This window comes from Camellia sinensis, chromosome 14, assembly GCF_055761805.1.
Source record: "Camellia sinensis isolate YWXY chromosome 14, ASM5576180v1, whole genome shotgun sequence".
NCBI lineage: Eukaryota > Viridiplantae > Streptophyta > Magnoliopsida > Ericales > Theaceae > Camellia > Camellia sinensis.
The window spans coordinates 64413394-64474341 of record NC_138974.1 but is presented as its reverse complement, the minus strand read 5'-3'; the positions used below and the strand labels follow the sequence as shown (position 1 = coordinate 64474341).

At 33.8% G+C, this 60948-nt stretch overlaps 1 protein-coding gene, 1 long non-coding RNA gene and 1 other non-coding gene across 5 annotated transcripts; 2 read left to right on the top strand and 1 right to left on the bottom strand.

Moving 5' to 3' along the window:
- Positions 1–12174: 12174 nt before the first annotated feature.
- TRNAE-CUC (transfer RNA glutamic acid (anticodon CUC)) lies at positions 12175–12247 on the top strand. The gene has a single exon. It is a non-coding gene; the product is annotated as a tRNA-Glu (tRNA).
- Positions 12248–12636: 389 nt separating this feature from the next.
- Positions 12637–15494, bottom strand: LOC114297325 (protein NRT1/ PTR FAMILY 8.1). Its single transcript, XM_082906084.1, has 4 exons — positions 15106–15494; positions 14809–15026; positions 14040–14593; positions 12637–13643 (listed from the first exon to the last, which is right to left on the bottom strand). The coding sequence occupies exons 1-4, from the start codon at positions 15212–15214 to the stop codon at positions 12803–12805; spliced, it is 1722 nt and encodes a 573-aa protein (XP_082762210.1). The 5' UTR covers positions 15215–15494; the 3' UTR covers positions 12637–12802.
- Positions 12970–17305, top strand: LOC114297326 (uncharacterized). Of its 3 annotated transcripts, none has more exons than XR_014350855.1 (5): positions 12970–13109; positions 13243–13662; positions 14155–14632; positions 14784–15032; positions 16928–17305. It is a non-coding gene; the product is annotated as an uncharacterized LOC114297326 (long non-coding RNA). The 3 variants fall into 3 exon arrangements; XR_014350856.1 differs by having other exon boundaries at positions 14010–14632; XR_003641456.2 differs by having other exon boundaries at positions 13883–14632.
- The last annotated feature ends 43643 nt before the right edge of the window (positions 17306–60948 follow it).

The following is a 60948-nucleotide window of genomic DNA, read 5'->3' as shown; positions in this document are numbered from 1 at the left end:
GGCCATATTTTTGCATGATTTGTTAGCCCCTTGTGCTTGTATTTTTAGGCTCTGGTCCGAACTGTAAATAGCCTTATTTTGACCCCCTATTAATGTTTGATCAAGGATCTTTTGCTGTTTGAGGCTCCCCTTTTACACTTTGTGTTTAAACTTCCTTTTAGGCCTTATTTTGCATAGTATTTTAGGCTTGCATGTGAACTGTTTTGGGTGTGGTCATTAACTGTAAAATACATTTTTTTGAGCCCCTCTTCAACTTTGTTGAAGGGCTCTTCATTGTTTGGAGCCATCAGCTGCTACTTGCTTCATTACCTCTCTTACGGGGCCATTTTTGCATGCTAGCTTAGTCCTATTTGTGTTCATTGTTTGGCCTTGCTTAAAACTGTAAATATGCTTGTTTTGGGAGTGCCTTGAATCTTTCTTCACACTTCATTTTCAAATAATGCATGCTTTGCATAGCCATAGGTCATTCCATGTACCTAACTTCATGTTTCGGGTTTCATTTCATGCATCGGGTGCCATGTTTCCATGTTTCGGGATCATTTTGCATCACATTTCAGAGCTGAAACTTGCATGTTTGTATGCCATATTTCGCGCCTTGCCATACCTTGTTAGAGTGGCATTTGTGCCTTAGGATCGGTCCTCGGTTTGCGTGCATGTGTGCACGCATTTCGAGTATCTCATTTTCATCTCATGGCCTCTTATGTGAGTGTGGATGAGGTCCACTCATGTTGGTGTAAGTCCATTGTGCATTGTGTATGCCATTTCATTTCATAGCATTGCGTATGCTAGGTTGTATGTTAGCGCATTGTGTATGCCATGTTATCTCGTGCATCGTGTATGCCATTTCATAGCATTGTGTATGTTAGGTTGTATCTTAGTTGCATTTCATGCATGTCATGCATATTGCATTTTGCTTGGGATAGGAGTTAGCCCGAGCACGGGAAACGAAGGACGTTTCGTACTTCGAGTGACGGAACGTGTCTCAATTCCTAGTCACCGACACTCCGGATTATCCATGATGGAGTTTAGGTTTTGTTGTGTTTATGTGTGCATTCATTTCATATTGAGTCGTGCAATTCGACTCCTCGTCCATCATGCATCGATATGCGTGATTGGTGGCACGAGGATCGAGGCATGCATACATTTGAAAATACATTGCCATGCCCTTTTCCTGCTCTCTGTTGCAGCAAATCAAGAATCAGTAGCCTTTCAAAGGCCTTGCACAGCATTCCGGCATCAATCGCAAACAGAGGCTCATTAGGGCATCGCAGTGGATTTCCGTGCCATGCAACCCGAGCATGCATCATCCATCATTCGAAGCAGCGTCGAGGCAGTCCCTAGCTTGCATGCTAGTTTACAGCTTACCTAGTTTAATTTGTTAATTAATTAGGGTTTTGTAATTATTTGGACTGTATTATTTATTTGGACTGTACTATTTATTTGGGACTGTATATTATTTTATTCGGACCCTCTGCGCGATGGCACAACTGTAATAAGTGTGCGTGTGTGTGATGTATGTCTTCCAACCCCACGTCTTTCTCCCTTTTATTTACCAGCTTATGATGGTTAGATTAGGACATGTTTCAATTAGCATACAGTATGATAGAATGTTTGCATTCATTCATCTGTCTTGCATGCACCGGGCTCGGCGCATCATACTAACTGCATTGTATTTTCAATTCCAAGTTGAATATATGTTAGCTGTAGCATTTCATATGCCATGTTTAGAATAGCCGAGCCTGCTAAAGTTGCATTTTTGCATGTGTTGCATTAGGCATTTCTGTATAGTTAGGATCATGCATGGATTTCTAATTAGCTTCTGTTTTGGCTTGGAGTACTCGGTAAGTTTTATGCTTCAGCATCCTTGCATGTGTGTGAGTGACTGCCATGAATAGCATGCTTACCATGAGGCTATATGCTTATGTGATATAACTGCCTGAATGCCTGTGGGTGAAGGTTGGATTATTTGAATTGGAATAAATGCATTGACTGTGAGTTTTAAGCCCACTAGATAGTGGCAAAATCATGTTTTTTTTAAGCCCACCCGAGGGTGGCAAATCCACGTCTTAGCCTACTTGCGGGTAGCACCATGAAACCATTTTCAAACAAACAAACAAACATGAAATGTTTTGTTCCAATCCAGACGATCCAGTCTATACTTGTATGTTGTGCGCATCACATAGTAAATCTAGGCTAATAACCGGAATAAGAACGCATAATGTTTTCAAAAATAGATATCATGGTTAGTAGAGGCCGATTTTTGATCGGGCGAGCGGGGGTGCTCACGAAGTGACCTTCCCTAATCGTACCCAAGTTCCCAAGCCGAGGCAACTTTGATGATGACAGACACGTGGCCTCAGGTAAACGAGTCAGGGTTTCCTAAATTTTCCCAAAATAAAACATTTAGGTGGCGACTCTGTATCTGGTAAAGCAGTCCATGTTTGGCACTTCTTTCAAAATCTGTTTTCTCAAAACGATTTTCCGGATTTGGACTCTTTGGTTCAGATTTAGAACCGTGACAATTTGAGAGTCCTGAACTGTAGTGAACCCCAAAAATGAACAGAACGGGAGTCATCCCTCCCGGGGCGTTCAGGGACGTCTGCATCTATCTGCAATAGGAATATCTGTTTATGTTTTTGTTTTGTTCTACGAATTGAAGGCCTTATTGGCATCCGATCACGAAATTAAATTGGTATATGTGTTAGTTGGAGTTTTTAGAACATTGTGGTAGGTTTAATTGAAATTTGATTCAGAAAATAATTAGAATAATTAATACTCAGTTGATTAGTGGAGTTAATTAATTTTCTTAATCAAGCCTATAAAAGGCTTATACACCACTTTGAGTCACTTTCTACTCATCATTTTGAGCCTATACAACGTGAGAGAGAGGAAAAAAGAGAGCAAGAGTGAGAATTTGATATCAACACTTGAGATTGGGAGGAATTTGCTAGAAATTGAAGGAATTGGACTTATAAACACGAGAATCAAGCTTCTAGCTCTCACATTGACAAGTCTCGGTAAGAATTCAACCCTTAGATTGTACAATTATGATGTGTAGGACATGAACTCTAGAGAATTAAGTTAGATGATACAAGGATTGAGTTAGAATTGATGAAATTGAGCCATATCTCGCATGCATGCATATTTTATAGCATTTTGAAGTTATTTTCCCAAGAATTTCCTCATGCATGTTACTAATTCACCTTAGTTTTGGGAATTCATTAAGTTTCATATCATTTAGTGTCATTAGGTCAGGTTTTGGAAGTTTTGAAGTCAAGGCAATGCATGCATGTTATGTTTTCTAAGAATTGAGTTTTGTTTTGCACAATTGGCTGCGAAATGATTTAGAATTCCCATTGTTTTCCAAGTTCAGATATGATTCCTCAAGTTTTTGGCCCAAAAGCATGAGTTTTGAAGTATTTGATTTGAGTTTGGAAGCTTGGAGGTAAATCTGGAAATTCCAAAATTCGACCTCTCCGCTCGAACGACAGATCTTACACTCGAGCGACCATCTTTATTTTTTACACTTCCGCTCGAGTGACCAAAAGTTGGCTCAAGCGTAAAATGTATGCTTCCAGAAGTTCATATGTTTTGTAGATTGCTCGAGCGACGGGAGTTACGCTGGAGCAAAAACCTGAGTCTCACGCTCGAGTGACCGTCGAGCGTTTGTCGAGCATGAAAATCACACAACCAGTACTTTTACAGACCGCTCGAGCAAAAGAATGTACACTCGAGCAACCACTTACATTTTACATGTCCGCTCGAACGAAGGAAGTTGCGCTCGAGCGAGACCCCTGTTTTCAACAAGTTTTGTTAAATGTGTTCAATTGCATTTCAGCATCCTCATTTCATCCTAGGCATTCCTAGGCCAAGATTAAGACACGATAATGTGGATAAGACTTAGAAATACACTGAGAACGAAACGCAATGATTGTAATGAATCCTAGATGGGTGTTTTAATGTGTACATGTTACGTGTTGTTTGTAGGTCACGTGCCGTAAGCTATCTGATATGTCTGCTTCATCTGCTCTGCAATTGGAGTCATCTGTGAGTAATAATTTAGTAAAGCTATGTTCAACTTTGTTTAATTTCTGTATGATAAAATAAGATCTGTTTTCTGAAATGCTATATTCTGTACAATGAATGGTTGTCCAGTTTCTGACAATGTATTCGTGGCATCCTTAGCATTATGTGATATCTGTTAGCTGTTACCTGGTATCGGAGGTTCCATTATGGAACTTATTATGTTTGCACTCTGTTACCCGTACCAGAGGCTCTATTATGGAGCTCAGTATATCTGTCATTTGTTACTCGGATCTGGAGGTTCCTTTATGGAACTGGTTACCCATAACCACCATATGTTCTGCTTCTATTCTGTTAGCGCTAATGGATATACCACGTAAGATTAAGCATGAACTCTTATTTCTGTATATGATTCGAACAAGAATATGAATATGAATATGAACATGATTCTGTTTCTGAATTTGAATTCTGATTTATAAATCTGGTATGGACATCGTTTATTAAAACCCTTTACTCTATTATTATTTACTAGGCTCCCGCTCACTATTTATATCATGTATGTAGGTGAGAAAGCGTGTGACCAGGCCTAAGCTGCTACCTAGAAATTTTTGGGGTCAGTTAGCCACCGTGCCTCTCGGGAAGGTTCCCGTGTCTAGAAGTCGAGTTTTGAGAACCATGTCAAGAGTTATTTTGTGTATAATGTTAAGAACGTTTATGTTTTATCTTGTTTTGTTTATCTATATACTGGGCTAAGTCCCTTTTGATGACGCTTGCACAGTGTTGCAAGACTTATTTGGACATGACATCTTATGTGTATATTTTATAAGGTTTCAAATTTCTGTCCCATGTATGTCTGCTCAGCTCTATGGACTATGTATATTTTGTATATTTGTTTCCGCAGCCCCTAATTATATGTTGTTTTATTAAGAGGCCTTTGGTAATCCAAGGATTACTGGCTGGTTACGACGCTAAACCTATAGGGGCGGGTTTAGGTCGTGACACAGAGTGAGCGATTTGAAAGAAAATTTGATTTTCGTAACGGTCGACGAATCTGGACAACGCTGGAGTGTTTCTTAAATAACTAAAAACCGAGAAAAGCTATTATATTTTTGAAACATGTTCTGAAAACTATATAAAATTCTTTATGAACCATAGGAAGTCTGGGTTTTGCAAAAATCTAACAAGGTCCTTTTAATTTCAATCTTTAAGTGGTTTTGAATCTAGAAATTCTATTTCGCCTTAGTGCTATAGTAGATGAGAGTTATAGATTTTATCAAAGTAAGATCAGAGTTATTTTTGGAGATCCGTGGAGAAATATCAAGATTAGAGTGTTGGCAACAAAAGAGATTGATTTGAGGTAATTCGGGTGGTATACAATATGCTTTCTTTAAATCTCTTTGCAAACAGTGTTATTTTAATCACCCTTAATTTGTACTCATCTTGATGATTTTGATAATTTGATAAATTCTGTGGAATTATTCATTGTTAATTCGTTTGATTACTCTAATCATTTGATGAACTCTATGTAGTTATTTTGTGTTGAAAATGTTGATTTGTCTGGCTAAATGACGTCAAAATGCTCCGTACATGGATTGAATAGACTTTGTCAATATGCTCTGTACCAATAGCCTGGATAAGCGGTTGTGCTTGAGTGAGGGGGGTGAGGTCGGTCACTGGTCATATACTGAGTAGGACTAGGTATTTGGTCTTGGATAAATTATCATATGTCGAGTTGACTTGTTTGTGCAATTTGGTAAATTGCTTGGTATCTCGAATTGAATCGTTTGTATAATTATTGGATCCATGTGAATTTATTCTTTGTCCGAGCTTTGTTATTCTTGTCATATTGTATACTTCCCGAATTAATTTATTTTTCAAGTACAGAGCAATTTAGTGGAGATTGGATTTGAAGTTCTAAAGAGATTATTAGAGTTAGATATTTTGGGATCACCACTATATGTTATTATTATTATTATTATTTTTTGGAGATTTGTATAAGATATATTTTGGATTTATTTGTGTAATTATTTTGGAGATAAATTTGTATTTTTTTGAGGTTATTAATTGGTTAGAGGTTTAAATTTGGGCTGAGTTGATTTATTAACAGCCTAGAAGTTGGGGCGTTACAGAGTACTTTCGTCATATTTTAACATTTGTTATTGATTCATAACATTTATTTTAGTTTGTGCTTTATGTAAAAAAATTGGGTTAATTATAAAAAAAAAATCCTACAGTTTTGGCTATTGTAACAAAATAAGTCTTAAATTTTTAATTTTGTCAATTTAAATTCTAATATTTTGATTTCTTTTCAATCTAAATTATTTGTCTATTTTTGTCAAGTCAAACCGACAAAGATAGTATTTTAACTATTAAATTCAATGTAAATGTACATAAAATGTTTATAATATCAACTTTCTTTAAGTTTAATGACAAAAATATTTTTTTTTCTATCGATTTTACTTAACGAAAATAAACAAAGGCCTTTTGTCCAAAGGTCCAATTTATAAAATTGTATGGTCATAGATCCAGGAGCTAAATATTGTATCCATAAGGACATGCTTTTACAAAATGACCAAACTATCTATAAACACCTCTCTTTCTCTCTCTCTCTCTCTCTCTCTCCCTTCAACCCCAATCCACGCGGTTTGTATTCATGCGTATCCTTCATCTTTCTCTCTCTACCTGTTCAAATTAATTTCACTTTTCAGAATATTCATCCAGCAACTCACATCCTCTTTTCTCTCTGGCTCTAATCTCACCCTCTTTGATACTTCCTTACTTTTTTCATCTCCACAATTTTCTGGGCCTTATACTTCTTAGAAGATGACTACTAATGCAAAAACAGAGATCCAGGGGACAAACAATTCTCTCTTCTTCCTATTCTTCTACGTTGTTTTGTATCAATGGTAAGAATAGATGAGTCGCTGGAGAAATTATTATCACTGTCCATCACGGTGTCGGCGAATCGTATGTGGTGGGTGTGGGCTCCACAGTTGCTAGATTGGTATCAAGAATTTGAACACCAATAATAATGATCTACTATTTATATACCTATAGGGAGATAAAGTAATTAAAAGTAATGAGATAAATAAATGCAACGGCGGAAAGATTAATCAGTTAATCAGATATAGAGTGGAGTGTACTTTTACTCCTCCGTCGCAACACCTCCTTTTCCGTCGTTTGTCACACTGAAGGCTTAAAGAAGATAGGTCCTCTCCCAAGGGGCAATTATCGTTTGCAACCAAGATAGGAGAAACACCTATTCTCTTTCCTGATCTAAAGCCTCTCATTTTCCTTCAATATAGATAGATATTGTAGATATGTGTATTTAGGATTTATTTGTTGTTCACAATCAATTGAACATATCAGTCTTTCTCTTCTTTTTATATATATTTGTGTGTATGTATATCACAATTTATACAGATAAAAAATAAAGAATTAAATAGATATAAATAAATAGGCTTGTGAAATTCAACAGATATGGGAAATAAGCTTGTGAAATTCAACAGATATGGGAAATAGGCTTGGTAAATTTCAACAGATAGGGAAATTTTTTGAATAAATAGGTTAAAAAATCGAACAGATAAATAAAAATTTGAACAGATAAAAAATATTTCAACAAATAGGTTAAAGGATAAAATTGGAAATAAAATATCTTCCAAAATAACAAAATGTATTTCTTAGCACAATATTTTAGAAAGAGTATACTTCTCACCAAAAAAAAAAAATTTATGGGACCTAACACCTTACACTGTCTTTAAAATGGACTTTTCACCAAATTTCTCAATAAACAAACGGTTTAAAATCAAATTAAATTAAAACATTAGGATTTGAATTGACAAAACTAAAAATTCAAAATTTATTTTGTTATAAGAGTCAAATTCTAAATTTCTTTTATCTATAATTTTTCCATATATATATATATATATATATATATATTTTTTTTTCTGAAATTGAATGACTTCTCACCAATCCGCTAAAAGTTATTGAAATAACAAAAAATTTAGGAAAAATTTACCTATAAATCTCATCTCGGGGAATGGTGACCTGTTTAGTTCCAAGAATTTTGTTATAACCAATTAGTCCCATTAATTTTGAAAAAGGAGATTTAATATATTATTTGAAATTGGGTTTATGGTTATATTTTATACCTTTATTTCTATTATGTTTATTTCTTTTCTTTTCTTTTTTTTTTTTTTTTTTTTTTGTGCTTTTGTGGTAGAAAGGTAAGATACACAACCTATGGAAATCAAATTTTGAATGAATTTTTATATGAGAATCTTTTTTATTATTATTATTTAGAATGACTTGAAACATGAGATTCTTCAAACATTAGAAAATGAGTACAAAAATGACTTAAAATATAAGATTATTCAAACATTCTAAAATGATATGGGATTTTTCAAACATTTCAAAAGGAGTAAAAAAACTCATTAGTAAGCTTTGGGTAAATGTATAATTTTAAACTGTAACACTCAAACGTAATACTCTAAAAAAAAAACTTCTTAATGTATTTTTTTTTTCAAATGTAATACTCCAATGTAACATTAAAAAAAACTCTTCGGTGTAACACTCCAATGTAACACATAACAAAAAAAAAAAAAATTAGTGTACTTTTTCCAAAATTAACACTCCAAAAAAATTCTTTAGTGTAAAACTCCAATATAACACAATATATATATATATATATATATATATATATATATTTTTAGTGTAACACTCCAATGTACACACAAAAAAACTCCTTAATTTATGTGGGATTCTTCAAACCATTCTAAATGGAATACATAAATTCCTTAGTAAATTTTGAGCAAATGTATAATTTCAAACTGTGAGTGTTACGTTTAGAAAAAGTATACTAAGAAATTTTTTTCGTATTTTTGTATTTGTTACATTGGAGTGTTATGTGTTACATTGGAGTGTTATGTTTGGAAAAAGTACACTAAATAATTTTTTTAGAATATTACGTTGTTACGTTTGAGAAAAATACATTAAGAAATTTTTTTAGTGTATTACATTGGAATGTTACGTTGTTGGAGTGTTACATTCTTGTTCATCATTTGGGATTTGTTACAGAATGAGGAAAAATCCAAAGGGTAAACTATCAATAGGTTCTAATAGTTGGACTTAATTTCCATTAAGTCCCCTTGGAAATAAATCTTGGTAAAATTGTCGCTAAAAATAAATTTTTTTGTGACAATTTTTTATATATGTCGCTAAATATTAACAATTAGTTACTTTTTTTGTCATGATTTTTATAAATTGTCGCTAAAACTTACAATTAGTGACTTTTTTATGACAAATTTTTTCTATAGGACCTATTAGACAATAAGTCCACTTATTAAGACCTACATGTAAGTACCCCAAATCCAAAATATTTATAGTGCGGATTGTTTAAATGTGTAATTTCACATTTGGAGAAACTCACTTTTATCCCTAAAAAATTAAATCAAAATGTGCAAATGGCTACCTTTTTGTGTAATTTTCACTTTAATGGCACCTTTAGATTCATAAGGAAAAAAAAAAAAAAAAAAAAAAAAGCTAAATAGTTCATAAGATCATATTTTAAGATTTATTAGTATTTCACCCAAACTTTAGATCAATATATTGGTAAAAAAGGGTATTGAAATAGGCATAAGTATGAAAATATATGAAACATGTATTAATATTTTGATTTTGATTTTAATTTTATTTTAAAATATTTATTTCCTTCTAAATAAAATGTTCATCGGGTGTGGCTTGACTATTAGCGGCAGAGAAAGAGAAAGAGAAAGAAAAGAAAAAAAAAAAAAGAGGGAGAGAAAGAAAAAATATATATATATATTTTAGTAAGAAATATTTCAATATTACAAAAAAAGAAAAGGTTGTTTTGAGGAGCATCTATTTACATACACTACTCTCTCTCTCTATACACATTTTTCACACATAACTTTCCAACACACTCTCTTATTAAGTGTGTAGGAAGAGGGGATATGGTGTGTGCAAATAGAAGCTCCCGTTGTTTTTAAAAAAGAGTGCTGCTATTAGCACCTGCCAAAATTCTTTGGACTCCCCATTTTATAATTTTTTTTATTACAATTATACCCTAAAGTAAAATTACATTAAAAGACATTATAAAATAGAACACCCACCTATCAATAATAACTAATACTCTATAATATTGGACACTCACCCACACCCACCTCTAACTCCAACTATACGTATTCCATGTTTGTAAACCCTAAACCTATTACTTTTCATAACCAATTAACATAAACTCTAAATCTATTATTTTTCATAATCATCTTAAATCATGAATGTGTCATCTTCATCACCATCATTAACGCTATTGAACTTGAAAGTTTTGCTTCAAGTATAACGTATACTTCATCACTTATTTCACTATGTAGAGCAATGAAAGACGAGGACAACATTCTCGGTCGTTTATCTATCTTGTATTAACATTCTCGGTCGTTTTCGGTCGTTCTTGTTTCGTTCGAGCTGTTCGGTACTGGTTTGTTGACTGTTACAATTATGTTTGGTAACACAGTACTGAACATAATCCTTTCGTTCAATACATAAGTTCCGAACATTAATGCAGATAGTCAGTTATGTAATTTCGTTGTTAAACTAACTTAGAATGAAAAAGAGCGAATTAGAATGAATTTAAGTTATGTATTTTGAATGGATTTAATTCATGTTATTTTAAGTTGTGAATTAGAATGGCTTCAAGTTACACAGTGATGAACAAATTTTGTTCGGACATACAGTGCTGACAGGATCATTATTGTTCGACAAAACAGTTCTGAACAAAATACATTTTTTCGGCTACGCAGTGGTGAACAAATTGGGTGGGTGTGCTTTTCATTGTGAAAATATGGAGATTAGTTTTCTATTCTGAAAATATTATGGAAATATTATGGAGATTAGTTTTCCATATATATACATTGTTTTCTATTCCTACAATCCGCATCAATCTTCACTTTCTCATCTAAATTTCCCAATCAATGGCAAATTCCAAAGAGACCCACGTCATCGAAATCGTAATCGACGAAGAACAACAACCCCACAAGTAAATGTATTGTGTTTTCAGGAACCACTTTTTAGATGTGGTTAATGTTGGAGAGAGAAGAGAGAGAAAAAATTAGGGTTTTGAAGGGGTTTTGAGGGGGAGAGAGAGAGCAAAGAGAGAGAAGAGAGAGAAAAATCTTCACTTTCCCATATGAACAAAAGGGATTTTGAGAGAGTGAGAGAAAAGAGAGAGAAGAGACATCACTGATGAGGAGAGAGAGAGACAGAAGAGAGGGAATTGAAATGGATTAGGTGGGTGTGCATTTTATTGTGAATTGGGTAGATTTGGTAATAAATAGATGTTCAAAAAAATATTATTAAAATTTAGGATTTAGGGTTAGGGTCCAAAAAAATAAGGGGTCTAAAGAATTTTAATAGGTGCTAATAGCAGCAATCTTAAAAAAAGACAAAAACCAAATTTTGTAAGGACAGAATTACCCTTCCCATAAACTCATCCTCCCCTTCTCTCTAAAGGGTTCATAAAGGTAGTTTGGAAGACAGTAATCTATGCGCTCTAACCTTTCTTGGGTTGTGTTCTAGGTTAAAAATTTGATTGGTAATTGCATTAATCGATTGAAATGCATTGAATCTGAGCATTTATGATTGATTTTTGAGGCCTGGTGTTGCGTTTGCGATGATTTCAAAATGGGTTATTCTCTAATTGCAATTGTTTGTTGTTATGGTTGGTTTTAGGGTTTGAATTAATTCTCTTTGTAAAGCCTGTGAATTTGTGAATGATTGCAAATTTATTGTTGCTGATGAATATGTGAGTTTAAGTATGCATGCACCATGTTTACTTGTTATTTGATGGAATGTCTCAATGGAATACTTTTGTTTTCCTCTCTTTTTTCCTTCTCTCAAGCTATATGAAGTGGGACAGTGTTGGGATTTTTCTCCTCTCTTTGTTCCTTCTCTGAAACAGGATTTTGTTGCTGTATTGTACATTAGAAGTGCTATTTGCGTTCCGTGTTTATTTTTTTTTGGTCCATATGTGTATGCTAAAGATTGACATGATCATATAAATTCTGAAGCTTCTTACCTGTAAGCAATTCATAGAGCTAGTTGAGAAAGTTTCTACCATTTATATGATCGATTTGAAGTTCCGTTGTAGTCTAGTTGGTCAGGATATTCGGCTCTCACCCAAAAGACCCGGGTTCAAGCCCCGGCAACGGAAATGTGTTTTTTATTATTGGGGTTAGTTTTGGGAAAAATTGAATTTTTTTTGGTTTGGTGTAAAAATGAAAAAAAATCAAAATGTATATGACCGATTGAAATTACATGCCTGGAAAAGTTCCGCTCCTTATAAAATCTTTAACCATATTGATGACTGCCATAATCCCCAAGTCCAAAATCCAAAAGTCTGCTATAGTGTCTAAGATAAGGTGTTAAAGGAGTTCACATGAGAATTGGTGTATGATAATAAAGAATTTAACTGACCCAAAAAAAGATGAAGAACTTATGGTAGTAACTGAACTTCCAGTTTCTAGGCCCGGAAGTGTCTCAAATAAAGCAGGAAAGTTCATTTTCTTTCTGATTGTGCGTGATTTGTTTTACATGTTCAAGTGACACAACCTTATTGTAGTAGACTATTGATCATATTCTTCACATACAGTATATAGCAGATGATATTTGAAGTAGACAGTATTTACACAAAGCTTGAATCACAGTACAGTAAAAGCAAGAAACTAAGAAAGTGCACAACTATATTGCTTACACAATGCCACTCATTTTAGACATCATCAGTAGTCTCCACTGGCTTTTTGTATGTATACCACTTTGCCACCAAGATAAAAACTCCTAAATTGAGCACGCTCAGTACAGCCAAGAGCCAAAAGAAGTAGTCAAGGTGACCATAGTTCAAATTGTCCGGTATCCATCCAGGATTCCCATTCTTAGCACTAATTGAGACAACAATAGTTACTAGTAGTGAGCTCAAGTAGCTTCCTAGTGCATTAGTGGCGAGTGAGAGAGCAGAGCACAAACTTCTCATGGCATCAGGTGCTTCCTCGTAGAAGAATTCCAACTGTCCAATGAAGGTGAAAACCTCTGCACACCCAACAAGGAAGTACTGTGGAACCTGCCAAAATATGGACATGGGCATCTCAGTACGGTCATAGTAGTCATGCCTTCTTACAATTCCAAGTCTAACAAGCTCCAATATCCCTGCAGCTAGCATGGACAAGATGGATATGAAGAGCCCAATGCCCATTCGCTGGAGTTGAGTCAATCCACTTTTGTGACCAGTGAATCTTCTGGCAACAGGGACAATGATTTGATCATAAACTGGGACCCAGAAAATGACACTGAAGATGTCGAAAATACCAAGTGATGGTGGTGGGATCCTGAAGTTAGTGTTGCCAACACGAGTATCCATTCTCTCACCTTGCAACGAAAAAAAATTGCTCATTTGGTTATATACAGCAGAGAAGATGATACCAGTTGCAAATATTGGAAGCAATCGCACAATGCCTTTCAGCTCCTCAACTTGGGTCACTGAGCATAGTCTCCATGGGTTTATTGAGCCCCCCTTATGATCTGATTGTTTCTGCACAGCTGCCTTATCCAAGAAACTGCATTTAACAACATTGGGTGAGAGGTTACATTCATGGTATTCAAAATGAGTTCTATAATTTGCATGCTTACTCCAAATATAAAATTTCTCAAACCAAACAATGATAATATTTCAAATTGTTATCATCATCTTTGCAAGAAGTTAACTTCAATCTTAAATTTCAATTCCATATATTACTCATGCCATGATGAACTATGATATAACTATTGATTAAAATAACTTTTCTGGATGATACAGATTACTGGATGCCCTCTAATTAGGCAGATCAATCACTTATAGAGTATTAAATGAATGCTAAATGAAAACCTTGTTAAAATAAACAGAGGAACCATTTTTCACGTCCTTGCATTTTGACTGAAAACAGCAAGCCAAACTCATCAATTCCGATGCTCACCTAAAATCTTTGGTGTGATCAATCTTGCGGCTTCCTTTGATAGCAGATTCGGTATCAGCAGTCTCATACAAAAGAGTCTTATCTGCTGGAACACTAACCCTATATTTCTTCACAGAAGCTACTAGCACCTGACAGATTCTTGTCAGAGGGCTACCTCCGGGCTTCTGGTTCCGATACAGGCGAGTACCAGAAAAGAAACTTGCTACTGCAATTGCCATGGCCACAGCTGGGATTCCAAAACCCCATCCCCAACCCACATTGTCTTGTACCCAAACCAGCACAGACGTGGCAACAAGTGCACCGACATTGATTGAAAAATAGAACCAATTGAAGAAAGAGCTCTTTTGTTTCTTCTCGGTTTCATCAGCATCATCAAACTGATCTGCTCCATAGGTTGAGACACAAGGCTTAATCCCTCCAGTTCCGAGTGCTATCAGGTAAAGGGCTATGAAGCAGACTGCACTCTGTGTATGTGTTGGGTTGCAATCATCTTTTGCATAACAGAATGGCTTTATGCCGGGCACCGATGCTGACAATGTCAACAGGGTCATTCCCTACATGGAATTGAGATATTTCAGTGTGCACAATGCAAGGTTTTGGAAACATTCATTTGTTTCACTTAATTTTTCTGTTGATGTGTTCATAATCATTCTACCATGCTTTTGAGTCTTTGCAAGTGTGTTATTACGTCTACAATGTTTTAAAACCATTTTATTGCTTGATTTTCAAACTATTTTGTTGCAGATGAAATTCAACAAACCGGACTTACAATGACATAGATGATTGAGAAGACTGCAATAGTCCAGTATCTTCCTAGATAGGCATCAGCAAGAAATGCTCCGATGAGCGGTGTGATGTAGCATGTACCAGACCAATCTGATTGATTCTTAGCAGCAGTTGCACTCTGCTGGTTGAGTTGATGCTTGAAATAAAGCACCAAGTTGGAGCTCATTCCATAGTATGCCAATCTTTCGCAGCATTCATTCCCTGCAGGTAATTCAATAAATTATCACAACAATCAAGTTCTGCTAACATGAATAACCAATGTAAACATAAATATATATACCTAGGATGTAGGGGCAAGCCTTCCAAGTTCCTGTTTTCTTCTTATTGGCAGGGTTACCGTGGAAATCTACTGTCCCGTTCTTTGTATAGTTATCTTCTTCTTCCACCATGGCTTTTTCACCAACTGTGTATGCTTGATTTGCAATTGTCTATGTTTTGAGATTTACTCAAAACACTAAATAAGTGGAGCTCAAAAGGTGAACTAGAACTGCAATATATAGAGAACAATTGGGGGTGAAATTTTTTTCATGAAGATGAGAATGTGCAATGTTAAACAACTACCATTTGGAGCAAGATAAGGCAACATAAGCCAATTCATTGGCTGTATGTAAAGTTAGACCATTAGACCACACCAAGATAAGATAAGAGCTTTGAAAAAGTACAGAGTCCAATATGGGCTAGTTTGGTTATGCTTTTGTTTTTTGATTTCTGAAATATTTTTCGAATAAACACAAAAAACACTCATACGTTTGGTGAATTACTATTTGAAAAACTGTTTTTGGACAAATTTTTTGAAACTTCCCAAATTTTATGAAACACCAAAAAGTTGTTTTTAAATTTTTTGAAAACTATTTTCACACATAAATGAAAACAATATGAAATTGATGGGTTTTTTTTTTTTAACTTAATTTTTTTTTTATTTTAAACATAAAAAAAATTCATTATTTTTGTTTTCATCCCCATTCTTCTTGTCTTTTCCCTTTGTGAACTTTATATATAGCTTCAATCACATCCCATCTATCCAAGAAACACAACATTAGAGGTAAAGGAATCGAACTATGTGAAGTGTCCTCACTATCACCTCAAAGGCTTGAAATTGGCGAAGTCCTCACGAATTTTTATACATAAATGCAAAAAAATTATATAGAATTTTTATAGAAAATGGTATGATTGATTTGAATTCTATCATTATAAAACATCTTGTAACATAAATAAAATATTGCATGTCATAAGATCCCTGTCAGTGGACCTAACCCATCTCATGCATAACCAAATATTTTCAGACAGTAATTGTGTATAAAATATAAAAAATAATTTTGTTCATATTGCCATTGCCGGCGGATATGTTGTGACACCATATTTGACATATGATTTCTTGGGCTTAGAATCTGTTTGTTGTGGTTAGTATTTTTGTTGTTATTGCTTGGAACTAATAAGGATGGTAGTGAAAGGATGATCACTAATGAGATTTAGTTCACAACCATAATTTAATCCCTGGTTTTGGTATTGAAATGTTTGTCTTTTTGGTTGGTGTTTCTTGCTTATGGTATCAACCTTGTCACTTACTATTTTTCTTTGTTTAAGTCTCTTTCTTGCTCCCAACATTTTCCATGTACAATTATTGACATGTTGTCGATGGTCTTGGAAAGAATGAGGTATGAGAAAAAAAAAAAAACCACCACCTGAATAAAGTTTCATAAGCTAGATGAAGAAAAATGAATGAATAAGTCTACGAATACAGAAATTGATCAGAAACTAGACACATAATGTATGTGGACAGACAAAATTTTTCATAAGTGAGCTCTACCAACAAATCTGGTAAAATCCTTTCAATTCATGTGAATTATGTGTTCATTTTTGTGTCTTGTTTTGTTTTTCGTAGGTGGAAAAACCAATAGTCTTCACTAACAACATTCAGACAATTTCTCATGAAGCCAGTAATGCATAAAATTCATGTATATGAACAATGAACTCATCAGTTGAGTGTTGACAATGGAGAAATCAAATAAGAGTTCATGACAATAGCATTGCCAAGTATTACAGCACATAAATCATAATTCTCACCTGATTAATGGTACTCAATAAAACTCATCACAATGCAGGTGTGGCACAAATCTGAAGATGGAAATTTGATCAAACAGATGATGATGATGATGATGATGATGATGGCTTCATTAAAAACTCCGAGGATGTTTCAAAGTGTTTCAACAGACATTTATGCTATATGTATGATGCCAACGGCTAAGGATGGAGAAACCTCTGCTAGTTCGGCAAGAGGTGCGTTAGTTCAAGGAGCATCCTTAATTTCCCCTCCTGTTTTTAAATGATTTTTTGTTCTTCTTCTGTGTGTTGAGACCTGCTATCTCATATAAGCATGCAATCTAGTTAGCCTAGCATATTTAATATATGTTTTGATGTTGGGTATAATTAATAAATTTTAAGTCCTAATTTGAATAATGAAAAACCTATCTCATTTTACATGTTGCGTGCCGTTGCCGTATATATATATTGACCTCCATTTTGTTTTTATTTTCCTTAATCTTATTATACTTTACTTTCTTTTGGGGGTGGAGGAATGGAAGGAGGGATACTCCTGTTTTTGTCCCGATTCAAGTTTGACCAAATTTGTTGATAATTTTGCAAACTTAATTTTGCAATCAAAGTCCATCAACATCTGAGCTTGACAAAAAATGGATCACTTTACTGACTGAAGTAGGCAAATGGCTTCTAAAATAAACAATAACTGTAGGTTCAACTATTTCTTTAATATATATATTATCTTTGGCAAATAATCCTAAGCATTTCCTAATGCTTTGTTTGGATCATAGATATAACAAGGGAAAGGAAAATAAATAAATAAATTTAGTTTCCTTAATTTGTTTCATTTTCTTCTTGTCTTTTATATTTTCATCTTCTTCCACAACAACAAACCTTTTTTTTTTTTTTTTTTTTCTTTGAGGAAAGTATAAGATGCATCATAATATTAACGAAAGCATAAGAATGAGTACAACATCACAATCCAACATTACAACAAAGGTTTAAAACAAACCTTAGAAGGCATGAACCTGAGGTTCCAATCACATCTCTGTGGAATTACCGGCACGGCACTCATGTTTTATTGTTATTATGATTTATGTTTTTCTAATCGCACATTAACTGTGTTTATAATTAGTCTTTCTTCGCCGGTCTCTTTTGACACAACTTGGAAACTCCGAAATTAACTTAATTTTGGAATACAGAATTTAATTTATAGCCATGTATATTATTAATAGAAAAGCTATTTAGATCTTCAGTGATGCCCCTTTTGTTTTTATCAATCTTTGCTTGTTACTAGCTTGTGCATTGCCGCCGTGTTTGTTGGTAAGTGCTCTTTGCAAAGGTACAAACTAAACTAGCAGAGCCTTGCTGATATGTCCAATACTCATTTTGGCCCTAGACAGTTGATTTGTTTTGGTGGACCTTATTGTAAGTTAAAATTGATAATAAAAAAGTAGTCACATTTTTTTGATTTATTGAAATTATTTCTGCTTAATAAACTATAAACAGAAATTATATTAAAATATTCTAATAGAGACTTTCAAACTAAAATAAAATATAAGTAGTTTATTTATGTGGTAACAAACACTCCCAATGAAACAGATGAAAGCTATACAAGGTTAGGTTTGACATCTCCTAAAAAATTCAAAAAGTCACTATCCTATTTAAGTTACATCATCTTATTTAAGTCATATCACCTCTCTACCACATCACTTCAAACTCAACTCATCTTTCATAAAAAATTTAAAAAATACATTCATTTAGAACATTCTAAATAACCTCTTAAATATCACATTTTGTACTAACCCAACGGTTGGCACGACTTGATGATTTGACTTAAATTAAATTTCCAAGCCGGCTCAAAAACAAATAATATAATTCCAAACTTGCCTATGTAACCCTTTAGTCTATAAAAATTAATATATTTGTATGGCAACTCAAATATGAAATATTGATATTTTTTAAATGAAAAGAAGTTAAGAGGTCACTTTTTTTTAAATGAATTTATTTATAAATTATTTTTCAACTATGACAACAAAAAAAATTTCTTTTTATAAAATATATGAAAACATCAATATATACGAAGTGATTAAATCGTGAGCTCTCTAGTTACTAGGACTGCAAACAAGTCGAACCGAATTGAAATTTAGTATGTTTGAGTTTATTTATTAAGATTTTAATGAGTTCAAACTCAAATTCAAACTCAATAAAAATTTAATGAATCGAGCTGCAGTCGAGTTGAGTTGACTTAGGTTTAACTCGAGCTTGAACTTATTCACGAGCCTTAACAAGTCAAAAAAATTATAAATTCATACTTGCGTATGAAATTAAAATTACAATTAAAATTTTGATTATAATATATATATATATATATAAACGTAATATCTATCACCTCTATTAGATAAATGTATTATCTATAATTAGCTATTATTTACATTTATATTTTTTTAATATATAAATAATATATTTATCTTTTTTTTATATATATTTTTACATTATTTAATATATAAATAATAAATGTTAAACAAGCCAATTAACAAGCTAAACTTTAGTATGTCTGTACTTGTTTATCAAAATTTTAACAAGCTCGAGTTTAAAAAAAATTCAACAAATTGAATTCGACTGAGTTCTTACCAAATCGAGTTCAAACCTGTTCGTAAATAGTTCTGTGTATTTGTAACCCTACCACCAGCCGCACATTCCAATAAATTCAAATTTCAATAGCAGGTAAATAAACTGGGCTTGGTTGGGCTACTTTCTTTTGAAACCTGTTCAAAATTATAAATGGACCTAAAATACTATCCAGCGCAATTTGATGGATCTACAATGCAATCGTAAAGCCTAGACGAACTTTGTGCCGATATGATAGGACTTGATTGATAATATCCAACATTTTTAAATTTTAAATTTAATTTAATTTTTTTTAACATATTGGTTGTGAGAGAATATGCAGTCCAGTGTTATTGTTGAGCAATAAATAAATAATTGAAAATTTTGACAAGGACAATCGTGGTGCCCGTGATAGCGTACATGCACGCGCGCACATGAGTTGATGAACCCGCTTATCGACGTGGCCTCCACTCAGAGGCTCGGATTCTGACTAAACAAACTGGAAAACAAATTTGCTGCTGCAACTTAGCTCTCGTTTAGGAACATTCATTCTGTTTTATTTTAATTTTTAGAATTTATTTTTTAAATTTATTTTTTATTATTTTTCATATTTTTTTTTTATTTTTACTGAATTTTTTTAATATTTTTAATATTTTTAAAATTTTTAGATATACTTAGCATAAATACACTTATAAAGTATAATATTTGTAAAACAATTCTTTAAAAAATTCATTAAATACCAAAAATATAAAAATTTAGTACATTTTTAGTATTTTTATATATTTATTAATTTTTTAAAATATTTTTTCATAAATATTTTACTATTTAGATATATCTAAGAAAGGTGCATTTAAACAAGTAAAAAAATTGTTTAAAATTTTAAAAATATTTACTAAAGATAAAAAAACACAAAAAAATAAAAAATAAAAACACAATTTTTAGAAAATTAAAACCAAACACACTGATTATTTTTTAGTCTAAAAAAAAGTTATTAAAAAAGTCAAAAAGTTAACAAATTATACAAAAAACTAAGATTTTCTATTCTCTTTATTTTTTTACACATTTTTTCATAAAAAAATCAAAAAGTTATTCTAAACATATTAATTTTTTTTATCTCATATTTTAACAAAAAAAATTAAAAAATTATTAAAATAGTTTGTTTCCAAATGTGGTCTTGTTATAAATCTTTTAAATTAATTTTTGATGTGTTGTTTGTCTAAGATTTAAATATGATAAAGTATTTTAATATTTTTAACATTAAATCCCAATCATGTAACTTGTCTCTCTACAAAAAATTATTATGGAGGATCCATGGGTATCATTGATGTAGTTGTTATTTATAGTTTATGATGTTTTTTAAAAAAAAATTAAAGATTTTGAACACACAGCGGGACCACAAATCCCTCACAAAAATTTAAGGCTGTGTTTAGATAATTGATTATGGTAAAAATTTAAGGAGGAAGAAAAAAAAAAGAGGAAATGTGAATGGAAGATAAGTTAAACTTTTACTAACATTTTTCTTTATCTTTTTAAATATCTATCTTATTTTATGATCCAAACATAACTTAAAGAAATTGAAAAAAATAAATATGTTGAAATTAATAAATGAATATATTTTTAACTTTGATTTTTTTATATTAATTTTTTAATTGAGAAAAGATGCACCAAACAAGCTTAAAAAAATGTACATGAATAGATAAAAAAAATCTAGAAATTAGTGCTAATAAATTTTATAAAATTTCATCCATTTATATATGTTTTATATTGTGTTTAACTTTTTTAAGTAAAATACTAGGGGCCAACCTGTGTTATGCATGATATTGTTTAAAATAAAATAAAAAAATATTTGACATTCCCAAAAAAATTTCACATTATTGTGGATGAATTTATGGATTCAAAAGTGTGGATCTTTGACATTTAAAAAAAAAAAATTAAGGCAAAAATTTTGAATTTGAATGATTGTCTTCTAAGCGATTTATTTATTTTAAATCTAATTTTAGGTTTCGTTTGGGAACAAGTTTTTTTAGTAACTTTTTAGTTTTTTGGCTAAAATGTGATGTAAAAAAAATTAATATATGTTTGGGATGACTTTTTGACTTTTTACAAAAAGATGTGCAAAAAATAGAGAGAAAATAGAATTTTTGACTTTTTTGTATGAGTTGTTGATTTTTTTATTTTTGTAGCTTTTTATCTAAAAAAGTCACTTGTCAAACGAGACCTAGTACGACATAAATGACTCAAAAGGTTTATGTGCATGTTACATTTAGTTATATATTAAGGTTTAAGTTATTTGAAATATATAAAAATAGAATTTATTTTTTACTATGTAAATTAAATTAAGAAAAAAATTAGATATTTTGTTTGATTGAATTATAAATTTATTAAATTTTTACCACATGCATAGATTAATAATTTTTTCCTTACGGAGTTTTTTTTACTGACTTCATTATTGTGCTCTTTATTGTGTTGATAATTTCACCTCCATCATGAGACTCTTTGGTAGGGTCATTATTGGACTTCAATATAATTAGATTATGTTTATGCGAATGTAAATAATCTCTATATTTGTAATTATTTGTTAAGAAAAATTATCCCAAAATTTTGATTAGTGTACAACATTTTTCAAACAAAAAATAATATTTTAGTAACAACAATGTCTAATCATATTACGGGGTTCTTTTGCTTCGGTTACAAATTAAAAATGAATGCTCTCAATTTATTCTGGGCATTGATTTAGATCCCCTTAAAACACCCACCTCTACAATCCCCTCACACACATGGAGGTTGGGGATTGGGTGAGAAGAAAAAAAAAAAAAAATTGACCAATCAAAATTAAAAAGGGTCAAGAGGGTTACCTCCAAATGGGGTCTCAACCTTTATTCATTTATTCTATTGAGATTTTTTTTTTCTTCATATCTATAGTTATATCCAAAAAAAGAAAAAAGAAAATCTATTTTGCTTCAATTACAGATTAAAATGAATGTTCTCAATTTAATCTATTTGAGATTTTTTTTTTTTTTTTTTTTTGGGTCCCTTCCATATCTATAGTTATAGCCACACACACCCCAAAAATAAATAAATAAATAAATAAATAAATAATCAATCACTAACACAAAGAAAGGACTCACATGTACACACGTGTGTATATATATTTACATGAGAATAAAGAAAGTCATTACGAATTTTTTTTTTTTTTTTAAAGTGAAGATATTGTATATCTATAAAAATTATCTGACAAAAAGTTTATAATAAAAATTCTCAAAAGAAATATGACAATAAAAATTAAAAGTATCTTAGTAATATTGTTTTTCCTTGCTAATATCTATTTTTCCTTAGGACCCACAAGTTAAAGAGCAATGCTACATTTTAAGAAAACTTTTTAGGAATATGATCATGGAGATTTTCTGCACTAGATTAATTTTTGGTAATGCGCTGAGTTATAACCTATCAATCATAGAGTATTAAACTAAATTAATATTATTTGCAAGCTAACACTTCAAAATTAAAACATAGTGGCCATGTTTGATTCACAATACTAATAGTGAGGTATTAATAATCCTATTAAATTAGTGTGGTATTAACTATCCCACCCCTACCCCATTACTAATAATCCTACAAATTTGTTGGATTAATTATCTATGGGATTAATAGTCCTAAACCAAAATATTAAAACAAACATAGGATGATTGGACCCACGGATTAATAATCCTAATCCCATGATTTAATCCTTCCAATCAAACATGCCAAGTAAGTCTAAAGGTCTCCACAGAATTTACTAGAATTAACTTAAGAGTGAGGTTAGGAATCACAAATAATCTATTTTGTGAATTTTTAAAACTCAAAAGGACTTAGCTTCTTTTTTTTGTTTGGTTACTTATCATACTAAATTATTCCTAAAGGTTTCCTAAAACTTTTTTTTGATATTTATTTCAAGAAGCATAACATTTTTGTATGTCAAAACATCATAATATACACAGAAAAAAAAAAAATGACAATGCAGACGCACAACACACATACAAAAATATATATATGAAGAAGAGGCTACCAAAACATAACTACATAGAATTGAGTAATTGACAAAATTAGCATAATATATATTGATAAACAAATTTAAAGTATGAAGAGATAAAAATTTTACTAACCTTTAGTAGTTTTGGGAAAAAGATTGAAATGGTTGAAACCAAACTCGACTGTGAAAGGTGCAGATAATATATGATTGGAAGATACTTATTTATAATCATGTAGGGAGGTACATGACTGCTAGTTTTTGTTTAGTTTTGTGTGTGTATGTGTGTGGGGATGCAGTGTCATTGCAGTGTGTGAAGCACAGTGGTGATTGTTGTGTGACCCGTAAGACTTATTTTGGATCTTATTTTGATAATTTAAATTGTTCAAATTTTAGAAAATATAGAAAATATACCTGTAAAAAAACAAATTAAATGGCATTTGTAATTATTGTTTAACCTTAATGGTTTCATATCATGGGTTGCTGTATTTGTTAATGTATTTCCTTGTTTAATTTTGTTTTCTTTTTTTGTAGCTGTATTTTTGGAAGGGGAAATAAGAGATTTGAAAATTCTTTACTTCGTTTCTTTTTTTGAAAACTTACCATGTGGATTATTAGAGTATTTAATGAAATTTGAAGAAAATACTAACAAATTAAAAAGAATTAATAGTATGAGTACAAATGAATATTTCCTATTAAAAAGTCAAAATTCATAAAAAAAAAAAAGAATTAGAACCTTGATACTCAAAGAATCAATGATGTTTTTGCTTATATAATAGTTCTACTAGCATAAAACTCGTACTATGCACGACCTCAAACAAATTATCAAAATTTTATCTTAAAAATTAAAGTAAAAATTTTAAAATTTATAAGAAAAAAATAGTTAAAATTATGTGAATAAATTGTTTTCATTTAGATGGGGGTAGCCCATGTGTTATGTTTTTAGCCTAGAATTTCATTTGGAGAAGTGATGTGTCAATTTCTAAAAATATGTATTAATTATTAATTTAAATTTTATATTTAAAATTTCTATGTTACCATTTCATAGACATGTGTTCTTGAATTTTATTGTTTTTATAAATTATGATATTTAGAAAAAAAATTCATTGAGATTTTTGTGTTTAAATATTTTCAAATTATATATAATTAAAATTTCATTTTGACTTTTCTTTTAAATTTTAAATTAAATGTAAATTAAATATGGTTAAAATTCTTATTTTGAAACTCTATCAATTGTTTATTTATTTATTTTTTATGTAAAGTTACCTATAGCTCGATAGGCCAATAGTTTCACATTACATGCATATTTTATTTTTCAAAAAAATATAAATTTTGAGGAAGATTATGAAGTAAATATGTTCAAAATTTCAAATTATATAATTAAAATTACATTTAATTTTTTTTTTAATTTCAAATTACATGTGGCTTAAATATTGATAAAAGATATGGCTGTAATTTCTTTTTTGATTTTCTATATAAAGTTTTTTTTGTTTGTTTTTAATTTTAAACTATAGATACAAAATATAAATATAGATATATAGTATTAATAATAGATTCCTCAATTAGTTCATGAATTAATAAATTAAAAAAATCCATATTAATCAAGAACTCAAATAAAACAATAAATGGAAGAATCAATGATAATACGCCATGCCCATGTGTATTTTTATAAAATTTAAATTCAAAAAAAATATGAAAATAGAGTTGAAATTTTGACGCTTAAAGACCAAACAACGTTTTTACTTATCAACAACTAGCATTATACCCGTATTATGCATGGCATAAAAAAATATATTTATTAAGAATAACTTTTTCTTAGTATTGCTTTTGGAAGAAAAATGTAGTTTTAAATTAAAAAATGCTAGAAAATCACATCCATGTGAATATTGTGTAGAAAATTTGATAATTTTTTGAGGTATCTAATATTACTCCTTTAGATTTTATACTTAAAAATGACTTACATTAAGGGAGTGTTTGATAACCTGATTTAGCACTTAAAATTGAATGTATTAAGTGATAATTAATTAAGTTCGTTTGATAATCATAATTAATATAATTTAAAATTTTAAGTACCTCTTAAAATACAGGCTAAAACCTTTTTTTTTTCAAAAAATTAAGTCATATGAAACTTATTTAATTATAACTGAATTTATAAATACTAAATGTAAGTATCGACATACAATATTATAAATTAATTACCGCCGCCGCCATCCACAACCGTTATCACCACCACCATCGTTACCGCCGCTGTTGCCACCGCCACCATTATCATGCCACCATCGCCACCACCACTACCACTATCACCTTTATAACTATTGTTATTATTGTCATAAGTACCACTATCATTTTACTATCATTTTACTATCATTGCTACCGCTACCACAACCATAACCACCGCTGCCATCAACTCTACCACTACCACTACTATTACCATCACAATATAAAAATTAAAATATACAATTTAAAAATAATAAATTTCAAATTTGATTTTTTACATATCAAAAAATTTATTTTTAGTTCAGTACTTAATTTTTTATCAAATAACTTTTTAACTTAAAAAATTCAGCATTTAGTTTTCAATACTTAATTTTCAATATTCAATTTTCAGTTTTATTAAACACCACCTAAGATAATATTTAATAATCTAATTTAGCACTTAAAACTGAATATATTAAGTGATAATCAATTAAACTCGTTTGATAACTGCAAGTGATATCTTTTAAAAACTTAAGTGCCTCTTAAAATGTAAGGAAAATAACCAATAAGTCTTATTTTGCTCTTAGGATTACTATGAAGTCCTATAATGTTTCGATATAGACAATTAAATCCTATTTTTCATAATATATTTTCAAAATATTCATTGATCCATAATGGTGGATGTTATCTCAATTTTACCCCTCATTTAATATGAAAATATTTGTAATCTAAATAATATAATATTTTTTAATTGTAAAAATTATGATATTGTATTAAAAAAATCATAAATCTCAAAAAAAAAAATTATTGAAAAGTTCTATTTTGTTTTAAAAATTATTATTGAGTTATATTGAATTTCAATATTAACAAATATATATATATATATATATATATATATATATATATATTTATAAATTGTTATACGTAAAAAAAATTCAATTGTTCATAATAGTATATTTTATTTTCATTTTATCTTTTTCAAGAAAATATGAACAAAAAAAATTCATAAATAATTTTAATTTATTAGAAATTATATAATTAAATTCTTTTTAATTGTTCAAATTAAATGATTTTTCATAAACAAAATTTTAAGTATAAGATAAATAATTTTTACAATTAATATTTTAAATTTTAATTAAGCTAAAATTATTTATAAAATTGTTGTTAATATTAAATAGGAAGGGTAAAATTAAGATAAGGCGCACCACTATAAAGTAATAAATCTTTTGGGAATCTTTTATCACAAATAGGATTTAGTTGTCCATATTGAAATTTGATACGACTCATTAGTAATCTTAAGAACAAAATATGATTTATTGGTTATTTATTAAACTTACTTAATTATAGCTGAATTTATAAATATTAAACATAAAGTATCGACATACTTGAATCAAATATATCTATCTATACTACTATATATGTGAACAACTCACTTTAGTCTCTTGAAGCCTACTATCTCCTTTTACTAAGTAAATTTTTTTATATCAAAAAAGAAAAAAAAAATTTATAAAGTGAAGTGTACAAGATTGGAACCTAGGTCTTGAATTTGAAAAATAACACCCTAACCACTCAATTAACAAACACTATATATATTTCTAATTCAAAATCAAAATTTATATTTCACAGAGTTAATAGCACATCCATCAGGTGGGCTTACATCCCTAATGTATATATATTGACATACACCATTATAAACTCATTACCATCACCATTGCAGCCATTACTACTACTGCCACATTCATCACCAATGTTATTGTAACCATAAGTACTACAATCATTTTACTACCGCTACCATATCATCACCACAGTTGCTGCTGCCATTACTATTACCACTACAGCTCTTCACCTGTACAACTATTGTCACTGTTATCACAATCATCACCAGCATTCCACCATCGTCGCCACTAGATTGTATTGTTGAACCGTGGGCCTATCATGGGTCCCGTTTCGGTAATTCGAATCGTTCAATATGTAAAATTCGTTGAGTACTACATCTCTGCAAAAAATCATATTAATTGGATATCGATAGCTTTTTTATTAGAATATATTTTTGTTAATATGTTTTGATCAAGGGACTATCAATATCTGATCAACATGAGTTTTTGTAGGGTTAAAGTACTCGACGAATTCTACACATTACACGGTTCGGATAATCGAAATAGGACCCGTAGTAGGCCCAACAGTGCCCATTCCATTTTTTTAAAAACAATATTACCCTTCCAACATCACCACAATCATTATCCATTAATCCTTACCACTATTGATATTGGCGCCATATCTAATGCCATCATTGCCTTCTCTATCACTACCAACTCACAATCACAATATAAAAATTGTAAGATATACAATTTGAATAAAAAAATCTTAAATTTGATCTTGTACATATCAAACTATTTGTTTTAGTTTAGCACTTAATTTCTTATTGAACAACTTTTTAACTTAAAAAATTCGTCATTAAGTTCTTAGTACTTAATTTTTCAATTTTCAATTTTATCAAATACGACCTAAGTAAGTCATAATAAATTTATTAAAAAATTTAAGAGGGAAATAAATTCATAGTTTTTTTTTTTTTTTTTCAAATTGGAAAGTTATTGTTCAAAAATGGTTAATTATGATAAATATTTTTAAATTGCATATAATAATAAAGTACAATTGGTTAATGCTTATTTTATCGTTAAAAACTGTCATCCAAGTTTGATATTTGTTGGACCAAACTATTTGAACTGGACAAACAACATAGGCTCCCAACGTATGGAGATATTAATATTGTTTTGATTTTTAGCTTATAAAATTTAAATATCTTTCCTTCTTTTTTTTCATTTTCAAAAGTACTGCAATTTAATAAAATTTTTAAAATGTTATTATACTGATAAAGAATCGACAAAAAAAAAATGTAAAATTTATAAAAAAAAATGTTTGTATGGTAAATTTTTGAAAACTAATATGGTTAGGTATATGTATTGCATGTGTTGACATCATGTCTGCCATTATAGTAAACAAATAAAATTTGTTGAAATTTATTTTCCATATCAATGTCATAAAAGGAGAATAATTATTGAATTTGAAATGCAGTAATTAAGGAATTTGATATATATTATTACAATAATGAAAGATCCAATAAATATAATTAAAATGAAAGAGGCAATGTTCAAGACACATGTAATTTTGTGTTTTTTTTAATTAAAAAATTTAGGTTAGGCCTCTAATGATGTAACATTGAGGTTAAACCCCACGTGATGGAATGTTTGACAAATCACAATTTAACACTTATTAGACATATCATTAGGGGTGATTTTTAGAAGTGATAAATTAGGTGTTTCAAATATTTTTCTTTACCTATATAATTGTATAAATAGTATAGATAGATTCAAAATTTGATTTACTTTTCAAATTGAAGTGATTTGATGATTATTATCATATGGATTAATTATTAATTACATTTGAAATGCAATAATCAATGACTAAATGATACGTGTATTTATATATTTTATAAATTTAAAAATTTGTGTTAGGAATTTTAAGTTTAAAAATTATATAATGTTTTTATTTATATAATAATAAGTATATATATGTTTATAATAGCATATAATTCAACATAATGGTGCGATATAGGTGATTTTTTCCACAGCCACATCCACATGATGCCAGCCTCACCTTGTCATGTTGAATTAATCCCACCCACTCTTTTCAACGGTGAAGCTGGCACCGTGTGGATGTGGCTGTGAAAAAATCACCTATATCGCACCATTATGTTATATTAACCCCACCCACTCTTCTCAACCCACCTCCATCCACCAAATTATAAAAAAATTAACACATAGAGGATCAAATTACACAATTGTCACATTTATTTATTTATTTTTTCCTTCTTCATGTCAACATATAGCAACCAATCTCAATCAAGCATTTTTTGGGGTCAAACAGTTGGATGTTAGTATTAGTCAATTTAGATTGCAAAGCAGGCCCCTTTTTTCTAGCATCCAAGTATTCTTTCATGACCACTTGAGTTATAACCCGAGCCTTATTCATATTAAAAATTTAAGTACTGCAAATAGCTTGGTTCTATTTTTAGAATTTTCAACTAGCGTTTGCTACATTTGTTGGAATTTTTTTAGAATTCTCTACTCAATGCCTACACGATACAAAATAATATTTGACTATATTACAAATGATAAGATTAATGTCAATAGAGTACTTTGATGATATAGTTTGTGATGATAGAACGGGTCGGACTGATCCACGCTCCTTAAGCCTATGTCTGAATGACCAAGCCCACCGGAAGACCTGCACACGAGTTCAACGGGGAATCCCCAGCAAACCCTCCGACGAGCAAGTTAGAAAGATGAGTGGAGTATAGAGCGAGATTAGAGATAGAAAACTTAATCTTCTTATTGTCTTCAACGTCTGCTTATATCCTCTGGTAATCATTTCGTTGTTCCTTCCGACCTGTCACTTTGGCTGAAAGTCTATGCTGTAGCTTACCTTGTTCAGGGTGAGGGCGTGTTGTCCTGACGGAGAGAGATTATCGCAATAAATGTTGTAAGGGGCCTCATTAATGGCGATGTGCCGTGACAATAACTTTGCAGATCTTTGTCTGCTGATGTGGCTTGCTCTTTTGTCGCCACGTGTCTTGATGTCATTGGTTCTTTGACTCAACGGAATAAATCACGCGAGACTAAATATCGTTCTAGTAGACGAGAATTCTTGAATCCACAAGAACAATCTTGAATCCACAAGGAAGATAGAAAAAATCTCTTAAAAATATTATTGAATGAATGAATAAAAGTTGTCTTTGCCATGAGGCTTACATAGCTATTTATAATAAACAAAACCTAATACTTGTAGGAAAAGTGCTTCTAAAATAAACTGGTAAACTTAAATCAATACAAATTAGGAAACCTAAGAGAATAGGAAATTAGAATTCTAAACTATTTAAAATCCTAATCAAAATCTAATTCCAAAATAATAAACTTAAGAAACCTAACAATTCTAAATTATTTATACTAAATTACAAGAATCCTAATAAAATAATATATCAAAAATATTAAAACTAAAAATATAAAAATTGTTAAAATCTTGTCCTACATCAGACTCCTCTTCTTTGAAAGAACTCGCCCTCGAGTTCATATTAGAGATCTGCCATCTTCCATGCCAAATAAACAGATGAGAGGGTAATTTTGAGTGAAAATTGGGCCGAGCTATGAGACGGACTTTATGGCCCAAAGTATGACGAACTGAGTAAAAAGGGCCGAAAAGTTACTCAGGCCCAAGGGAGATAAGTTACTCCGGCCAAAAGAGATGAAGTTACTTCGGCTCGTGAATTGTTAAGCTACTTCGGTCCGGGAGCAACTTGAAGTTAGACCGGTCTTGAAGGAACATCGTTCTTGAATTTATACCGGCTTTAGAGGTATACCGGTTTTGGAGTTATACCGGTCGAAGAGTCGTTGGTTCGGTCTAAGCACACCATGAGTTGAACAGGTGAGAGCCGAGATAAGGAAATATAAGCGGAAGGGCCGAACTAAGGATAGTTCGGCTTACTTTGTGGCTCAGCATAGCCAAGTTTATCTCGGACGAATGGTAGTTCGGCTATGGTGAAAACCATCCCACTTGGTTTAAGTAGTTGGAGGGGGGGGTGTAAAAGGATAAGCATTATCCTTTAGGAGTATGAATCCTAGGAGGACTCTGCATGGAGAAATAAAAGTCCTACTAGGATTGTGCTACTCGAAACCTATAAAAGCTCACAAGCATCACCTTGGAGGAGGTAACATAACACAGCATACAATTTTGCTTTCTGAACACATTGAGCTTTGTCTATTTGTCAAGTTTTCTGACTTAGGCATCGGAGAGGTTTCCGGCACACACCCGCCGGCTAGCTCACGTTTGTGTTTTCAGGTGACAAAGCGACGTCGTACGGAGGAGCGTAGACTTAGTCAACAGGATTATACGAGGAGAATTATTTCTTCCCCGTACAATTGGCGCCGTCTGTGGGAAGATCAGACAGAACAAAACCTCTTGATTAAAAGCTTCTCCCCTTTACAATCAATGGCACACATTGAAGACTTGCCGCAGTCCGCCGTCGACGGACTAACTCCAGAAGGGGGCGCAAGGCGTGAAGGATTACCTTCTGTCCCTCCCATGGCGGACTTGGAGCCCCAAAGACATACCTCCAGGAGGGATGCTAGGGGGAGACGGACTCACAGCCCCCGTCAATCGCATTCTCAAAGTCCCGACAGACAAAGACGAAGGATTGACCCTCAAGCTCTGGAAGATCGCGTGAAAGAGCAAGATGAATTGATAAAGAAGATGGCGGCGGACATGGAACCTTTGAAGCGCCAGATGAAGAAAAAAGAAGTGGCGACAGGAGAGGGGCGCAAAAACAAGACGCCCCCTCGCCACTCAGAAAATCGTAGTAGGAATACTACACCCTCACAAAGAGAGAGTAGAAGCCTCAGGACAGGCGATACTCAATCATGGTCTTCCAGAACTCGTCACTCCAGGTCTGAGAGGACGAAGTCTGAAAGATCATACACTGAAGGAAGCACATACTGGCCCTTTCATTCGTATCAGACAAGATCTAGACAGACGGAATTACCCAGATCATCCGACTTACAAACCGTGCTCGAAGAAAAAGCACGATGCAAGGAGGATGCCAGGGCACGGGATCCGCACAGAGTTTCTGCCTTACAACGGTTGGCTCCTCGGACGCATGGAAGCGTCGAGGTTGGAATGCCAATACCGCGCCCAGCCTACGAACCAACGGACAAAGCATTGGCAAGACTACAGACTTCGCCGTTTGTTCCAGCAATCGAGAACGCGCCCCTACCATCAGGCTTCCTTCAGCCGAAATTCACTACATATGAAGGGAAGACGGACCCGTACTCACACTTGAGCCACTTTCGCCAGGTCATGGCCGTTTATAGGCGAAACGAGGCCTTAATGTGCATACTCTTCCCATCAAGCCTTGGCGACCTAGGCTTGACTTGGTTCGAAAAACTCCCAGAAGGCAGCATAGCCTCTTGGGCACAATTGGCAGAAGCCTTCGTGACAAGGTTTCGGACAAATACTAAAACTCCGGTGGAGATCGACCAGCTACTCTCCATCGACATTGGTGAAAAAGAGACCCTAAGATCCTACAACAGTCGCTACTGGGAGACATTCAATCAGATTGGGGACTGCCCCATCAATCTCGCCATTGCACAGTATAAAAGAGGCCTTCCAGTTGGGAACAGACTGAGGGACTCGATCACCATGACGCCACCCCTCACTATGGAAGCCCTGATGGAAAGAGTGCATCAGCACATCAGGGTAGAAGAGGATGGCGCACGAGCAAAAGCAAAATCTAGTACGACCGCACTACCAGAAAAGAAGACCTCAGCCAAGGTCAACACGGTAGACCGGAGTAACAGAAACGGACGTGGCAGACGAGATAACGGAGAAGACCCCGATAAGAGATGGTTGAGAATCCGCACTGCCATAACTACGGTGTTCAAGAAACCAATATATCGGATTCTAAGTGAGATAAGAGATGAGCCTTTCGTCAAGTGGCCAGCCAAGCTAGGAGAAACTCAGAAGGGCTATGACGAGAGATCACGGTGCACCTTCCACAAAGAAAAAGGGCACCGCACTGAGAATTGCACACCATTGAGACAACACTTAGAGGAATTGGTGGCAGCAGGCCACTTGGATAAGTACATCGAAGGAGGAACGCAACCAGCCCCCCAGGATCACAATAACCCCAACAGAATGCCAATTGACGCCCCGCCTCAAGGCGTTATTAATGTAATACATGGAGTCTTTGAGCCTGAGCGTGTATGCGAGCTCAGGGGATCAATTAAAAAGGCAGAGCACTTCAGAGAGGTGCTAAGTGCCCAACCTGCCATCAAGAAGGGAAAAACCGAGGCGACAAATGTTATGTCCTTTTCAGATAAGGACTTGGATCGAATATACTGTCCTCACAATGATGCTCTGGTCGTCACTCTCCGAGTTAAGGATTTTGACGTCAAGCGGATTCTGATTGACCAGGGTAGTTCATGTGAGATCATGTACTATGACACATTTAAACAACTGAAGCTACAAGACAAAGACTTGGCGCCTGCAGTTTCTCCCCTAATTGGATTCAACTCCATGCCAGAATGGCCCGTCGGCAAAATAATTCTTCCGGTCAGAACAAGAAGCGTAACAAAACAAGTGGAGTTCTGGGTATTGAAGGTCCCCTCCACTTATAACATCATCTTGGGCAGAACATGGCTGCACGCCATGCGTTCGGTGACGTCATCCTACCATCAGGTAATGCGGTTCCCCAACGACACCGGTATAATTGAAGAAGTCTATGGAGATCAGATCATGTCAAAACAATGTTTCGCCACGGTAAATGGCAGCCGCGCTGCCAAAGGATACGTTCATTCGGTGGAGGAACCAGAAAGTAATGAACTATTCGCGGACGTCGGTAAAGAGGCTAATCAGAAAGCGGTGGAGGACTTGGTGGAGGTAAAAATAGATGAGGAGAACTCGGATAAGTTCTTCTTGCTTGGCTCGTCATTGTCCAGCACTGAGAGAATAGAGGTCTTGGAATTCTTGACCTCTAACATCGAAGTGTTTGCCTGGACGCCTTACGACATGCCAGGCATTGATCCAAACTTCATCAGTCACCAACTCAATGTCCACCCATCCGCCAGACCAGTCATCCAACGCACACGCAGATCGGCACTCCACCACACGAAAATAGTGGTAGAAGAAGTTGGCAGCCTGCTGGAAGCAGGAACAATTAGAGAAGTGCACTACCCAAGATGGATCTCCAACACAGTCGTAGTACCAAAGAAAAATGGCAAATGGCGAGTCTGCGTCGACTACAAAACAGTCAACAAGGCGTGCCCAAAAGACAGCTTTCCTCTACCACGGATAGATCAACTAGTGGACCTAACGGCGGGGCACAACCGACTTAGCTTTCTGGACGCATACAGAGGCTATCACCAAATCGCCATGCATGAACCAGACCAGGAGGTCACATCTTTTACAACTCCAAGAGGATTATACTGTTACAAGGTCATGCCCTTTGGCCTGAAGAACGCAGGGGCAACATTCCAACGGATGGTCACCAAGATGTTTGAACCATTGTTAGGCAGAACAATGGAAGCTTACATCGACAACATGGTGGTCAAAAGCAAGGATGAGAATGACCATCTTAAGGACCTAGGCGAAATGTTCCAGATCCTGAAGAAGCACAAGTTGCGCCTCAATGCATCCAAGTGTGCATTCGGAGTAGGATCTGGCAAATTCCTAGGCTTCCTCGTGACCAACCGAGGTATAGAGGCAGACCCCTCTCAAATCAAGGCAATCCAAGATCTGGAGAGACCAAACTCAGTAAAAGAAGTGCAGCATCTCACCGGCATGGCAGCTGCACTCAACCGGTTCATAAGCAGATCATCAGACAGACTACGACCATTCTTTCAAGCTTTAAAAGCCAAGTTTGAGTGGGATGAAGAATGCGACCGAGCTTTGGAAAGCTTGAAGGAGTACATGTCTTCCCCACCACTGCTTGTTACTCCAGTACGTGGTGAAGAACTCTTTTTGTACCTGGCAGTCTCTCAGCACGCAGTTAGCGCAGTATTGGTTCGTGCAGAAGGAATACAACACTTGCCCATCTTTTATGTCAGTAAGACATTTTTGGGAGCCGAAACAAGGTACTTGCCCTTGGAGAAACTGGCATTGGCATTGATGATGGCATCCAGAAAATTGGCACACTACTTTCATGCCCACACCATAGTCGTCCTCACAGCTTTTCCACTAAAAGCTTTGTTTGAGAGGGCGAACTTTTCTGGGCGAATCTTAAAGTGGGCAGTAGAGTTAGGACAATTCGACATCAAGTTCCAACCTAGAACCGCAGTAAAGGCCCAGTCTTTGGCAGACTTCGTTGCAGAATTCACTCCTGGTAGTCATCATATCTGCCCAGTCGACCTAACTGACACAACCGAACTAGGGATGGAAGTTGACGCCGGAATAGCACAACCCCTAGCAGTAAGCACTCAACTAGACTCCAAGGCAGACCAAACTAAAGACAGCAAGGAAAAAGCAAACCAAGGCTCACCAATAGCCTAACTAGATGGCGAGGGACAGACAACAGGCATGGACCTTGAAGAAAACACCATTATTGACCCCACGACATCATCTGACCCCTCCACTTGCTGGAAGTTATTCGTTTGAGAGATGTGGAAGCTCTTTGTGGATGAAGCATCCAACCGGCATGGTGCAGGACTTGGCATAGTCCTCATCTCTCCAGACGACCTGGTTGTAGAGCAAGCAATCAACCTTGGCTTCCCAGCATCCAACAATGAAGCGGAGTATGAGGCGCTTCTCGCAGGGCTCAAGTCAGCACATTACATGAAGGCCACCAAACTAATGGTCTACAGCGACTCACAGCTGGTGGTAAATCAAATTTCTGGCGACTACGAAGCAAAGGATGACAGAATGGCCAAGTACCAAGATCTGGTCAGAACAGAGATCAAGAAGTTTGATGCAGTAAGGATAGAACAAATTGGCAGGGAGGAAAACAGCAGAGCAGACGAATTAGCAGGCTTTGCCTCAATGGCAGATGCATTCACCCCTCATCCATTGCTCATCGATTACTTACCAAGACCAAGCATAGAAGACCCCGAAGCAGAAGAGGTATGTTGCGCAGAGTTAGGGCCCTCTTGGATGGATCCCATCATCCTATTCCTAAAAGACGGCATCCTACCGGAAGAGAAAAAAGAAGCCAACAGAATAAGAGCGAAGTCGCAGCGATTTTGGCTCTCCCCATCCTTGGCATTATACAAAAAGTCTTTCTCAGGACCTTACCTAAAGTGTGTTCATCCCAGCAAAGTAGAAGCATTCTTGTTCGAAATACACGAAGGGGTTTGCGGAAGCCATCAAGGAGGAAGGTCGCTAGCTTACAGGGCCATTTCGCAAGGTTATTGGTGGCCATATATGCAGGCAGACTCAGAGAAATATGTGAAGAAGTGTGAAAAATGCCAGAAATTCGCACATCAAATACATCAACCATCTAGAGAACTCCTACCATTGACTAGCTCATGGCCTTTCGCAATGTGGGGCTTGGACATAGTAGGACCACTTCCAACAGCACCCGGCGGCAGGAAATTCTTTCTCGCGACAACAGACTACTTCACAAAGTGGGTTGAAGCAGAAGCATTGGCATCAATCAAGGAAAAAGATGTAAAGAAGTTCGTCTAGCAAAACATCATCACTCGATTTGGCATACCAAAGGCCCTAATCTCAGATAATGGCGCTCAATTCGACGGCAGAATCTTCAGAAGCTTTTGTGAAGAGTACAAGATAGAGTTCTATAATTCTACACCGGCATATCCTCAAGCAAATGGCCAAGCAGAAGCATCAAATAAAGTCGTCTTGGATGGACTTAAGAAAAGATTAGAGAAGGCAAAAGGCAAATGGGCGGACAAACTTCCTCATGTTTTATGGGCTTACCGCACCACGCCTCGACGATCAACAGGAGAGACACCATTCTCCTTAGCCTATGGAATGGAAGCAGTAATCCCACTGGAAGTTGGCCTCCCCACAATTCGAAGCGAAAATTTTGATCCAGACTTAAATGGAGAAGCCATAACATTGGAACTTGACCTTGCGGAAGAAAGAAGAGAAAAAACACTGGTTCATATTGCTTCATACCAACGAGAGTTAATCAGAAAATACAGCAAAAAGGTACATCCAAGGCAATTCAAGATCGGCGATTGGTACTGCACAAAGTCATGGGAAACACCTTAGTACCAGGAGATGGCAAGTTAGGGCCAAACTGGGAAGGTCCTTACAAAGTGGTTGGGTTAGCAGGCAAAGGGGCATACCACCTAGAAGATAAGGACGGCAAAGCAATCCCTAGGCCATGGAACACGGCCAATCTCAAGTTATTTTACTTTTAGCTTTTCTTTTTCAAACATGTGTAATTTTTTCTTTCTTCAATAAAACAAACGATTCTTTTTCAGCATGAATTGTTCTTTATAGAGAGTTAGCTTTAGTAAAGATAGGAATATTGTAAACATTGTTCTAAGTTAGCTGGAAAAAACTAACTTAGAGGTTGGCTGGAATAAACCAACACCTTTCCTAAGCCCAGGATAAGGATCCAGGCTGCAGGACGTTTGGTTGGAATAACCAAACATTGTTCTTTAGTGGTTGGCTGGATTAAACCAACTCTGTACTCTTCAGCCGAAGTATGGGCATGGCTGAAGAGTGGTTGGCTGGATTAAACCAACTCTTTACTCTTCAGCCGAAGTATGGGTATGGCTGAAGAGTGGTTGGCTGGATTACACCAACTCTTTGTACTCTTCAGCCGAAGTATGGGCATGGTTGAAGAGTGGTTGGCAGGATCAAACCAACTCTGTACTCTTCAGCCGAAGTATGGGCATGGCTGAAGAGTGGTTGGCTGGATTAAACCAACTCTTTACTCTTCAGCCGAAGCATGGGTATGGCTGAAGAATGGTTGACTGGATTACACCAACTCTTTGTACTCTTCAGCCGAAGTATGGGCATGGCTGAAGAATGGTTGGTTGGACTAAACCAACTCTTGGTACTCTTCAGCCGAAGTATGGGCATAACTGAAGAGTGGTTGGCTGGATTAAACCAACTCTTTGTACTCCTCAGCCGAAGTAATTACATCGGCTAAGGAGTGGTTGGCTGGTAAGCATGGTTAGTTTAAACCATTTTAAATCGGAATAGCAGTTGGAATATTAAGACATTACAAGTGCAAGCACACATAAAAACCAGAATAGGAGTCCAATAAAATTTTCATTCATTGAAAATCTAGTACAGAGGGGCATAGCCCGGTTACAAAGACAAAGCTCGGGGGGAAAAAAAAAAAGTGCAAAATCAAGAAAAAAGATCCTCAATTTCGGCGTCAAAGGTAGCGTCGGCATCAACTTGAAGACCGGTTTCAGGCGGAAGGACGTTTTCGGTCGCAAGAGTGGTTTCGGTCGGAACCACGGTTTCACTTGGTTGTTCAATAGTTAGATCTTCCACAGTGGGCTCCGACCGAACTACCTGATCTACATTCGCAACCGGAGTATCCTCAGGGGCAGAGTCTTCATCAGAGTCTGAGCCCTCAAGAAACTGCTGCTGCATGGCATTGGCATATTCCATGAGGGAGTTCGGTATGAAGTAGGCTGGAGGGTTGAAAACCTCGGTCTGAGGATCATGACCGAGCTTCTCAACGGCTCCCCTCCAGCCGCACTTAAAGAACAGCTCCTTGGCAGCCTCACATTGTTGGGCGTATACATCTTCCGCCTTCTTGAAGCCTCTCTTTTCGGCCTCTTTTGCACTCTCCTTCGCCTCTGATATTTCGGCATCTTTCTTCCTTTCCAGCTTCACCAGCTCGCGTAGGTACTTTTCTTTCAGAGCAATAGTAGCCTTCTGCTTTTCGGCTTCGACCGAACTAACCATTCCGGTCAATCTGCCAACCTCACCCCGTAGTTCGGCCATTTCCTTTCTGGCCTCCTCCAGCTCGGCCGCTTTTGCCTCAGCTTCTGCCGCTGCTTGCCTGGTTACTTTCCTAAGCTCCAGTACTTTCCTATGAGTGATTTGGTTTTTCTGAAGGGCCTGACAAAGCAAAGATTTCCCTTTAAACCGAAGTAGAAGTTGAAAAAATAAAATGGACAGCAAAACGACCGAAGTTGCTTACCAGAATCATGGATTTAGTCGTCGACCGGATGGCCTTCAGTTTGGTGTTTAACTGTTTTTGGTGATGCTCCATGTCTTTGGGCAGACACACACTCTTGGCCAGATTGATGGCCAACAGGTGGTCTTTTTCAGCAACAACCGAGTCTGTATCTCAGATGTCTCGGTCGTTGAAAGTTAGTTTTGGGGCCCAGCTGCCAGTAGTTCGGTCAGAAGGTTCCGGTTGGGGGCTCGGTGGCAAACTCGGTGGAAGTGCAGGTTCTGCTTCATCAACCAAAATTTGTTTGGTTTTAGCACTCCGGATGCGCTTGGTTCGGCGGGAAGAGGACGGCTGTTGAGTAGGGAGGGCCACAACAGCAGGTTGCGATTGGCTGGGTGGCGTTACTTCGGGCCTTGTTGTCTCGGTTAAAAGAGCCCTGACTCTGTTCTTTTTCGCCATCTCTTCTTCGGCTGTCAGTGGGATCAGTCTGATCTCGGGTAAGGAGGGGTCCGGTTCTGGGGCGTCTTCAAGAAGAAAGTCGGTTATTCTGGCTTTCCGGCGACCACTATATCGGTAGGTCGGCTCGAATTGCAGCAATTTGGCCCAGCTACGTTCAGGATATCGTAGTGCGGCTCGCAAAGTTGCAAGGTTTGGATAACTGTATAGAGAGTAAAGGTGGGCAAAATCTGCGAGAAAAGACAACTGTTAGTCCGGCTGAAAAATTAAAACGCCGAAGTAAAAAATGCAAGGAAGAAGACCGAAGTTAAATTACCAGGCTCTCCTTTTTTCCAATTTATAGGTCGGCCAGGAATTTGGGCTTGAAAATCCTCAAAGTTCCCAGAGACCTAGAAAAAATCGTCGTCATTAAGGTCTTTGTCCGGTGTATATTTAACTATCTTCTCTCGGCGGCGGCGAATCCTAAGGTAATAGACCCACCCATCCTCTTTTGAGCCGATGGAGTATTGATGGAAAATTTCGGCCAGGCCAAGATTTAGTCCGGCTTTTCGGTTTAGTTCGCCTATTCCCATGATGATGCGGTAGGAGTTGGTTGAGAGTTGGGTAGGGCATAGTCTGGTCTGCCTAAGAAATTCACAAATCAACGGTTGAACCGGAAACCGTAGTCCGATTTCTATGATGGATAAAAGGGTGAAGGGGACGAAGCCCTCATTATCCCAGGGAATGACGTCTTTTTCGACTAAAACCAGTTGGACGTCGTCAGGGATTTGGTAGTCTTTCCTGAATTCGGCTAGGCCGCCCGGAGTATCTACTAGGTATCTATACTTCCCCATCTATCGTATAATTTAAGAATAAGTTATTTCGGTGCAAATATTGTGCCCAGTAGCTCGGACGAGCGCACGCAGGAATGCCTGGGCAACCTAAGTCTGCAAAGTAGAAAACAAAGGGGTTAAGCACAGATCACTGGACCGTGCTACAAATTAAAAGCATGGTAAAAGAGCCCTACTTCGGTTTTAAAGACAGGTTCTACCTCGGTTCAGCAAAAATGTTTGGGAGCTTGGTTTGAGCAAAGTGCTTATTGATCAAATCTTGGAAGACATCTCGGCATACTGGCTTTGGAAACAATTTTTAAACCAGTTCATCGTCTAGGGGCAGCTTTCTGAGTTCGGTCTAAAAAACTAAGAAAGCTGGTTCAACCCCAAAGGCCTAAGTCGGTTGAACTAGGAGTTTTGTTATTTCGGTTGAGCCTCTAGGGGCAGCTTTCTAAGTTTGGTTTAGAAACTAGGAAAGCTGGCTTAGTCCCAAAGGCTTAGCTCGGTTGAGACCGAGGTTCCTAAATTAAGGAGTTCAAACTTCGTTCGGTGGATTTATCTTGGCTAGAGTGACTTAAGAGTTGATAACCCACTGAAACTGCTGCTATTTCTACAAGTTCTAGCTCGGTTATAATCTAAAGTGATCTACCTATATAGGATAAACAGTGTCCTAGTTCGGTTGCTACTTGATTTTGGATTCAAGACCAGTTTTCTACAGAATAGTTCGTACACGCATGAGTTTTTACTAATTTTTTTTATAAGAATACAAGAAGCAAAGCAGAAAAGAAAGAACATGTTTTTCGAAAATACAGTAAACAAAATGCCTAGAACATCTTCGAAAGCAAAAACAAGGAAGGAAAATAGATTTACTTACCAGATTGGAGAGAAGGGGACTAGAGATGGAGACAGTGGCTGCAAATGAAGAACACAAACACAGGTTGGAAAAGCAGAGGCATGGAGAGAGAAGAATGTGAAAAGTATGAGTGAATGATTCAAGAATAGAAAGGTTGTTTTGTGAAAAAGGAGAGAGAAAAAACGGCAAAAAGGGGCGGGACTGTTCAAAAAATTTCGTAGTACGAGGGCGGCGTGATAACAGCTCACAGCCTATCAGAACCTGCCACGTGTCATTGGAAAGTGAAGCGTTACAGTTAGTGATTGAAGAGACGTTTTGACCGAACAAGTAGAGCCGGAGTGAAATAAGCTCGGCTGGAGAGGCTGAAACAATGTTTTAGTTCGGCTGGAAAGGCTTGAAAATGTTTAGCTCGGCTGGACACTTGGTAATCCCAATCATGCTGTGCAGATGGAATTAAGGGGCAATTGAGAGGGTAATTTTGAGTGAAAATTGGGCCGAGCTATGAGACGGACTTTATGGCCCAAAGTATGACGGACTGAGTAAAAGGGCCGAAAAGTTACTCAGGCCCAAGGGAGATAAAGTTACTCCAGCCAAAACAGATGAAGTTACTTCGGCTCGTGAATTGTTAAGCTACATCGGTCCGGGAGCAACTTGAAGTTAGACCGGTCTTGAAAGAACATCGTTCTTGAATTTATACCGGCTTTAGAGGTATACCGGTTTTGGAGTTATACCGGTCGAAGAGTCGTTGGTTCGGTCCAAGCACACCATGAGTTGAACAGGTGAGAGCCGAGATAAAGAAATATAAGCGGAAGGGCCGAACTAAGGATAGTTCAGCTTACTTTGTGGCTCAGCATAGCCAAGTTTATCTCGGACGAATGGTAGTTCGGCTATGGTGAAAACCATCCCACTTGGTTTAAGTAGTGGGGGGGGGGTGTAAAAGGATAAGCATTATCCTTTAGGAGTATGAATCCTAGGAGGACTCTGCATGGAGAAATAAAAGTCCTACTAGGATTGTACTACTCGAAACCTATAAAAGCTCACAAGCATCACCTTGGAGGAGGTAACATAACACAACATACAATTTTGCTTTCTGAACACATTGAGCTTTGTCTATTTGTCAAGTTTTCTGACTTAGGCATCGGAGAGGTTTCCGGCACACACCCGCCGGCTAGCTCACGTTTGTGTTTTCAGGTGACAAAGCGATGTCGTATGGTGGAGCGTGGACTTAGTCAACAGGATTATACGAGGAGAATTATTTCTTCCCCGTACAACAGATATTTTGAATTTTTCAGTTGCATGCCCCTCTTCCAAAAGTTGTATATAGGAAAGTTTTCTTTCTGAAGGTTCTTCTCTATATGCTTTAACTGGTCGACAAAATTAATTAGACAAGTATTGAAAATCAAATTAAATTGCTCTACACCAAAAAAATCAACCAAATTTACTTTGTGTAGAACTTGCATGCTCTCTTAATGTTGCACCATCTCAGATTCAATTGATCCTTCAACTATCAACCTTGGAATATCAAGTGTAGCATCAACCAATTTCTTTTTTGCACACAGCGGTTGTATTATCTCTTCTTCTATTTTCTCTTTGTTACTGGGCTCAATCAGATCTTCTTCTTCCTCAATATTTTTATGATTTGTTTGTAAAACTTTCTCCCCAATATTCAAATTAACATCTGCTGATGCATTATCAACACTCGAACAAGACTTTGTATCTTCTTCATTAGTTTTACAAACAATCTCACCACAAATAATATTTGGATGTAAATTCTTTTCTTTCACAACTACAATTTCATTACAAATTTTTACCAACTCCATGGAAGTATCTTGATTTGTATATGACAATATATCTTCATGATCATGAAAGTAAAATTTTGATGCTAAAAACTTTTTCATTGTTAACCATGAATGAATTTTGTCTTTACCTTTGCAAACTCGATAATCTTGTAATCCATTCCACCACTTCAATGCAATTTTATCAAGTTTGTAGGATGCGAATATAACCTTCTTTTCATGAGGAATCTTCATGATTTCAAAGAAATTTTCAAGATCAAGCAACCAATCAAGAAAATCTTCTTTTTTAAACTTACTTGAACCGTTAAAATATGAAATTTCTGCAAAATAACGTAAGCTAACAGGTTGGTCTCGGGTGAATCCTCCGGCGCAATTGCTGTCAACTGTTGGTTGCCTCTGGTTGACGATTAGTCCCAAATCGGCAAGTAGATTACAAATGTCATTGCGAAGTTCATGCACCTCTAGTCGATGTTCCTCAATCGCATCCCATATGGCTTCCACCCTACGATCAACGTCAATAGGGATTGTGTGTTCTCCATTGTCTTGTGTAATTGAGCTAGGCGAATCCATGCTTTGATACCACTTGACGCAGCGGAATACACGGGGATTAGATATCGTTCTAGTAGACGAAAGGGGGTCTCGAATCTACGAGAAAAATAGAACCTTGAATCCACAAGGAAGATAGAAGAAAGCTCTTAAAAATATTATTGAATGAATGAATAAAAGTAGAAGAAAACTCTTAGAAATATTATTGAATGAATGAATAAAAGTTGTCTTTGCCATGAGGCTTACATAGCTATTTATAATAAACAAAACCTAATACTTGTAGGAAAAGTGCTTCTAAAATAAACTAATAAACTTAAATCAATACAAATTAGGAAACCTAAGAGAATAGGAAACTAGAATTCTAAACTATTTAAAATCCTAATCAAAATCTAATTCCAAAATAATAAAATTAAGAAACCTAATAATTCCAAATTATTTATACTAAATTACAAGAATCCTAATAAAATAATATATCAAAAATATTAAAACTAAAAATATAAAAATTGTTAAAATCTTGTCCTACATCATTCTTATTGCTATGTCAGGTTTTAGCAGTGCTGAGTTTTAGTATTTGGGATATGTATTGGGCCCTAAACGGTGGACTATAATCTCTATGGACTTACCCATGCCATACTTAATTCCTGAAAATATAAAACAATTCATTAATTTTATAACATATTGTTTTTATTTTTATTTTTTTAATAAAGTGGTAGAACCAACCAGTTGGTTCATTGCATTTGGAAGGTGGCCAACTGAAACAACAATTTTTTTTTCATTAAAAATTATTTCAAGACAACAACAATTATTTTACTTGTTCTTCTGTTTCCCATAATGCGTATATGAAATTTTAAAAACATCATCATGTAGAAAATAAAGACAAAAAACAACAACTTTGAAAATGTATTTTTTAAAAATAAATTAAACAAAAAATATAAAACAATTCTAGTAATCGACTCATATATATATATATATATAATTTTTAATACCAAGTCTACATTCTCAATGTGGGATCACACGTGAGGAGCATTTCTGAGTTATAATCTTAATAAACTCCTTAATCTATATGTGCTTTTTTTTTATTATTTAATATTAATTATATGTGATAAGGGATCCTCCATGTGCTCTATCTCAATCTTACCTTTATAATTTCAATCGCTCAGCTTTTAGAGTTCGTTTAAAAGATCATATATGAAAAATATTACGTTAATCAAATATTAACACTTGTATAATTAGATTATACTTGTCTTAAAAAAAGTAGTTAGTTTATTCTAAAATTCACATTTGCCATTCAATTTCTAAAACAAATGTAATTCGATCATATAACTATTGATATCCGATTAATTAAATTTTTTATATAAACAATCTACTCAATAAACATTGTAAGATGACGGTTTGGATTATAAATGTGGGCTCAAAGTGAGCCTCTCTGTCTATGAAGCACGGATACTTCAAATAGGGTGACGTATCCGTATCGTATCCGTATCGGATACCGATACTCCTTGGATACTCGCGGATACGTATCGGATACTTATTAAAAGTATCGGATATTTCTTAATTAATTTTTCATTAATTTTAGAGTATCGGATACTTAATTTTGAAGTATCGGATACTCCAAGTCATGTTTACTTGTTTTATGGAATTAGAATTGTAACATTTATTGCATAGTAATAGAATGTAATATAATTGCAAGTATAAATATAAGAATATTTTTCTAATACTTTGTTAAGTTCTTCGATAAGAAGAGCATAGTGAGTTAAATAATAGAATTTATCAAATTGATGTATCCTAATTATTTCTTGCATGTCCCCTATAACTACATAGAAACTAAGAATTAACAAAAGAATATAACAATGGTAAAATTAAATATCAATAAATAAATAAGCAAGTAAACTTGAATATAATATTTTTCACTAGTGTCAAAGGAAAAAGCATAGGGACAAGTTGTGAATTGTTCTATTATTGTAATATAAATATATTAAACTTGATACTGAAATGAAATATTTGCAAGACCTATAAAAAATTTAAAAAGTAAACAAGGTACTGGCTTAAATTAATACAAAATTCTTAAAGGATAGTATTGTGCATTATAAAATTACATTGTGATTTCTTAACATTCTTTAGCTTATGTGTAACTCACTATTAATAATTCTAAAAAATATATTTTCCACAAACGTGTCCTAGCCGTACCCGTATCCTATTTTTTTAGGTTTTGTCGTATCGCCGTATCCGTATCGTGTCGTATCCGTATCTCGTATCCGTATCTATGCTTCCTAGCTCTCTGTAGAGTACAACACACCCTGTTACATCTTCTTCTTCTCTCAAAATTTTTTTCAAACATATATCCCAAGCTAAATAGATTTACAAAAATGTTTGAGAGCTCTAAAATAAGAGCTTTAAAGGAGCTCTAATGGATGTGATCCACCCATTGATGTGATGTTTTCTTTTTTTTTTTTTTTTTCTCATTGTCACATAAATAGAGCTTAATTTAGAGCTCTACTTTTAAAACTCTCTATCACCACCCATAGATTTATTGTGTAGGAGGGGGAGGTTTGTAACAAGCAGACAAGAGAAAAGTGTAACATGATACTGGTGAGGCAAAATTTTATTGCTTCTAAAGTACCATCATATTTTAGGTAATTACAAAGGCATTCCAACAAAAGACAATACAAAGTACTATTCTCAAATGGTATAGCACAACCAAGCAATTGTTTGAATTATACTAATGGTACTATATATATATGGAGAGAAGAATATTCAATATACCACTAAAGAAGAAGAAAAGTTGTATGATGAGCAAGTTGAAGGGTTTTCATGTGAGCGGATCATATAAAGCAGGCTAAAAGAGTAAGAAGACAAGAAAAGGGAAGAGTCATGCTTTCATTTCTCTTTAGATGAAAAGAAAGTGAAAGCAAGTGTGGAATGATGAGACAGCAGACAAATTCATGCTGAAACAATTATTGAATTCTCTAAATACATACATAATAGAATTATATGGTCTAGCAAATGAAAAAAAAAAAAAAAAAAAAACCTGTGATTGTGTGATTTTACTAGTAAGATTTATGAAAACAAAAATGCTATGCAATTAGAATTTTGTTTAGAAAAAGTTATTAGAAAATAAAATATGTAGACTAAGCCTTTGTTTGACATCACTTAAAAAAGATAAAAAATTAAAAAGTTACTAAAAAAGTTTATATTGTTACCTTGTTTGGGTGGGAAGGCTGTGTCTGACAACTCATACTTTGCATTGCATTACACAAGCAATGACGTCAAATGCAATGACACTTTGCATTGCATTTTCCCAAATGCTGCTAATATGGGCACAATGTAAGCCGCGAATTCCATAAAAAAAATAAATAAACAAATAAATAAAATATATATTTGAAATACACGGAAAGCTCAACAGTGTTGCTGGGTAAAACAATAATTTTGATATTTGTTATAATATTTTATTACATATTTTTTCGTAAAAAATCAAAAAGGTAACCTAAACATATTTTTTTTTTCTCTATTTTTTTAGCTAAAAATTTAAAAAGTGCACTTATATAGCACATCCCAAACAACCCCTAAATTTATTCTCAGTATATTCAAGCTATATTAAATTTAAATCTATACCTTGTATTTCATTTTCTACACACTATTTTAATTAGTTCTTTTTCATTGCATAACTTTTCGACTATGTATAAAGCTTATCTTGTTGCAAAAGAAACGTTAAAAAGCAATGATATGATTGATATAAACTATTGATATGTAAATCATATATACAAGTAGGTACACAAAAGTATTAACACATATAAACCCACCACATACCAAAAAACAAAAATATAAAATAATTTTTTTAAAAAAATACTATATATTGGCAAGTTACTTTGACTTTTGCAATGATAAATTAGAATGCATGGTATAGATGGATGCAAAATATACATACTTAAAACATACATGTGATGCAAGTGTTGGTAAATAGATGAGTGTGCAAGTTATAGGATTGTTTATATTTTCTTCTTTTTTTTTTTAATTTTGAAAATATTTGTCAAATTATTTATTACAATTTACGAATAGATTGTGATGTAAAAGTAATTTAAATAAGTTGAAAAAAATAATATTAAAAAGTTAATGGACAAATATTTTTTATTTTTTAATATTTTATTACAATTTTCAACATGCAAACATCTCCAATAAATAGGCCCATAAATATGTACATGTCCACTATATGTATGTAGGGTAATGATAAGGTTACATATCTTTAAAATGGTGAGTATTATATGCAAGTTATAGTATCTCAATCATACCTGAGTTATAACTAAAAACAAAACAAAAAAAAGAGTTATAACTAGAAAATACATGAGCTATAATAAAAAAAACTCTTTAATCATAATTAAAATAATATTATAACCAAATATCATAATGAGTTATAACTAAAAATAATAATAATAATAATAATTATAATCAAACAACACATAAGGTATAATTAAAAAGCTCTTAATCATAACTAACATCATAATAAATAATAATAAAAAATCACAAAAATCATACTAACTAATGTCTCCTTTGAAAACATGCTATTTTGGCCCATTTTGGGAAGTGGGTTATAATCTACTTTCCAGATTATAACTCACTTCCTCTTTCACAAAAAAATTACTTTTTTACTAAAAAGCTGATTATAACCATCTTCTCAAAATAGTCCAAGTAACTTTTTGAATTTTTATAAAAAAAATATGCAGAAAAATAAAAAGAATAATATGACAATTTATAATAACTTTTAAATTTTTTAACTAAAATTAAGAATTATCAAACAAGATATAAAGATATATATAATACGCATCCCTTTAGAGTATGAATAACCATTCACCCACAAAAGTCTTACAAAATGAGAGAGAAGAATGAAAAAATAGTTGAAAACTAGATACCGTACATTGTACCAACAAGGCCAACTGCCCTTCAATAATGCACCAAGTGGGGAAATGTCTTCTGGCGATTTGATCCTTGCCCCTCTCAAAGGACACGTGGTATGGACCTAAAAGGGGTAGTTGGGTCATTTCATCACAAAGTTAGGCTTATTTAATGGGAACTTCTATTTACTCACACTAAACCCATTCTATACACACACTTAAAAAAAAAGATGTGCAAAAAATATAATAAAAAAGATGTACAAAAAATATATATTATGTGTGGAAATAGAAGCTCCCTTATTTAATGGACCCATTGTCCTACTGAATAAGGGGTGCGAGGCTAAGGTACCCCAAAATAAATGAGGAATGGTGAATAGGATACACATGTTACATGTGACACAAAAAGCATCTCTTGGGCTGGGCTTCAAATTTTTGAAAGGCCGGCCCAATATCATGATTTCGGCTTTCACAAGTTAAAGGTTGTTTTGAAAAGAGGCTTTTTAATGATTTTCTTTTTAAAATAAATATATAGAAAAGTAGAGAGAAGAGTTGATTTTTTTCTAGTTACTTTTTTATTTTTAAACTATTTTAGTATATTGCCAAAATAATCCTTAGTAGGTGTTTGAGGTTTGTTTATTTTTGATGACTTGTTTTTGTTTTTAGTGATTTTTTTTTTTTTAAAAAAAAAAAATTAGACTTCTAAATTTTACTCAACGAGACGAACTAAATTTTTTTTAAAAATTTTAAAAAAAACTAAAAAAGACAAAAATAAATTAAAAATAGTAATTTTTTTTGGTTTATTTTAACATTTTTCATTTTTTTTTACTTTTAAAATTCATCTACACAAGGTGGACTAGAAAAGTAAATTTTTTTGACAATTTTAGAAAAAAGTCCTTAAAGAGGAAAAAATTAAATAAAAAAAAAGAAGAAGATATTTAGAAGTTCCCAAACAGCTTCTTAATCATGTCCTCTCATTATCCAAGTTGTTACATTATTTTTTCTCCAAAATGCTACAATTAAGCAACAACGGAATAAGCCCATGACAACAACACAGATTTGATATTTGATGCTATGAAATAATGAGACTAACTGGAGCCGTCGTATAGTTGTGACGCGATAATTCTATGTGACGACCTTGATTTTGTATACTAAAATACAATGATCAATATATTTCAAATTTTTTGAATAATTTTTTAAGGGTTTTATATTTTATTTTATTTATCAAAGAACATAGTATTGGTGTTTTTATAATTAAAGTGTGCAATTAGCTAAGGCTAGATTGTCTATTTATAATGGGAAGAACAAATATTTAAAAAGGTTGGTGCCACAGCATAGCCCACTAAAAATTGCTATTAAGGAAAGAAAGATTAGACTTTTAAGTCAATTTTTTAACCAATATTAGTAATGGGCCTTTGATAGGGCCCACAAAGGCCCAATTAAGAAGAGAAAATGGGTTCCATTATTACCTTTAGTAAAAAATCTACCCATGTGAATCCAACTAAACTTTTGGGTGGCAGATGGGGACAGTGTGGATGCGAATTTCCCAAAATGCCCTTGTTAGATATACAATGTTGTGGCAATCATGAGGGCAAAATAGGGAATGGAAAAGACCTTTTCAAAGGAGCAATATGTTGCAAACAATCATCGACTGAGGGAGGCAAGTTGTGGGGGTGCCCCAGTCGTGTTGGATTCAAACGGGGAGGGTAGAGAGAGAAAGAGAGGGGAGAGAGAGGGAAAAGGACAAAAGCAGAGGAGCAGTTGGTCACATCAGAAAGGGACCGCTTGGTTGTACTGGTTGGAGAGTTAGAGAGAGTAAAAGTGGCAGCTTTCACTCGCAATTTAATGCGCGTGACAACCACAGTAAAATTAACGGTTTTGATTCGATAGTGTATTACACGCGTATGTATTCCCGTGGGATAGTATTTTTCTACTACTCAAATTTCACTAATCAACAATTGTTAAAAAAGTGAAGAGGCGGTGGTTAGTTGGCTGGCTGGTTAGGGTGTGGAAGAGCTATGATTACCTGTGTGTGGTTGGGTCTCACCCAATATCGGAAAATTATTACGTACTTCTAGAATATTAGGGGTGAGCATGGTTCGGATTGGATCGGATTGGGGTAAAATCAGGACCAATCCGTTATCTACGGTTCCTGAAAAATTGGAACCAATCCAATCCGTTTAAATCATGGAACCAATCCGAACCAATCCATTTAAATACGGATTGGATCGGTTTAGGACCACGGATTCACATAATTAAATAACAAAAAAATATATATAACACTTTAATTTCATAAAAATATAAACATAGCGCTATATTAGTTCCACAATAGTAACATCTATTTCTATAATAGCGACATACTGTGCTAGAATTTAAACAACAATAAGAAAACTGGTTTCACCATAAGTATTTAGACAATTACAAATTAAAACTAAAAATTAACTAATAAAAAGTAATAAAAGAAGATATTATACGGTTTTAGGTTTGAGTTTAGATTTTATATAGAATAAGAGAAGATACTATAGGGGAGGATGTATAATAAAAATATATACTATTTGTATATGGTCCGGATCGGTTCCAATCCGGAACCGTGAGGTTCAATCCGGAACCAATCCGTGTACTACGGATTTTTAATTTTTCAATCCAGAACCGAACCACGGATTCAAAAAACCAATCCAAACCAATCGGATTGGACTGGACTGGATCGGATTACGGATTTCACGGATTCCTTGCTCAGCCCTATAGAATATCATGTTTTTATATTTTTTTACTAATCATCATTTATTATATTTTTTTTATGGTATTCAATCATTTAATATAAAATTATAATATTTTATTTTTTCTAATAATTATAAGGGAGCAGCTTGTGTCTAGTCCAAGATTGGATTGGACAGTTCTGTTGGGCATGTGGGGACCAACTATAGATCCTGTTTTAATAATTCGAACCGTATATGTAAAAACTATCGAGTACTACGTGCTTGTAAAAAATCACATAGATCAGATATCGATAGTTATGTGATCAAAATAATTTTTTGTCAACCATTAATTTATTCACCGTCTATTTTTTTTTATACAAAACTGATTTGATTACATAACTATCAATATTCGATTAACGTAATTTTTTTACAAATATATAATACTAAACGAATTTTATATATTAACGGTTCAAATTATCAAAATGAAACCCGTAATAAATTTCCAAAGACCAATAACATCGTTCAATAAGATCTCAAATTAAACACAAACTCAACTCTAATTATAATATCATAAAATATCACGGGTTGGTAACATAAGAATATCCAATAATCATTCCCATGCCTCAAACCAAAAACCAACTCGTTTGCGTACGTGGCAGTAAAAAACTGGATAGAGAACATGATTGGGCCCTTGGGTCTTGGGGCCACTAAGAACTTGCCATGTATAGTCTGGACCAATGAGTTGTTGCCACATTTTCAGTTGTACGAATTGGGAGCATAGAACAATCAGCATCAGAGAGGGCTACAATTATGTGGGAAGGGTGGCCAATGGTAGAGGTGTTTTTGGAACGTTAAGGTGATTGGGTCCCACACTTAGCAGTTTGTAAATGTTACCCAATTTGAATTGAATTGAATTGAATTTGATAATTGATCTGACCCTCATTTTGGCGGCCACTAACCCAACTATAATAATATTTATTTACTAATTAAAGGAACACAGATTTTCTGCTAATCATCATCAGTGTCATTAACAAACAACATCATATATATATATAATATATATAACCTCTTAAATTAGACAAGTATTGGTTGGCGCCTCACCTCTCTAGTTCAAAGCTTTGGTGCTCAGGTGGTGTAGATTGCAATTGATAGAGATGTTGAATCCTTCACAATGTTGGGATTAGATAAAAAATAAAAAAATTATGGCATTTGGTATTTGTAATTGAATCGCTAATGTTTAAAGACAGAATAATTTTTGCTCAAATGCATTTGTGGGAATATACGCTCGAAATTTAAGTTCATGTATGTGTTGTAGAGATTTTAATTTTTGTAATTACCATTAAATAATCTTGAGTTTATTTCAATAAACCTTTGAATTTTCGCTTAATTGCATTTTAAACTTTAAAATTAGAAAGTATCGCGAATTAATTCGAGTAAACCCTAATCGATCCCGTAAATTAATAATCACCTTTAAAATTCTATTATTAATTATTAGACCTTATAATTATAGATTAATCACTTTAAAATCTTAATTTTCGGTAATGCCGTTTTTGCTTGGTATCTCGCCTTTGTTTGCGCTTTAATTTAACGGTACCCAAAATTATTATTTTAACTATTTTCTAATGTTAGTATATTATAGCGACCCTAATTTTTTTGTATTTATTATTATTATTTTATTTTATTTTTGACTTTATTAATTGTGTGATTACATGAGAATTTAATGTGGTATTAAATTAATTTAATGTGTTAGTTAATTATATATAATTAATCTGAATATTTATATTTATATATTTATATATATGTTAAAAGAAGAAATTATTAATATAAATTTTATATAAGATATTTATATTTATATATGTGATTTATTTGTATAATATAATATAATAGAAAATTAGGTTATTATATATATATATATAATATAAGTATTCAACTAGGTTTAGAAGTTGATAAAAAAATACAAAGAAAAAAAAAAAAAAAAAAAAAAAAAAAGATCAGAGCAATCCGTGAAAGAGAGAGAGAGAGAGAGAGAGAAATTGATTAATCAAAGACAACAAGGAGATCAATTCCGAGAGAGAGAGAGAGAGAGAAGGAGAACGGCGGAAAAAGGAGGAGAAAGCGGAGAAAAAAGAATAAAAAAATTAGAATTTTATTTTGGTGACTCTTTTAATTTTTTAAAATATTCTTTGTTTTTTAAAAAAATATTGTGAGTACAAAACTCATTTTTCTTAATTTATATTTAATTCGTTATATTTATTTTTTTATTTTTATTTATTTGATGTTAGTTTGATTTTGTATTTATATAAAGATGATATATTGATTTTAATTATTTTGATTAGTTGTGTATGTAAGGTTTATAGTTTTTAGATGATTGATTGATTTTAATTATTTTGTTTAGTTGTGTATGTAAGGTTTAGGATTTTTAGTTGATTGATTGATTTTAATTATTTTGATTAGTTGTTTATGCCAAGTTTAGGGTTTTTATATAGATTTATTTTATGGTTGTAATCACACTCATGGTTATATGAAATTAAAATTAATTAGGAACCCATAGATAAATTTTTTATACTCTACCATGACTCTATGGATTGTTATTTTATTTGAGTGATAGTAAAAAAGAGTGTATAAAAAAAATGAGGATTATGAGATTTATTTGAATACCTTAGACTTGGCATTGTTATGTTGTTCTCATGAGTGAGATGTTTTGTATATGTATATTGTTGTCTCGTTCTCATGAGTAGACGAGTGGCTTGATTTACGCGCGTACGTATATGCTAATCATCCGGGGGGTGTGAGTCAAACTCGGGACGATATTCCCGTGCAAGTTTGGCTACGGAAGGCACATGGAATATATGTGTAGGCCGGAAGTGAAGGACCGAAGTGGTAGAGTTAAGGTATAAAGAATTTAATTACGGGTTTGTTGTTATAGCGTGAATTGTACTGATTTGTACATTTTGAAAAATAGTAAATGATCTCGATAAATTATGAAATTTGAACAGAGGCATCTATACGTGATTTTAGACAACTTTTGTGTTTTAACTTTTTATTAAAAAGATGGATTAGAACTTATAATCGGATGATTTTGGTTATTGTAGTTTTGATTCATTTTAGCAATGCAGATTTTAGAGACTGTTTTAACCCATGAAACGCTCATTTTTATTGGTTTCGCGTAAAATGAAGTAAAACATTATTCTGCACACTTTTCGTGTTTTAAACTTTTTCAGGAAAAAATCATCTTAGGGTAGTTTTTGTTTGTTTTCAGCTTTAGATTTTTCGATTGAATTCCGTCTAGGTTCTTCTAACAAGCTTTTCTCTCAATTTGTTCAGTTTCTGTTAAATTCGTTAGCACTGTCTTTTAGGAAATTTGATTATGTACAACTTTTGTTCTTTAAGTTTTTGTCAATTCGAATTATTTAAGTATGAAACAGTATATTTTTATACTTCTTCAGCAAGTTACTTATGATTAAATTATACTAATTTTATTTTTTTGCAGGATGGTGGGTATTACTAACTTTTTTATGCAGGGCTGACCGGCCATATTTTTATTTCTATTTTGTTTATTTTATAATCAATTTATATTTCGTTGTGTACAGGAAAGAAACCAAATGCCATCATATCTCAGGAAACTACCCATATGTCTCGGTGCGGATGGAACTACTTGTCTTGTCCGATAACAAGAATTAAATATATTTTTGTTTGTGTCTGGTGGACACGTGGGTGTTAAATCTTCTACTCATACCAGTATATCTGTATACTGACCTGTTTTGTCTCTTGGCAACTCGGGTGCGTTCTATTTGAGTGCAATCGAGCTTCCTTTGCAGGATTAGTTGGGGCTACGGTAGTGACGTGGAATAACTATAACTGTTGGACATGTCGTTTGGACTTCTTTTGTTTTCTTGAGGTTAGGGTTGATATTAGTTTATGTATTTATTATTTTTTTTATGACTTTGGTATTGGGATAATTTGGCATAGTTTATAACCGTACATTATTTAAGTTATTTTGGCTATTTATTGTTACTTTAATGTTGGAGGTATTGGTTAGTTATGAAATTATAGTGGATGGTTTAGTTGGCGTTTAGTTTTTTTGTTTCACCCCTAGAATTTGGATGATGGAATATTGATTGGGGTTTAGTCCTAATTTAATATTTAATTGTCTAAATTTCGAGGCGTGACATATATTGTATACTAAATATCAAGGTTTTATAAATTTAGACTTGGTCCTTATATACTTCTATCTTATTTCATTCCAAACCTTAATTGTAATATTTCCTTAATTAATTTACTTATGCCTATTATTTTATGTTTATAAATACAAATATCTTATATATATATATATATATATATATATTTCTTGGAGCCCAAGTTATTGGCCATGTGATGGATGAAAGGGTCTTGATGGCAACTTTGACAAATTACACTCATAGAATTTGGTGCCCAAGAAACCGCCCAATCCTTCTCTATATATATATGCACACTTCTTCCCTCTCATTTTACAAATTTTTCAGTTATGTACTAGAGGAGTGAGAGAGTGATTTTGGAAAAAAAGAGAGCGATAGGGATAGGGATAGGGATAGGGATAAGGAGAGGGAGAGGGAGAGGGGGAGAGAGAGAGAGAGAAGAGAAGAAGAAAAAGAATTGTGTTGAGTCTTGTACAACAAAAATAAACCTACATCACCTCTTCTCTCAAGTTCTTTTACCATTTGTTTTTTCCCTCCTAATACATGCTCTTTATATATATATGTTGTAGTCTAGGCCTACACTCTTGTATAAATGTGTATTAATCAAGAAATGATATGCTTCTCTTTCTTTCTTAAATTTCCAGTAACAAATCTTTTCCCTCTCTTGAATTTATTTTCCTATCAGAACTCCATAAACTCAAAATCTATTTTTATGGTATAATATTTAGTATATCTAGAGTATGTGATAATTTTGGTAAGACCTAAGGATATATTTTTATAATCTAAACAAATTTTCTAAGTTTGTTACTCACAGAACCAGAAAAACAGTCAACTTTCTCTATTTTTATAAAATTCCAAAAAAATAATCTTGAGTCCACTTTTATGTCAAAATATTAATCTTGGTGTTATATTTTAACTAAAATTTGTTTGAACTCAAGAGAGTGAGGGGTTCGAGAGAAACACCGATTTACATAACGGTCAACGAATCTGGACAGATCTTGGTAATTCTAAATTATCTTAAAATCTAAAATACTTATCCTACTTTCGTAAATTAAGTTTGAAACTAGACTTATTTATCTACAAAATCACCTGAGCCCAGGTACTTAGGGCCAATAAAAGTATTTTTTTCATAATTATTTTCAATCTGGTTCAAATCTAGAAATCTGAAAATTTGTGTTAATATGCTCTTATTTAGTTTGCAACTCTTATATTCTATGTTTCTTGAATGTCTTAATCTTGATATGTAATCTATGATAAATTGTAAATTTTCTTTACCATGAATAAATTACTTGTTGTTTAGTTTGGATTCATAATTATATTGACCATTCTTTGCTATAACTGAGAACATAAGGTACTTAATAAAGGAGAAATTAAATTGGATGGTAATGGGTTGCGATCATTGTATTAAATTTTAGGAGATAATGAACAACGGATTCAAGAGTATGATATAGTGGAATGTATTCCATTTTTGTGAAGTCTTGCGCAAGTGTGTTTTCGAACCCTAACATGGCACGGGAGGTATTCTGGCTGCTTAACGGAAATTAGAGGCATAATGGTGGCAGTGAAGGTCTCACACAGGGAGAGTATCCCTGGAAGCCCGTTCCCTTGGGGCAGATCGTGATGTCACCACTTGAATATATAACCTAGGTGTGTGGGCATCATTGGTAATTGTGCGGTAAGCAACGCACTAGTAGTTGTTCGGTAAGCGATGCATTGGTATTGTATTAACCAAGAGGGAGTCAGAATTGCCCGTGGCCAGTGTTAGTGGTTGGGTAGGAGCGGCATTCCACAGGGAGTTGCCTAGAACTAACTAAAATTGACTATTATTCATGAGAATTGAAATTTAATTATAAGCCTTGCTTAATTATTGCTTTCGCTGTCTGTTATGATCGTGTCATTATGTTACTTGTGTATTTGGAATGGGAAAATGGTCGGGGTGTGTGTGTTTACTGGGCATTCCAAACTCATGGCGTTTTATGCCAGGTGAAGGAGAGTTTATACCGAGAACGAAATCCCTAAAAGTTTTGCGGAACCATGGCTGCTTTAGAGATTAGATTTTATATTTCCTGTATTTTGGATAATCTTTTTGTATCAAGGAACTAATCTGTATTTAAAGACTTGAAGAATTTTATCTGTAACTATTATTAATATTTTCTTTTAGTGTAATTATTTGTATTTTGTACTTAAAAATGATGTGTATCCGCTAGTTAAACCCCGGTGTATCGTTGTATTATATTATCAAAATTTGGGGCGTCACATGTGCATGCAAGTGCAATCAATTGCCTTCATTTCTAGTATTTTTTAGACTTGCTTAAAAATGAATGAAGAAAAAGAAGGAAGAAAAAAAAAATCATCAGAATAGTAAGTATACCTCAAAAAATTATTACAAAGGATAATAAAACATTTTATCCACTAAATTAACTCTTGGTCACCTCTATATTTTTATTTATTTACTATTTCTTCTTAAACTAAATTTTTATATGAATAATTTACGTATGGATTAAAAAATGAACAAAATAACATCATGACATACACCTCTCTGATCTGCCTCCAATGCTCCTCTAGATCTAACCCTTAAATCAAATATGATGTTTGCCTTACCAATCGGGCAATCACTACCTTAGGTTCTCCACCATCAAGTTCAAAACTTTAAAATCGAACTTCATATCTTTTCACGTCAACTTCAATGTTCTTTCTTAACCAGTAGAGATGGGGTCTTTAGATTCCAAGTTGAAGATTGTGAAGCAATGGAGTTTTGAATGAGTTTGGTGGCAACTTGGATCTGATTTTTTATTTTTGTTTGATTTTCTTAATTTTTAGTTTGTTAATGTAATAATCATTCATATGTGAAAGTTTGTTTATTTCCCTTGTGAGGGCCTTTTCTCATTCTCTATGGAGGCTAATTGGATCCTTCATTATATGAAAATTGTTTATTTCCTTTTGAGATTTTGTGATACCGCTGTACTAGATTAATCCAATCTTTTATCGATTTTTCAATAAAATTTTTCTTTCCAATCTAAAAAAAAATAAGAAACATCATGTACTACAACAAAACTAGATTTTTACGGCTTCACATCAATGACATACAGTAAATGCAAGTCGTGGTTTCTTACTTTTACAGCTTTCTTTTTTTGCATGTCGTAAATAGTTTTCTAACCACAACATGTCTATTGCGTAGGCCGTGAATGCTAATAGCAATAATTTTTTTACGGCTTGCAATTTTAGCCGTGAATAATAAAACTTCTATGACATGCATATGGTATGCCATTAATACATTAACTATACACAACACACACGAGCCAGCCGTTAACAATATTGCACTTTTGACGATGCACAAAAAATCAACCGTTAAAAATATTGCACTTTTCACGGTGTACAATCTAGGTCGTTAATAATACGACTAAAAAAAAATAAGTGCCAAAATATAAACTCTCTTCCAAAAAAAAAAACCAGCGCCAATATGAATTCTCTTATACGCCAATCACCAAAACAAATACTTTGGATTTTTTTTTCCCTCCAAAATATCTCTTTGGCTTCTAATTGGTTCTAATTAGAAAGGGAACGTAGAAGGGGAAGGGTTTCAATCTCTTTAAAACTGAATCAATCTCTCTAGGGATCATCTTCTCTTCGGTTGTGTATCTGAAATCAGAGTTATCCATCTCTTCTACATGGTGTTCTTCTTGTAAGGAGTCCTTGGAAGCAGTGGTTGAGAGTGTATTTCATTAACTGGTAAGTTGCTCATGCTCATCTTCATCTTCATTTTCATCTTTGGTTTTGGTTTTTCTTTTTTTCTTTTTTTCCTCTCATATTTGTGTGGGTTCATAGATTGCTTCTTTCTCTCCCTACCTTTTTTTATACGAAAATTATTTAATTTTGATTTTTTCAAATATTTCCCAAGTTTGTAATAAGGGATTTCGAATATGAGTTTCATTGTTTCGAATCTGATTCAAAACCTTGAAGCTATGAGTTGTTGCTAGTTTTGCCTCTCAAAACCTAGGCAATCCCATCTAGAGAGTGTTGGGAGGCTTTAGCTGTTATGTAATGCGATTAAAGATACAAAAAACCTAATAGAAGTGTATATACGTATATATACATATAAATTTGTTCACATTATAATTTAGTGAATTACATGTGAGGGTTTCCCAATCTGGTATTTGTTTACAGTTAAATAACCAGAGAGAAGATGAAAAAGATGATAAATGTGACTCATATTCATGCTGTAAAGTCTCCACCCATCTTTGTGGTAGCTTTGCAGAAATTTGTTGCTATTATTAATATTATAGTCTTTGTTGAGAAATTTTAATAGTTGATATAAGGACTAATTAAGATGCAGGGTTAGGCTATTTCTTATCTACTTCATTGTGATTAAATATTTTTATCTTCCTTTATTGTCTTGCTTTCATATCTAAATTTTATAATGGTTTATAGAATTTTCTTTTTTTTTTTTTATCACCACAAGACTTTTGTTTTCTATTTATGTTATATGTTGATAATAAATTGTGCATACTGTATCTGAAAAGCTTCTTTTTTTTTTTTTTTTTTGCATACAATCTGTTTGTTAAAGAGTTCAACAAAAACTTGCCTTTTGAGCTACAATATAAATAAAACCCTTCGCATGCTCAAATGCAAATATTTGTTCTAGAGTTTTTTTTTTTCCCCCTTCCCCCTTCCCCCTTCCCCCCCTCCTTCATAGCTCTTTAGTTTTTTTTTTTAGTGACAGGAATGTGTCACACTCCAAAATTTGGACAATTAAATATTAAATTAGGACTAAACCCCAATCAATATTCCATCATCCAAATCCTAGGAGTGAAACAAAATCTAAACGTTTTCGTCTCCATAAGGTTTAAGTAAATTTCTATGCTCAAAAGATTACAAAGTGTGGGGACATATTTTTTGGATAGCAACACGTGGCCAAGGTGGCATCGAAGTGCCAGCTGAGGTGCCACGTGTTCTTGACTTGATGCCGAGGTAATCTCGGCTAGGCCGAGGTTATCTGCGGAGATACCGGAATCTGAGATGAGCGCATAAGGGACAAGAGTTCTAGAATGAGAGAGGACCTCAGTCTGGATAAGGATAAAGCTCTTGCGCAATCTATTCTGCCGGTGTTCTCCAGCTGAGTACCTGTTTGACAGTGTGGTCAGAAAACAACACACACAATTTGGCACTGTCTGTGGGAAAGAAAGGAGAATAGATGGCCAACAACGGACAGAAAAAAAAGGTTAAGGACGACATCCTTACTGGGAGTGGTAAGCACATTGACCCTAACGTGGAGGAGGGTGACTACAACGAAGAAACTCGGGATCAAAATCCCGGAGAGAAGGACGTCGGCTCGAAGGGCAACGTACCAAAGAAGTCAGACCGAGACGGGTATTATAACAAGAACGACCTGCAGGTATGGAAAAA

What these genes read in the sequence shown, in the direction of transcription:
- LOC114297325 (XM_082906084.1), bottom strand. Translation starts at nt 15,214, where the DNA reads ATGGTGGAAGAAGAAGATAACTATACAAAGAACGGGACAGTAGATTTC. An exon ending in GGCTTGCCCCTACATCCTAG is followed by an intron (nt 15,027 to 15,105) that starts GTATATATATTT and finishes AATTACCTGCAG; the next exon opens with GGAATGAATGCTGCGAAAGA. An exon ending in GATCACACCAAAGATTTTAG is followed by an intron (nt 13,644 to 14,039) that starts GTGAGCATCGGA and finishes TGTTAAATGCAG; the next exon opens with TTTCTTGGATAAGGCAGCTG.